This window comes from Arachis hypogaea, chromosome 12 (assembly GCF_003086295.3).
Source record: "Arachis hypogaea cultivar Tifrunner chromosome 12, arahy.Tifrunner.gnm2.J5K5, whole genome shotgun sequence".
Lineage (NCBI taxonomy): Eukaryota > Viridiplantae > Streptophyta > Magnoliopsida > Fabales > Fabaceae > Arachis > Arachis hypogaea.
Window position 1 is genome coordinate 29,164,499 of NC_092047.1, and position 72,089 is coordinate 29,236,587.

The 72,089-nt window shown below is 36.3% G+C and overlaps 2 long non-coding RNA genes, 2 other non-coding genes and 1 pseudogene across 4 annotated transcripts; 4 read left to right on the forward strand and 1 right to left on the reverse strand.

The window, feature by feature from the left end:
- The first annotated feature begins 17,749 nt into the window (after positions 1-17,749).
- Positions 17,750-50,798, forward strand: LOC140176683 (peptidyl-prolyl cis-trans isomerase CYP57-like; annotated as a pseudogene).
- On the forward strand, positions 25,832-26,733 carry LOC112729206 (uncharacterized). The gene is made up of 3 exons (XR_003166405.3): positions 25,832-26,343; positions 26,423-26,468; positions 26,555-26,733. It is a non-coding gene; the product is annotated as an uncharacterized lncRNA (long non-coding RNA).
- LOC140177305 (uncharacterized) lies at positions 28,367-28,838 on the forward strand. Its single transcript, XR_011869128.1, has 2 exons — positions 28,367-28,479; positions 28,545-28,838. It is a non-coding gene; the product is annotated as an uncharacterized lncRNA (long non-coding RNA).
- LOC112732174 (small nucleolar RNA R71) lies at positions 43,247-43,354 on the reverse strand. The gene has a single exon (XR_003167910.1). It is a non-coding gene; the product is annotated as a small nucleolar RNA R71 (small nucleolar RNA).
- A 19,007-nt stretch (positions 50,799-69,805) lies between the features above and the next one.
- On the forward strand, positions 69,806-69,913 carry LOC112731148 (small nucleolar RNA R71). Its single transcript, XR_003166939.1, has one exon. It is a non-coding gene; the product is annotated as a small nucleolar RNA R71 (small nucleolar RNA).
- The last annotated feature ends 2,176 nt before the right edge of the window (positions 69,914-72,089 follow it).

Sequence of the window (72,089 nt, forward strand, 5' to 3'; positions counted from 1 at the left end):
AACATCATCCAAGCTCCGTGCCCAATCCTTTCTACGGGTACTTACTGTCTGTTCTAGGATTCTCTTTAATTCTCTGTTAGAGACTTCAGCTTGCCCATTAGTTTGCGGATGATATGGAGTAGCCACCTTATGGCGAATTCCATACCGAACCATGGCAGAGTAAAGCTGTTTATTGCAGAAGTGAGTGCCCCCATCACTGATGAGTACTCTAGGGACACCAAACCTGCTAAAGATATGTTTCTGGAGGAACTTCAGCACTGTTTTAGTATCATTGGTGGGTGTGGCAATGGCCTCAACCCATTTTGATACATAGTCAACTGCCACCAGAATATAAGTGTTTGAGTATGATGGTGGGAAAGGTCCCATGAAGTCAATTCCCCATACGTCAAACAACTCAATTTCCAAGATTCCTTGTTGAGGCATGGCGTAACCATGAGGCAGATTACCAGCTCTTTGGCAACTTACGTACAAACTCTCGGGAATCTTTATAGAGTGTGGGCCAATAGAAGCCACATTGGAGGACCTTGGTGGCTGTTCGCTCACCTCCGAAATGGCCTCCATATTGAGATCCATGGCAATGCCACAGGATCCTCTGTGCTTCTTCTCTAGGCACACACCTACGGATTATGCCGTCTGCACATCTCTTAAAGAGATAAGGTTCATCCCACAAGTAGTACTTTGCATCAGTAATTAATTTCTTCTTTTGTATCCTGTTGTACTCCTTGGGTATGAACCTTGCAGCTTTATAGTTTGCAATATCGGCAAACCATGGTGTTTCCTGAATGGCAAATAAATGCTCATCCGGAAAAGTCTCAGAGATCTCAAGAGAGGGGAGGGGCGTCCCTTCTACTGGCTCTATCCGGGAAAGATGATCAGCCACTTGGTTCTCTGTCCCTTTTCTGTCTCTTATTTCTATATCAAACTCTTGCAGAAGCAACACCCATCTGATGAGCCTAGGTTTTGAATCCTGCTTTGTGAGTAGATATTTAAGAGCAGCATGATCAGTATACACAATCACTTTTGATCCTACTAAGTATGATCTGAACTTGTCAATAGCGTAAACCACTGCAAGTAATTCTTTTTCTGTGGTTGTGTAATTTTTCTGGGCATCATTTAGAACGCGACTAGCGTAATAAATGACGTGCAGAAGCTTGTCATGCCTCTGTCCCAACACTGCACCAATGGCGTGATCACTGGCATCACACATTAGCTCAAATGGTAATGTCCAGTCTGGTGCAGAAATAACTGGTGCTGTGACCAGCTCAGCTTTCAGCGTTTCGAACGCCTGCAGGCACTCTGTGTCAAACACAAATGGCGTGTCAGCAGCTAGCAGATTGCTTAGAGGTTTTGCGATTTTTGAAAAATCCTTTATAAACCTCCTATAGAATCCTGCGTGCCCCAGAAAGCTTCTGATTGCCTTAACATTGGCAGGTGGTGGTAATTTTTTAATTACCTCTATTTTTGCTTGATCCACCTCTATTCCCTTGTTTGAGATTTTATGCCCAAGAACAATCCCTGCAATCACCATGAAGTGACATTTTTCCCAGTTTAAAACTAAGTTGGTTTCTTGGCATCTTTTCAGAACAAGTTTCAGGTGATCAAGACAGGAGCTGAATGAGTCTCCATATACTGAGAAGTCATCCATGAAGACTTCCAGAAATTTTTCCACCATATCAGAGAAAATAGAGAGCATGCATCTCTGGAAGGTTGTAGGCGCATTACATAGTCCAAATGGCATCCTTCTATAAGCAAACACTCCAGATGGACATGTGAATGCTGTTTTCTCTTGATCCTGAGGATCTACTGCAATCTGGTTATAGCCTGAGTAGCCGTCCAAAAAGCAGTAATAATCAGGACCTGCTAGTCTTTCTAGCATCTGGTCTATGAATGGTAAAGGAAAATGATCCTTTCTGGTGGCTGTATTGAGCCTTCTGTAGTCAATACACATGCGCCACCCTGTAACTGTTCTTGTAGGAACCAGTTCATTTTTTTCATTATGAATCACTGTCATGCCTCCCTTTTTTGGGACGACTTGGACAGGGCTCACCCAGGGGCTATCAGAAATAGGATAAATAATCCCAGCCTCTAGTAGTTTGGTGACCTCTTTCTGCACCACTTCTTTCATGGCTGGATTTAGCCGCCTCTGTGGTTAAACCACTGGTTTAGCGTTATCCTCCAATAAGATTTTGTGCATGCATCTAGCTGGGCTTATGCCCTTAAGGTCACCTATGGACCACCCAAGAGCTGTCTTGTGTGTCCTTAGCACTTGAATAAGTGCTTCCTCTTCCTGTGAATTTAAAGCAGAGCTTTTGATCACTGGAAAAGTGTCACCTTCTCCCAGAAATGCATATTTCAAGGATGGTGGTAATGGCTTGAACTCGGGTTTAGGAGGTTTTTCCTCTTCCAGAAGAAATTTCAGAGGCTCTTTCATGTCCTCTGAATCCTCCAAATCAGGCTGAACATCTTTAAAGATGTTTTCCAACTCTGATTCGAGACTCTCAGCCATGTTGATCTCTTCTACCAAAGAGTCAATAAGATCAACTTTCATGCAGTCTTTTGATGTGTCAGGATGCTGCATGGCTTTGACAGCGTTCAACTTAAACTCATCATCATTGACTCTCAGGGTTATTTCCCCCTGTTGGACGTCAATGAGGGATCGTCCAGTTGCCAGGAAGGGTATTCCTAGAATGAGAGTAGCACTCTTGTGCTCCTCCATTTCCAACACAACAAAGTCAGTGGGAAAGGCGAATGGCCCAACTCTGACAATCATGTCTTCAATCATGCCTGATGGGTATTTAGTGGAGCCATCAGCAAGTTGGAGATATATCCTGGTTGGTTTAACTTCTTCAGTTAAGCCAAGCTTTCTGATAGTGGATGCAGGTATTAGGTTGATGCTTGCCCCAAGATCGCATAAAGCTGTCTTGGTGCATTGACCTTCTAATATGCATGGTATCAGAAAACTCCCAGGGTCTTTAAGCTTCTCAGGAAAGCTTTTTAGAATGACTGCACTGCATTCTTCAGTGAAGAGAACTCTTTCTGTTTCTCTCCAATCCTTTTTATGACTCAAGATCTCTTTCATGAACTTGGCATAAGAAGGTATTTGCTCAAGTGCTTCTGCAAATGGAATCTTTATTTCAAGAGTCCTGAGGTAATCTGCAAAGCGAGCAAATTGCTTATCCTGCTTCTCTTTCTGGAGTTTTTGAGGATAAGGTATCTTGGCTTTATATTCCTCAACCTTAGTTGCTGCAGGTTTATTGCCTACAGAAGTGGTTGAAGAAGCCTTTTTAGAGGGGTTGTTATCAGCATTTGTGTGTGTCTGATCCCTCACTGGCAATTGAGTGCTAGAGTTAGAAGCTGGGGTGACGTGAGATGCCAACTCATTGTCTGTTCCTGGCGTCTGAACGCCAGAACTGTGCCCATTTTGGGCGTTCAGCGCCAGGTCTTGCCCATTTTGGGCGTTCAACGCCAGATTCTTGCCCATTTCTGGCGTTGAACGCCAGTCCTGCCTTGTTTCTGGCGTTGAACGCCAGTCCTGAGCATGGTCTGGGCGTTCAGCGCCAGCCTTCCACCAATTTTCTGGCGTTTTAGTTCCAGAATTACTTTTCCCTGGGCTCTTACTGTCCTCAGGTGAATTTTGGGTGGTTTGCTCATTTCTTAGCTTTTTGCTGCCTTGAGGTGGGGTATTTAATGTTTTCCCACTTCTTAGTTGAACTGCTTGGCATTCTTCTGCTATTTGCCTTGACAGCTGCTGCTTTATTTGCTTAAACTGTTCATCCATATGTATATTAGCCATCCTTGTCTCTTGTAACCTATCTTTGAATTCGGCTAACTGCTTTGTTAGAAAGTCCAATTGCTGATTGAATTCAGCAGCTTGTTTTACAGGACTGAGTTCAGCAGTTGCTGTTTTAACCTCTTCTTTCATGGAAGGGTCACTGCTTAGGTACAGATGCTGATTCCTGGCAACTGTATCAATGAGCTCTTGAGCTTCTTCAATTGTCTTTCTCATGTGGATAGATCCACCAGCTGAGTGATCCAAAGACATCTGAGCTCCTTCTGCAAGCCCATAATAGAAGATGTCTAACTGAACCCACTCTGAAAACATTTCAGAGGGGCATTTTCGTAGCATCTCTCTGTATCTCTCCCAGGCATCATAAAGAGATTCATTATCTCCTTATTTAAAGCCTTGGATGTCCAGCCTTAGCTGTGTCATCCGTTTTGGGGGAAAGTATTGATTCAGGAATTTTTCTGTCAGCTGTTTCCATGTCCTTATGCTGGCCTTAGGTTGGTTATTCAACCACCTCTTAGCTTGATCTTTTACAGCAAATGGAAACAGTAATAGTCTGTAGACATCCTGATCTATTTCTTTATCATGTATTGTGTCAGCAATCTGTAGAAACTGGGCCAGAAACTCTGTAGGTTCTTCCTGTGGAAGACCGGAATACTGGCAATTTTGCTGCACCATGATAATGAGCTGAGGATTCAACTCAAAGCTACTGACTCCAATGGAGGGTATGCAGATGCTACTCCCATATGAAGCAGTAGAGGGGTTAGAATATGACCCCAGAGTCCTCCTGGACTGTTCATTTCCGCTTAGGTCCATAATGGAGAAAGGGAAATGATGTCAAATAAAAAATTTATTTTTATTTATTTATTTATTTATTTATTTCGAAAATGAAATAATTTAAAATAAAATAAATAAAAATGGTTAAAAATTTTCGAAAAAAATGAGGAGAGAGAGAAGGTGGTTAGGAAGTTTTGAAAAGGATATGATGATTTTTTTTTTTGAAAAAGGTTTTAAATTTTGAAATAAAAATCTGAATTTTAGAAAAAGATTTCGAAAAATTTACTTTTAAAACAGAGAGAAAAGATATTTTTGAATTTAAAGAGGAGAGAGAAAAACAATAAGATAGCACAAGATTTAAAATTTTTAGATCTAATGCTCCTTGTTTTCAAAAATTTCGGGGAAAAACACCAAGGGACACCAAACTTAAAAATTTTAAGATCAAGACACAAGAAAAACTCAAGAACACTTTGATGACTCACAAGAACACCAAACTTAAAATTTTTAGAAAACCAAACTAAAATTTTCGAAAGCCAAAGGGGAATCAACAAGAAAACACCAAACTTAAAGTTTGGCACAAAATTTAATAGAGAAATTATTATTTATGAAAAAGAAGATTTTGAAAAGAATATAAAAGATTCTAACCCAATTACCAAGAACACAGACTAACGCTCTAGCCAAATGAGTTATGAATGTAACACTTGTTTTGAAGAAGTATTTTTATTATTATTATTATTTTTTTTTTTGAAAAAGATTTTAAGAAAAGGAAAATAAGGATTCTAAAATTTTAACACGACAACAATAAGAGACTCTAAACCAAAAAGAAAAATTTTCCTAATCTAAGAAACAAAATAAACCGTCAGTTGTTCAAACACGAACAATCCCCGACAACGGCGCCAAAAACTTGGTGCACGAATTGTGACTCACACTTTTCACAACTCGTACCACTAACCAGCAAGTGCACTGGGTCGTCCAAGTAATACCTTACATGAGTAAGGGTCGAATCCCACGGAGATTGTTGGTTTGAAGCAATCTATGGTTATCTTGTAAATCTTAGTCAGGAAGTCAATTATGTTTATCAGTTGAATTGCGAATAAACAAGAGAGCATGGATTAAAGGTTACTTGTTATGCAGTAATGGAGAATATGTTGGAGTTTTGGAGATGCTTTGTCTTCTAAATCTCTACTTTCCTCTTTCTTCTTGTTCACGCACGCACGTCCTCCTATGGCAAGCTGTATGTAGGGGTTCACCGTCGTCAATGGTTACATCCCATCCTCTCAGTGAAGAATATGCTCACATGCTCTGTCACAGCACGGCTAATCATCAGTCGGTTCTCGATCATACTGGAATAGGATTCTTCGTCTTTTTGCATCTGTCACTAACGCCAAGCACTCGCGAGTTTGAAGCTCGTCACAGTCATTCGATCATTGAATCCTACTCGGAATACCACAGACAAGGTTTAGACTTTCCAGATTCTCATGAATGCCGCCATCAGTTCTAGCTTATACCACGAAGATTCTAATTAAGAGATCTAAGAGATACTCATTCAATCGTATATAGAACGGAGGTGGTTGTCAGGCACACGTTCATGGTTTGAGGAAGGTGATGAGTGTCACAGATCATCACCTCCATCACAGTTAAGCACGAATGAACATCTTAGATAGGAACAAGCGTGTTTGAATGGAAAACAGAAATACTTGCATTAATTCATCGAGACACAGCAGAGCTCCTCACCCCCAACAATGGAGTTTAGAGACTCATGCCGTCAAAGAATACAAAGTTTTGATCTAAAATGTCATGAGATACAAAATAAGTCTCTAAAAGTTGTTTAAATACTAAACTAGTAGCCTAGGTTTACAAAAGTGAGTAGACTATGACAGATGGTGCAGAGATCCACTTCTGGGGCCCACTTGGTGTGTGCTGGGGCTGAGACTTAAGCAATTCACGTGTATAAGGCCATTTTGGGCGTTCAACGCCAGGTTTGGATCCATTTCTGGCGTTGAACTCCAACTTTTGATCCTTTTCTGGCGCTGGACGCCAGAATTGGGCAGAGAACTGGCGTTGAACGCCAGTTTACATCGTCTATCCTTGAGAAACGTATGGACTATTATATATTAATGGAAAGCCCTGGATGTCTACTTTCCAGCGCAATTGGAAGCACGCCATTTCGAGTTCTGTAGCTCCAGAAAATCCACTTTGAGTGCAGGGAGGTCAGAATCTAACAGCATCAGCAGTCCTTTTTCAGCCTGAATCAGATTTTTGCTTAGCTCCCTCAATTTCAGCCAGAAAAATACCTGAAATTATAGAAAAAAACACAACTCATAGTAAAGTCCAGAAATATGAATTTTTCCTAAAAACTAATGAAAATAAACTAAAAACTAACTAAAACATACTAAAAACTATATGAAATTAACCCCAAAAAGCGTATAAAATATCCGCTCATCACTAGACCTCTGGAAGATAAGGCTCTTGCTGTTGTAGAAGCATTGGAGGGAAATGATGGCATTTCTAATTTTGCAACAAATCTTGTTGTTAAGGTATATGTAATTCATTGCCAACCATTTTTCAATTTACAGTTGCGACCAGTTGGGTGAAAATATCATTTTTATTAAGCATCAGAACTATTCTCCTCTTTGATTTGTGAACAGTATAATTAGAAGTTGAATGTGAATGTTCAAACCATAATGTTGAAGTATTCATGGACGCATTTAGAGCAGTAACTAAAGAGAGGTAATGTGTCTATTATTTTGTTGAGCTTCAGGAATGATTTGACCTCAAGTGCTTCTGTAGTGATTCAAGCCTTGCAATGTGATTTGATGTTGAATATTCTTTTTTTCCCTCAGTGCATAGCCTTTGAAAAGACTCGACAAGAAACTCGAAAGAACACTTTTACATTCATATCGTAAGGTATTTTGGCTTTCACCCGCATAAAGCTTTATCAGAATTTGTTTGAATCTACTAGATTCACAAATATAATGTCGATAACACTGGTAATGTATTAAATATCAGATTAGTAGACCAACTGAAAATTACCCAAAATATTAATGTGCGAGTGTAACTGCTTTCCCAGAGCCTGAGAGGCTAAATTTGCACAGGCTTTTAGGATGCTGGCACAGGTAGCTGCATCTGCAGTCTTTTCAGCTCTTTGCATATCAATTAATAGCTTTATACCTTCTTCAGGGTGTCCTGTCTGAACATTACCCGAGATCAGGTCTGTCCAAGGAACTGAACTTTGAAGAGCCCAATTTGCAAAAATCCTATTTGCTTCCCCGAATCACATTTAGCATACATGTCAACCAAAGAATTAACTTGGGCAAACTTTATTTGAATATTCCCTAATTCTCTCTTAGTTACTCATATTGGATTTTTTTACTTATTCTTATTAGCTTGTGTTCCTATTTTTTTTTAATATTAATGCCTTTAATATTGAGGAAAGTACAATTGCGATTGCAAGGGCTTCTACGTTAATTTCGTAATTTTTTTTCAGTAGTGTTTTCATGGTGGCGTTGACTTGAATGTATTGTTGTTTACGTTTGCTACTTGTTACTGAGTTTTCATGAGAATTTGTTGAGGAACGGAGTTTTTGAGTATAATATGTGTGAGTTGTTGTATCAGTTTAAGGAGTGTTGTTCTGTGCGGCGTTATTGTTATTATAGTTTCAGATGTGTGAGATGGTTCCTACACTGTTTAGCTTGGGGGTGATTACAGTATCTTCAATGTGTTTTTGAATCCCTAAATTCAATCCAATTCTGTTATCTGGAGCTCTGTTGAGATTGAGGGTCTTAGGTAGGAGAGGAAGAGATAGAAACTTGAATTATATCAAAATTATTACGTTGAATAGGTTGGATTAGAAGTTTGTGCATTGTAGATCAAATCTAAAAATTTTCATATCAATCTAAAATCATTAGACATACTCTTTTATAGATCAAAATTGATGGTAATATATAAGAGTTTCAAATATGCATGAATATGAGTTGTCAGTCTTATTGATGCTCAATTTTCACAAAATTCAGTGCAAATTAATGGTATAATTTTGATTAAAATAACACTGATGTGATTTGATCATATATAAAGTAAATAACAAAATTGATTCTATGCTATCTTCACAGATATGCCTTGATATTTTATGATATCTTCTTTATTTCTACTGGGGGCTTCAGCATCAACATTTTGATCCTTTTTTTTGCTTTTCTTTATTGGATTAGTGTGTTTATCAGTGAGGGTTTGGTTAGCTTTCTTCACAAGCTAATTAAATTTATGATGTTAACATACTTTTTTGTTAAAAGAGCAAAAATGTTGACACTTCATCATTGGAAATTCCAAAGACAATAAATATCTGCATGCTTCATCCCCCCTCCCTCGTTCATGATAGATGGTAAAACTGATTTTAAATATTTATGTTGAATTAGGTGATTACATTCTTACTTTATATAATCTTGGTAACATATAAGCTTCTTTTCTCGTCTCATTTTTTCATGTTATTTTTCCTTATGCTTTTCATCACTTGTTTTATCTATCAAACTGTGATGATGATAGGAGTCATCATTTGGTGGCCTTGCACTGTGGTCGTTCTATACTTTTAGAATTTTCTATTTCTGGTTCTAGTTTGTTCATATAAACTGAAGTAAACAACATTTACAGAAATTGGGTAGACGGTTGATATTTGGAAAGGGGCATAAGCAGCTGGATTTCCAGAATGATAAGAGAAGAAAAAAAATTAGGAAGTTCAAGGAATCAGCCTGGAAATGTGTTTATTTTCTGTCAGCAGAAGTACTTGCTCTGTCCGTAGCTTATGATGAACCTTGGTTTACTAATACAAGAAATTTTTGGGTGGGGCTAGGGAGCCAGGTCTGGCCAGATCAAAAGATTAAGTAAGATTATTTGCTTACAAGCCCAGTTATTATAGTTATCCAGTTGCAATGTTTAATATCTTTCATCAATCATTTTCCCTTGCTATAAATTTTGTGTTCAAATTAAGTCTGGTGATAGAGTTGTAAGCTCTAAACATTTCAGGTTGAAACTGAAGGCACTCTACATGTATGCTGCTGGATTATATTCCTACTCCTTCTTTGCTTTAATATTTTGGGAGACACGGCGCTCTAACTTTGGGGTGTCCATAGGTCACCATGTGGCTACTTTCATTCTCATTGTGCTGTCTTACATTGTTAGGTGTGTTAATTTATTATTGTCTTGTCATGCAAATTTTTTTTTGTTTTTTAATTGTAATTTCTTTGGAGATACAAATCTATAATTTTCTTAATTTGTTTGTGTTTGTTTATTTTTCGCAAAATTCAAACTGAAATGGTTATATACTTATATCTGTGAGGATTCTTGATTAAATCATGCTAATTACCAATGTTATGAAAATCAGACCAGACCGGCCAGTTGAACCGGTCCAATCGGGAACCGGCAGTAAAAACGATCCGGTCCACCTCTAATAACCTCTTCTTAGAAAATCGCTATCAAACCGTCAAACCGGCCGAAAACCGGACCGGTAACTCTTCGGTTCTTGATAAACGACCCTGTTTTGATTTTTTTGAGGAAAAAAAAACCTAACGTTGCATTAATGCGTTTACAGTTTACACCCTCACCCCTTCCCCCAACAACCCCCCTACCAATTCGTGAATCACTATACTCTGAAGCAAAGTTAAATCCCCAAACCAAAACCCTAGGTCCTCCCTGCAACATTTCTGCCGCACTGCTGCCGCCGTCCGTGCTGTCGGCATCGTCTGTGGCCAAGCCCTCTCTTGTAGCTCAGCGTCCTCCTTCCCCTTGTCCTCCGTCCATCCTCCATGGCTTCTCTGTTTTGTTGGCTTGGAGCAGCTCGCCGTGTCGTCGCTCGCCGTCGTCTCCCCGATCGCCGTTCGTGTCTCCGTCGAAGGTTAGTGTCACAGCTATCTTCTTCAGTTCTTGTTCGTGTCTCAGTCTTCTCTCCCCAGAGCCTCTGTTTGCTGATTTCACTTCTTCAATTCGTCAGTTCTTCAGTTCTTCAGTTCGTGTCTCATTCTTCTCTCCCCATAGCCTCTGTTTGCTGATTTTTAATGTGAAACTGTGAAATTGCTAATTTTTGCTGAGTTTGTGCTGCTGCTCTTTCTTTACTTCCTGAAATCTTTTGTTAAAATTTTCTTGTTGCTGCTAAAATTGAAAATCAAATCATTGTTGACATTTTTGTTTAGGGATTAGGGATTACTTGTTGCTGTTTTGTAATGTTTGTTGAAATTTCAGGTTTAGTGTGATTAGGGATTACTTGCTACTGTCGAAATTTCAAGTTCAGTGTGACTAGGGATTACTTGTTACTGTGTTGTAATGTTTGTTGAAATTTTAGGTTTAGTGTGAATGTGTGATTAGGGATTACTTGCTGCTGTTGAAATTTCAGGTTCAGTGTAATTAGGGATTACTTGTTGCTGTACTTGCTGCTGTTGAAATTTCAGGTTCAGTGTGACTAGGGATTAGTTGTTGCTGCTAACAATGCATTTGTGAATAATTTGTGTGTTTTTTTTGGCGGAAGAAAAAAGAATAAAAGGGGGGGGGGTCGGGGTATCATTTGTTTTCCTTTAGCTTTGTGGTTTCTTTTCGGTAATCTTTTATCCTATGTTGTATTTTCCCCTTCCTATCAAATAATAGCTCATATAAAAGATTCACTAAATTAGAAAGAAGATCTTTCCATGCATAAATTTCAACAATTGATTACAAAGTGTAATATTACAGTTATTGGTTGTCTGTGTAATCTTGCTTTTCGATGCTCAGTAGTTTTACATCTTTCTTTGCCAGCTATGAAGTTTTGCTCACATTGGATAAGGAAAAGCACAAAGTGGAGGGTCGAAAATATTATTATGTGTTCAACAGTCTTCTATATTGCTTGCTTGTTCTGCATATATACTGTGGGTGCTGATATTTCGGATGCTTGTTAGACAAATTCAAGCAAGAGGAAAAATTAGTGATGATGTTCGATCTGGTAAGTTGAAAGATCCTGGCTTGCTAATGTAAACTCTTGATTTAAAGAGCATTGTTCTTAATATGTTTTGCATGCTTAGTATGTTCATGGAAGTAGACATGCTTTAGAAGTTCTGGCACGAGTTATTAATGTGTCATCTGAATCTGGTATCTGTATTGATATGGTAGCTAGGTTTTGGTTGACTTCTTCCTCTTAAATTGCTTCCTTCAATGTAACTGTATATGATTGTAGGACATCTTTGTGCCTTAACACATTGCTGTCTGCAGTTTACTTTTATTCAATAAATCTTGATGGATTTACGTAAACTATATTGCTTTATTTTCAGTAGTAGCTTCAGCCTGTAAAAGTTTCAAAAGCTTAATATGAATTTCTTCCAATTGATTATTTGATTTCGAACTGCTTCATTTCCATTATGCATATTCAGAAGATGAAGATAGCCATGAAGATTGAGATGGAAAGCAAGATCATAATGTAATCTTAAGGCAAAGGTGAATTTTGAATGGTGGCAACCGACAAGTTGTTTCACACTTTGGAGTTCTACAAATATAATCACATTTTTATGTGGAATCATGTTTAATATAGTAGTTAATTCTATAACATTTAAAAGCTTTAGAAGGGTATTCCACAAGTAAAATGGCTTCAGCCATTGACACTCATCAAGCCATTGCCTCTCTCGGGATGTATGTTTTGAACATTGTGTTTCTCTGAGGCAAGATGGAATTCAAAATGTCCATTGTGTTAGGTTCCAACTAAATAGATATAGAAATTATAAGCATCTGCATTAGTTTTATTTAATCCTGTGTGTGTTTTCCTTAAACTGAGGTAGATTTTGCCTGGTTTCTTTCTTGCAGATGAATTATCTTAGCTTCGAAATTCTTAAATCAATCTACAATGGAGCAGTTGCTAATGATTATGAACTAAGATTTCAAGTATTAGAGGAATATAATGAAAAGAAGTAAAAAAAATCCACTTTACTATACACATTTCCACCGTTTACTTAAATTCAAGTTTCAGGCAACCAAGATCCTCTAAAACAAGAAACACTCAACATTAAAGGAAAATGTATAAGCTAATTACTTTTATGCACACAAAGACAACTCAATCATTGCTCCAAACCTATCTTTAAACAAATTCTTAAAATCCGGAAGAACCGCGAAAATTCCTCGGTTCCCTTTCTTTAATTATTCCGAACTCTCTATGCCATGTTTATTAATATTAACCATAATTCACTTGCGGAGGGAGTAGGACATTTATTTATCAGATCTCATTAATCATTATGAATTTGAACTCACTATGCTGTTCTGTGTCCAAACAAGGATTTGCAAAAAATATTTTTTTCAGTCCAATCAGAATCATATCTTACAACATAAAAAATCAGCATGTTAAAATCAAATTGCACAAGGAAGTAAGAGTTGGAACAATCTATTAATGGTGATTCTACATTTTGTTATAAAAAGACAACATTAAGTAGTTCCAACCTACAAACACTTGATGAGATACAAACCAGGAAACCATATGCTTATTTAACACCTTACATGACTTACAATTTCAGAATATAATAAACAAAGCAATAAAACCAAGCACCAAAGGAACTAAGGTAGATATGCACATAAATCCATAAAACTTTCCATAAGAGAAAGTGCATAATTCATTCTACAACTCAACTCTGTAAGAAGAGACTCTTTAAACAACAAATAATAAGGCAACTATACAAAAAAACTATTTGATAACATAAAACAGCCAAAATTGCTAGAAAGAAATGCATAACAGCCAATCAGGTCGCATATCTTCTCCAGTTACTACACCTTTGAATCCTGGCAAAGCTGGAAATCTTCGTTTCCATCCAATTGTGCTTGAGGCCCTCCAGCAGAACTAGGTCGACTAGTCAGTTGAGGGAAGTCATTCATGTCAAAACGAGAATTATCACTTGAGTTTACATCATTCAACATATCCATAACATGGCTTTGTGAAAGTGGACCACCAGCATTGGGATAAGAGTTCCCTATCATTGAAATCACCTACGGAGATCCTGAATCAAGAAGCTCTTGTCACCACAAAGAAATACTTCAATACCTATCATAAGCTCAAATGAGTATCAATCGTAAGAAAAATATTTGTGCATTCAACATGCATGAAAACAAATATAAATGATTTCATCAAGCATATTACATACAAATCTAAAACAACCATCAGTTCTTTAACAGTTTTCAACATGTGGAAGCAAACAATGTGGTTGCATAGAAGAAGGCCAACTAGTTGGACAAGCTGAACCAATGCAAACAGAAAATAAAGTCATCTTTTCTATGGCTGCACTTGCACAAAGCAAATGCAATTAGGGGTCATTGCATGAGAACATCTTTGTGGATAAGTATTGTTCAACACCATTATAATGGACATCCATAAAAATATGTACCTTGTGGAAGCACAACACTCATCAATCGATTCTGTCCCGGTACTCCTAAGCCACCATATCCACTGTTTGCACTCATCAATCCATTCTTGCCCACCTTGAGGTTGTGCATTGGCAGAATCCAGATCATGTAGCATTACATCCTTTAGGGGGAAACAAAATTCCAAATCACAAGAAACTATTACCATCAAGCCAGTGTATCAAAAACAATCTTATTGGGTGTGAGCATCTAAGTGTGTTCCTTTGCAAAACTTATCCAAATAATTTTTTTAGTGTTAAAATAACCAATGAGTCAACAACAGCACAATCATCACAATGTAATTGTTCATCATCCTCATTCTTACCATTGCTCGGTTTTGGCGCCTGGATTCTAAGAAAAACACTCTTACTCTTAACCTGTTTCTTTGGAATGCCATAATATTCATGAACCCTATCTGCTCTATCGTAATCATACCTATCCAGTTCCAAAGCTGTTGTCTCGAGAGAAGAGTCTCGTGCCTCTTCCGAGCAAAGTTTCGATTCGATACTGGAATTCGGAGGAACAACCACACGGCAACGGCGATTTGCTCCGCCAAAGCACTCCTTACTGAACCTGGAAGCACTGCGGCGAGGGTTAGAATTTGAAGGAGACTGCGATAGCATTGAACTATGGTGACGCGAATCATGTTCGAAAAGAACAGGAACCTGAGGAACAAAGAGTGGATTGGCGGGTAAAAAAATGGGAGGGTTGAAATTGAATGCTGTAGGGTTCACAAGAACGTGGTTGGGAACCTGACGGAGATGGTGGTGGTTATACGGCAGAGGAAGAGGAATGTACGTATTTGGGCGACGGGAGTGATGAAAGTAGGGATCCATGGCGGCAGAGAGAGGAGACAGAAGGACAAACGGAGATGGAGGAAGGAAATACAGAAGATTAGGGTTCATTGTGTGGGAGCTTGATTTGGGGAAGAATTTGGGCGACGGTAGTGATGAAAGTATGGATCAATGGCGGCGGAGAGAGGAGACAGAAGGACAAACGGAGATGGGGAAGGAGATACAGAGGATTAGGTGTGTGGGAGCTTGATTTAGGGAAAAATTAAAGATTGAATTTTTAGTAAATTACATAATCACCCACTTTGGGCTATAATTTAATTACTAATAGTTTAACCATAGTTAACATAGCAACTAATTAAAAGATGACATGTCACAGAGGGTAAATTACATGTTATTATAGGAAGGGTAGAGTAGAATTCACCTAAATTTTATTGGTATAATTACTACATAATTAAATCTCCTTCAAAATTTAATAAAATACTCGAAGAGAAAGAACCAAAAAGTGAGAGCTCATCGAAATCCTAAGTTCATGATAGACATCTCCACTACCATTCATCTCTGTCGCTGCCTCCTCCACCATCGCCGCCTCCGCCGCCGCTAGAGTTCATATCCTTTCTGCTTCTGCCATAAAGCTACTGAGATCGAGCCAATGCGCCTCCTTCATCAACGCGTTTTCAGATCTCGTCGCAACGCCCAAGCATTTGAGATCGAGAGAAAGTGTCTCTTCAGTCAACTCTCTTCCGCCAATGACACTCGTGTTCTCCATCGGCATTCTATCCCTTCTATGCACTCTTCTTTCCATTCATTCTCAGTTTTTGGTTTTCCTTCTCTTTTTTCTCGTTTTTTTTCATTTGCAGATTCTGAATGCTTTGCTATGTGATATAACATTTGATTAGTTTTATTATCTCTTAATGGATAGCATTGTTTCAAATTCTCAAGCACTCCAAGTGTTTGATGAATTGTTTATTCTCTTAATTGAAATTCTGATAAATTGATTTGCTAGTTTTTGAATTTTAATTTTGGGACACTCTTTTATTTTGATACTAATGTATATATTTAAAATCCTAATAAATTGATTTTATTTAGAAACAGCAATGTTTCATGAGGAGTTTGTTAAATCTCAAATTGGCTACATCTATGATCACATTAATATAAAAATGAATTTACCTAAAAGCAATATAAAAATGAAGTTACGTTAATTGTTCTTTCAGAACCAAGGTTTAAATTTCACTACCAGAGTCTAAAATATGTCAAATGCCTTAGAATGATTAGTTTAGCCCCACACTTTTGAGTATGGAGACACCTTGTGACTTGTGTGGGGAAAATGTCATTTCTTAAGTTGAACCACTTTTTTCAATCAGAAGCTCTTTTGTGTAAGACCTTAATTACTCAAGTAAATATAAGAATTGATGGCATATGCCTACTATACTGTGTCTTCTGTAGTGATTAATACAGTGCAAGTTTTCTTCAATTAAGACAGTTGTGTGCATATGGTCACCATGTCTTGTGTTTTATACAAGTACCATTTAACTCGTGGATGCATAAAACGTTAGTATTTAGTTATTTACTGGCTTAATCTGTTATTGTATACCGGTTCTTCTCTTGGAATGCATCTTTCATAGGCATAAATCTTTGATTTGTATGTATTTTAAACTTTGAAGGCGTCAGAGATTAATTGAGATGATTGAAAAACTATGTTTTATTTGCTAATTATCATCAATATTATTTTATATATGCAGGTGATCTCCTAGTTGTCATATCATGTGCTAGCCTTGCCCTGGCTGATGTTGGAATAATGATGTATGACCTCGTTGCATCAGTTTCTGTGGTATGAATCTTTCTCACATTTGTAGTCTTTTAAATGTGTTTATACCTGTTTCATTGGTGATTAAGCTGTGTCTATTATAAATTTTGTCTTGAAATTTTGAATTACTATCAAACATGATCTTCTGCAATCTTCTACTTAGTTTTGATTATCCCCAAAAATTACATGTTTCTTTATTTTTTTAATGATTACAATCCTATCTCAGTAAAAATCTTGTCGTTGATCCTATTTTTGAGAAGGAAAACTCCCAAGATGGAAGCTTGATGATTACATGCATGCTTTCTCGTTATGAAATTACTCAACTTACATTTACTAGGGAATGATCTACCCCAAAGATTAACGAGGTGTGCCCATTTATGTTATTGTTCTCAAGAACAATACTTAGCAAATGCCAATGTTTTCTGTTCAGAGGATTGATGCATTGCTGTTTTGTTTAGGCTCTAGTGAGAGAAACTCTTATATTAACGTAATTGTGAAATGCAAGGAACGAACTAAAAACTCTTATATTAACATAATTGTGAAATGCAAGGAACGAACTATCAGTGACATTCTAGTTTCTTGCATGCAGGGAATGCAGCTTTGCCTCGATGCTTATGCAAAGCTTGCAAAGATTATGAGGCCATGTTTGAAAGAAGCTGCTTCTGATTCTCAGGAATAGAATGTGAGTTCCAATTTTAGCACAAAAGTTACAAGATGTGCTGTTAAATTGTTCTATTTTTTCTTTCTTTTTTTATCCACTTTTTTTTTCTTTTTCTTTTTTTTGGTTTGAAGGAAAACTCTTACATTATATATTAATTTTTCAAGATTATATAACTAACTGTAGAATGAAAGCAATGTTTGATGATTTGGGATAGGAAATGCAAATTCATCCAATAGTGGAAAGCAACGTTAAGTCATTTGGCCTGTTGTTTTTGAATCAATAATTCAATATAGCCATTAGACTATTTTGGGGAAAGAAAGAGTAATGTTTCCTTGCCATTTTGTACTATATTGACAAAGATTTTGAGGGTAGCTAGATAAGTTGAAGTAGTGAAAGTTGTTTAAACACAATGTCAAAACATTTTCTCCTTAAGATTCTGGCTGTTAAATATTTATATTTTTTAAAAAACCCCGTGTTTTATTTCTAAAATTTGATCTGTATTAACATAATTGTGAAATGAAGTCTTTTTTGTGTTTTTGCAAATAATGTATTGTTTAGGAGGTGAGAGTATTTACGGGGTGTTTTTCCCTATGAGTTTCATTTGCGTCTGAAATTCAAGCACAGAGGATTGGTTGCAATGGCCAATGCTGGGCCACCTAATTCAAATGGGAGTTAGTTTTTCATAACTCTTGATTGTTGTGACTGGCTTTATTAGAAGCATACTATTTTTGGAAAGGTACTGGAATGTTGTTACATCAAAACCTCCTTTTTTTCCTACAAGAATTTTGTAATCTTTTAGGGATCTGTGATTAGTGTACTCATTGTTATTTTATCTCAGGTAACAGGAGATACAATGTATAATCTTTTAAGGCTAGGTGAAGTTGAAACTGATAAAAATGACCGGCCTTTAGATCCACCTCCAAAGATATCATCAGTTGAGGTATGTTTATATTTTGACTAACATATCCAAAAATCTTGAAATTTATGACTGCGGAAGTAAGAATTTCACCTCCACAGTTTCTTCTTGGTAGGTATTATGGAACCTGTTTGAAGATACTATGCAAAGAAATGTTCAGACTAAAGCTACACCTGATACAGAAAATAAAGGTTTAAGGACAAAGTGTGTGAAGTAAGTCCTGTCTCATACCTAAGAGAGCCGACTTTGTAAAATCCAATGCATTAGTTTGTGTTGGCAAGTATTTGAGTCAATTGTTGCTTGATTTTAATAATGCAGAAAATTGAACTTGCTTTTGTTTGGGGACGAGGTTGGTGCGCAAAATTTAGAACTCTACACAACTTAACCGGCAAGTGCACCGGATCGTCCAAGTAATACCTCAGGTGAGTGAGGGTTGATCCCACGAGGATTGTTGGATTGAGCAAGCAGTGGCTATCCTACAGATCTTAGTCAGGCAAATAGAAAGAGATTGGTTGTTGTTGAATGTGCATAAACACTTAAAGAAAGCAACAAAGAAATAGCAGAGAAATAATAGTGAGAAATCAGTTAAGGCTTTGGAGGTGGTTTATCTTTCTAGATTAACTTTTCTTACTGTCTACTTCAATAGTGAATGATTCGTTCCATGGCAAGGCTATAAGTGATTAAAGCCAGGGCCAATGGTCATTAATCTTCTCTGATTCAAATCAAACGCCAGGGCCAGTGGTCATTCAATTTGAACAAGGGTGAAGCTCTAGCAATTCAGCCTTTGAAGATCCTACTCAAAACGCCATAGACAAGGTCAAATCTTACGGATCGGAGAATGAAACTCTATGATTCTAGCCTTAGCGCCAAAGAAACCTCAATTACCCATGACTAATAGGATTTTATGTCACATATCCCCTTAGCCCAGATAACTTGTTGGAACCTGTGATGTATTCTCAAACTGCAGCTCAACGCTATCCAGCTACGACTCGCAAAGAACTCATGTAAAACAAGGGGTCATACTTCCGTTCCACCCCAGATTCATGAAGATGAAGAACGAGAATGCACATAGAAGAGGAATCAAACATATATTAAAATAGAAATACTAATATTATTAATCCATGAGAATCAGCAGAGCTCCTAACCTTAATCTAGGAGGTTTAGTTACTCATGCTTTATAGAAAACATTGTGTAATTTAAAAGTGGTGGTAGAAGGTGATAAACATGGGTGATCTTCTCCTATATATACTAATTTAATAATGAAAATGCACAAATATAGGATAGATGAGGCTAAAGGTGCGAAAATCCACTTTTGGGCCCATTTTGGTGAGTGTTTTGGGCTGACTTTGGTGAGTGTTTTGGGCTGAGCTTGGCGTCAACCTGGAAGAATGGTCGTTGAACGCCCATTAGTGGGGTGTCTTTATACTTTCTTGCTCCCTTGGTGGTGTTGAACGCCAGGTTTGGGCGTTCAACACTGGCCTTGGTCCTTGTGGGGCGTTGAACGCCAGAAAGGGGGTAACTTGGGCGTTCAATGCCCATTTTGGGCAGTCCAATCCAAAGAAAAGTATAAATCATTATATATTGATAGAAAGCCCTGGAAATTAGCTTTCCAACACTGTTGAGAGTGCATCAGTTAGACCTCAATAGCTCCAAAGATGCTCATTTGAATGCATGGAGGTCAGGATTTGACAGCATCTACACTCCTTTCTTTGCCTCTGAATCAGACTTTGCCAAAACTTGCCAAATTCACCCAAAAATCACCTAGAATCATAAGAAAAATACAAAAGCTCAAAATAGTATCCAAAATGTGAATTTTTCACTAAAACCTACTAAATTATAGTAAAACTTAATGAAATCTACTAAAAACACTAAGAAAATAATGCTAAAAAGTGTATAAAATATCCACTCATCAGAACACCAAACCTAAACTGTTGCTTGTCCTCAAACAACCAAAAATCAAGTAGGACTAAAAAGAAGAGATGAATACAATAAGTTTTAGAGTTGTCAATGAAGCTCAGTTCCAATTAGATGAGTGGTACTATTAGCCCTTTACTTCTGAACAGTTCTGGCACCTTCACTTTCCTTTAAAGCTTAGAAATATTGGCATCCCTTGGAACTAGAATCCGGATGATATTATTGATTCTCCTCTTTTAGCTTTTCTTGATTCTTGAACACAGCTTCTTTTGGTGCTTTTCACCTTTTGAGCCTAGCCGTGACTCTAAGCGTTTTGTTTTCTCGTATTACCACTGGATACATAAACGCCACAGGCACTTAACTGGGGGAACCCTTTGGATTCGACTTTAGCTTTGCTTAAAGTCCCAGACAGTGGTGCCCAGAGTTCTTAAGCGTACTCTTTTTGCTTTGGATCACGACTTTAACTACTCAGTCTCAAGCTTTTTACTTGACACCTTCACACCACAAGCATTTAGTTAGGGATAGCAACTCATTTGAAATTTTTAGGCCAATTTTGACCCTCCTAACCATTGATGCTCAAAGCCTTGGACCATTTCTCTTTTGCTTTTTCTTTTCTTTTTTTTCTTTTTATTTTTCTTTCTTTTTTATATATTTTTTGCTGTTTTTTCTTACTTCAAGAATCAATATAATTGATTTTTCAGAGCACCAATAATACTTTTCTAAATTCATCATTCTTTCAAAAGCCAACATACTCAACTCCAATATCAAATATGCACAATTAATTCATACATTTAGAAAGTAAATGCAAGGCCACCACATCAAAACAATTGGACTAACTCATGATATACTCGAAACTTATGCATTCTCACTATTCTTTTTCAAATAATTTTTTCTTTTAAGCATGGTGAGGGATACATAGGAAATGACAAAAGACTAAACATGATCATGCACCAGAAATAGAAAACAGACAGTAAAATAAAGTACAATGGGAAACAGAAATTAGAAAATATAGAGGGATAATGGGACTCAACAACCTCAGTGACGGTGGCTGCTACTCCCTCTGGAGAATCCAATGGAGCGTTTGATCTCCTCTATGTCTCGCCCCTGTTTCTACTGCTCCTCCCTTATGATCCTCTGAACTTCTCTAATCTCATGGAGGATAGTGGCGTGATCTTGATGTTCTATGCTTAACTGCTCCAAATTTGAGCTTAACTCCCCTATTAAGGTATTCAGGTGATCCCAATAGTCTCGGGGAGGCAAATACATCCCTTGAGCCATCTCAGAGATTTCTAATAGAGGTGGCTGTACAGGCTCTTGTTGTGGTGTGTGTGTAGGCTCTCTAACATGCTCCATCCTTCTTTTCGTGATGGGCTTGTCTTCTTCAATGGGGACGTCTCCTTCTATGCAAATTCCAACTGAATTACATAGGTGACCTATGAGGTGAGCGAATGCTAGCCTTGCTTAGGTGGAGGCTTTGTCAGCTACCTTGTACAATTCTTGAGGTATCACCTCATGTACCTCCACCTCGTTCCCAAGCATAATGCAATGAATCATTATTGCTCGGTCTCTGGTAACCTCAGATCTGTTACTTTGGGGATGATGGAACGTTGGATAAATTCCAACCATCCTCTTGCCACAGGTGATAAATTACTATTTTATGGTTTATCTTGTGCTCAATTGAGTGGTTTTTATCAACTCTTTACCCACTTATTCATACCATTTGCATGGTTTTACATTTGCCTTCCTAATTATGTGCTTTAATTGAAAACATGCTTCTTTGGCCTTAAGTTCCCTATGTTTAATCCTCTCTTATTACCATTAGATGCCTTGATATGTGTGTTAAGTGATTTCAGAGATTACAGGACAGGAATGGCTCAGAGGATAGAAAGGAAGCATGCAAAAGTGGAAGGAATACAAGAAGTTGGAGAAATTGCTAAGCTGTCCAGCCAGACTTCTTCGCACTCAAACGGCTATAACTTTAGCTACAAAGGTCCAAACGATGCGGTTCCAGTTGCGTTGGAAAGCTAACATCGGGGGCTTCGATTTGATATATAATATGCCATAGTTGCCCTGACGCTAGGCGACGCGAATGCGTGTCCCACGCGGATGCGTCGCAGTGACGAAAGTCAGCGTGGCAGATTTCTTCTCCAGCGATTTCTGGGCTATTTTCGACCCAGTTTTCGGCCCAGAAAACACAGATTAGTGGCTATAAAGTGGGGGAATGCATCCATTCATAATCATGCTTTTCATAATTCACTTTTCATAATTTAGATGTAGTTTTTAGAGAGAGAGGTTCTTTCCTCTCTCTTAGGTTTTAGGATTAGGATTCCTCTTAAAGGATTTAGGATTCAACTCTTCATCAGGTTCAATATTTCTTTTACTTTATATTTATCTCTTATTTTCAGATACTTTAATGCTTGTATTAGTTATGTTGCCTAATTGGCTTATGAACTTTTCCATGTTAAGATTTGAATATTTTATTTAATATAATTGAGGTATTTCAGATTTATCACTTCTTCTATTGTTTGTTATTAATTAATGTTCTAAGTTGGATCCTAACTTGATTTTAGAGTTGATTAATATTCGGAGACCCTTGAGTTGAATTACTCAAGAGTTAAATTGTAATTGGGTTTATCGTTGGCTGGCTCTCTAGTCACTAACACTAATCCTTCCCAAGGGAGAGGATTAGAACTTGTGAATAGAAGTAGACTTCCAACTTACTTGACTTTCTTTTACTTTACTTGGTAAAGGATAACTAAGTAGAAGCAACCTTCAATTATCAATTGATCTTGAGAAAAATCCAACAAGGATAGAACTTCCGATTAATCTTCTCCGGGTCAAGGTTTTTAATTTAATTACAATAAAATTTCTTATTTATTTTTATTGCTTTAATTTATAAATATACCTGTGCCCATTGCCCAAACTCCAAAACCCCAATTTACAAACTCATTACCAATAATAAGAACATACTTCCCTACAGTTTCTTGAGAAGATGACCCGAGGTTAAATACTTCGGTTATCAATTTATTTAGGGGTTTGTTACTTGTGACAACCAAAACATTTGTAAGAAAGGTTGATTGCTTGGTTTAGAAACTATACTTGCAACGAGGATTTATTCTGAATTCTAAACCATCAATCTTCAGTTCTTCAAAATGGCACCGTTGCCGGGGAATTGCAAACGTGTGCCTTATTATTGGTTATTGTAAATATTTACTTTTTGCTTGTTTATTTTTTTTATTAAAAAAAATTCAGATTTTTATTTTAAAATTTTTATCCTATCTTATCTTATTTCAAAAATCAAATTTCAAAATTTAAAATTCAAATTCAAAATTTAATTTTCAAATTCAAAAATTTAAATTTCAAATAACCTTTTAATTTAAAATTATTTTTATTTTTATTTTTAATTTTTATTTGCTATTATAAACTCTCACCCCTTTGGCTATGAGTCTGGTTACAATTATATTGCAGGAAGAGGAAATTACAATGAGAACAGGCATCAAGGTTGGAACAATCAAAGATGGGAAGAGCCACAAGGATTTGATCAACCCTCATTGCAACAACCACCTCCAATGGACTATCAACAACCACCACCATATGCCTATAAACCCTCTCCTCAACATGACTTTGGACCACCATACTCACAAGCCCCTTTTCACCATTCACCTCCATATGACCCTAACCCGTATCCACCATACCAACCACCTTATGAGCCAAATGAACCCTCCTATCCACCCCAAACCTCCATGGAGAAAGCACTTACTGATCTAAACTCTACTATACAAGCTCTCGTCGCCCAAATCGGACCACCAAATACCTTCAACAATCAACCCTCAAGCTCTAGTGCACTTCCTTCTCAACCACAGAATGATCTCTCCATCCCATTACCACCATCCATGGAAGAGCACCCACATCCATCAATCCAAGAGCAACATGATCCCAATGATGCTATTGACATGGAACAAGAGAGAAGGGATCATCTTCGCGAATCCATCACTACAAGAAAAATACCCATTCAGCCACACTTTTTTAAGCTACATTTGAAAAGCGTAGCCTATTCATAGAATAGGCTACGCTTTTCTCCGTGTTGCCTTTTTATAAGAGAAAAGTATACACAAATGCGGCATCATTTAAAAAGCGTAGCCTTAGGTATTATAGAAATCACTTATAAAGCGTAACCGTAGGTTGATATCTATAGCTTCACTTTTCGTATCAAAGGAGACGCTTTTAAAGGGTAGCCTATTTTTTAAGTTTTGGGTGCACTTAAAAAGCGATGCCTAATGTATCTAGAGTAAAAAATTTGACACTTAGTGAAATTTTTTCCTCTTTCCTGAAAGCAAACTCATCACACTTAGTAAAATTTTTGTGATTCAATTCCCTCCAAATGTCACTCAATCACCTTCGTCCTCTTTCGTAAACCCTCAGTCTCACTTTTTCCTGAAAGCTCACTCATCACCTTTATCACCTTCATGACGAAGTAGAAGCCCTCGCCATCGTTGCCCTACAAGAAGAAACCCTGTAACTCTCGCCATTGACCGTCGTCGCCTCCCACTCCCCACTCACCCCCCACTCCCCACTACTGACCGACACTCCTCTTCGCCATCGCTTGCACTGATCGTCGTTGTGCCACCCTCACCATCGTCGCTGAGCCACTCTCACCATCGTCGCTGCGCCGCTCTCGCCATCGTCATCTCCGTGCTTCTCATCTTCGCTGTGCTCACATCATTGAATAGGTATGTATTGATTTCTATTTGCTTCTGAAATTGATCAGAGGCTTAGGGTTCCTATTTTAGGGGTTTTAATTTGGGGGTTTTAATCTGTGAAATATGGGTTTGTGAACTGTAATTTGATAACATGCATGCTATTGTTGATGAAGATTTGTGGTATTTTAGGGTTTGTTTCTGAGACTGAATCCAAATGCAGCGTTAATAAGTTTTTGTTTCTGTGATTTCTCAATGAATAAGTTGGCTTCTCCTTCTCTGTTTTTAGCTTCCGTTTCTGTTTTCTCAATGAATAAATTGGCAGCAACTCACCAATGAATTGTATCATATTGCTTTCCTGGTGGGTGTCGACTCTGAACAAAATTTTCAAGTTTAAATGTAACAATAGCAAATAGATCACTTTGCTCTGCAGACGACATATCTTTCAAAATTCGTTTTGCATCTTCATTTGATGAAACAGTAGCACTGTTCTCTGAATTATCTGCATGGTCCTTGTCCTTTGAATTATCTGCATGATCCTTGTCCTCAAGTTTGGAAGGCTTTGCACGCTTATTTCCAGTAGATTTCAATCTAACAGCTTTTCTCAGATTCTAATATGCATGACAATCATTTTAGATGCATGACAATCATTAGTATTAGGGTAGTTGTTTTGGATTATTTATGTTAAACTATTTTGACATATATTATGTATTAAATATAAATACTTAACTCAACAGTAATGTGGAATTTTCTTATTAGGCACATATAGTGGAAATGTGGAACATTATTGTTAGAAAATATATATGGACAAACATAAAGTTTTTTGTTGCTAACTAAGCAATAAGAATGGTTTTTGTTTTGCCCTAATACAAATGAGCTTGGTGCTTGTAATGGATTAGTTATACTTTGGGTTTTGTAAAAAGGATTAGGATGAAGTATTGAAGTTACCTCCTTCTCTCTTTATATGTGACTATATGTTAATCAATTATTGTCAGGATTTTGAGGAGTGCTTTTATTTATTCTTTTTGCTTGTTTTGGCTAAAGTCTTTCTGACTCAAGAGCTGTAATCTTGTAGAACTTGATAGGAAGGAATTTGATTCAAGAGCTGTAATCTTGCATGTTTCTAAATTCTAAGTGGTCGGTTCAGTCCCCTATTGCAGCTCTTTTCCATTTCTTGAAGATAAGTATTGTTCATAAGTATAGCAATGGTCGTACTAATCAGGTGAGTTGCAGAAGGATCTAAATGTGGGTGTAGATGGTGAACTAGTGAACTAGTGAAGTCAAAGTTTATCAAGTGATTGCCCTAATATTGAATATTGAATGGCAGGGTCAACAAGATTTCACGTTCAGAAATCAGAGGAGGAATGGAGGGCCATTCTCTGTCTGTCTCTGTCTGTCTCCCTCATGAATTCACAGACAGTAGAGAGAGGGCAAGGAACAGAGGAATAGCCAAAGCACCAGGGAGCAAAAACAGGAGTGTTCTTCAAGTTTTTGGCTCTTCATCAACCATAGCACCAAGAGAAAGAGAATGATGGCCAAGGAGGGAGCTGACTGAAGCTTAAGAGGGAGCTGCGTTCCACTCACCCAACTGTTCTTCGAGTTTCTTTGCTAGGTGAGGACAGCGACTTCATCTTCTTTCTTTTCTCCTCTAATTCAAAATTCTGATAATTCTCTTGCTCCATTTTTTTCAGTTTATTCAATTTCTGTTAACACAACTACCACCACAAGCAAAGAGAGGTGAGTGATTTTCTCTCCTCTATGTTTAATTTGGTCGAATGGCCTTATGAAATGTAACCAAAATTCTGGTTCTTGGAACGGTTAAGGTTTGGGCTCAAGAGAAAAACAGGGACAAGTCTTGTGTATTTGATCAACAAAGAGGTAAGGGTTAGAATAGTTAGATATTGATTTTAGTTGTATTTGGTGATTAAATGGCAGAAACCTTTCCATTGAGTATGCTTATTGACTAGTCAGCTGCTTGATTCTTGGATCTGTATGTGAATGATTGTTGCTTTCTTAATCAGCACAGTTTACTTTGTAGTGGTAAATGGTAATGTTCTAATAAACAAAAATGAAGTACTAATGGGGACTATTATTCATTTGTCTAGAGTAGTTTACTGATTTCATGTTAATTATTTTTGTTTCATGTGGATTATATATGCTGCAGTATTTTTGTGGCTCATTGCAATTTGTCAACTATTGTAATAACCAATTAGATTGGAAGATGGCGCATCATTAGAATTCCTAGGTTTAAATAAAGGAAGGCATTCAGTTACACAATGAGAAATTACATACTAAATGTGGTGTCCCTTGATGATCCATTTTAGTCGTTTCAGGATACTTTCTTGAGCTAATTCATTCTAAATGTGGTGGTTAGAGTAGTCTTTTTAACATGGTATTTTTAAATTCAATATTCTAACTTAAAAAAACTGCTCTGCTTCATTAGTGCTTTTGATCACTCTTGCTGGTTTTATTAGTGAATTTAGTTTATTATGCATATTATTTTTTATTATAAGGCATATTATTAGTGCTTTTGATTACTCTTGCTTATTTAATTTTTATTAGTGCTTCTGATCACTTTTGATTCCGAAGGATATGTGTGTGTGTGTGTGTGGCTTTTGATTTTAGGCAAGGTTGGAGTTCCCCGGCAATTGTTTGTAACAAAAAATCCATCTACTATCCCTTATGAAATCACTAAGGCTGGGATGAAGTTACCATTAGGTACCTATCTTTATTTTCTCATTGAGGTCTGTACTTTCTTTTGATTAGGGTGATGATTATTTAGAACGTGATATGTTTTATTAACTGAGATATATGTAGCATTTCAGAAACAAGCCAATCAACCAGGGTAAACAGAATCTATACATAGACATTTTTTTATTGCTGTTATGCTCCCATATAATTCTCATATAGTTTTTTTTATTATGGTTATGAAATCTGGGTTCTGATTTTCTGGTCTTCTGAAGGATATGTGTGTGTGTGTGGCTTTTTTCCATTTTTTCTGAATTACTTAAAATGCACAAGTGTTAGCTTGGATCTGTCTTTTGGTTGGTCATCCTAATAAATGGGGTTGCGTGGTGGTTTAGTATTGAGGGTTGTTCTACCTGCTCTGTTTAACTGTTTTGAGGGTATGGTTTATAATATTAGGAGTATGTACGGTCTATTCCAAAGAAATTTCCTTATTATGATTTTGCCCATGAAATTTTCTAACTCCAGTTTCTTTTCACTGGTTTAGGTGGATACCTTTTTGGATTATGATAATTTATCAAAGGGAATTGTCTTTACTACAGATCGGCCATATCAACCAGGTGAGCAGGTAAACATAGATTGAAAGATTAGAATTTGTTATCTAGGATAAAGTTAGCACAAAGCAAACAAGTTCCAAACAAGTTCCATTTTTGAACTGTGGAACACTAATGAAAAATAACTAAATGTACTACCATTTTTTTAAGTAAATTCGTTATTTTTTAGAATTTTATTTATTTACTGATATAGCTTCTGTTTTCATAATGGCCATAAGCCCATAACCTTTCGTTTCTTACTCTCTCTTGATGACTTTATATTATCTGATATGCCTTTAAGATATCATTCCGATGAATACTTTTAACTTTAATTGTTACCAACTTATTTTGTTCTATTTTTGGTCAGATCTCAATGTTTTCCAATACAGATTACTGGTTGGCCATTGGACTTAATGGCTTATGCTTATTTAGCTGTTAGTCCTCCAAGCATGATAGCGCGATCTGAAGAGGTATGAACTAAACTAACTTTTCTGATATTGTTGTTGTAGAACTCAACTAGTGATTCTTTTGACAGATGGCTGCAGCAGCATCAAATAAAAGTACCGCCAAGAAAGATTTGAGATATCCTGAAATAGAGGAGCAAGCATTGTGCGAATCCAGTATATCAAAATACAACAATAATTTGTAATCCTCTTTATATTCATTGATACATGGAAAGTAGTAGTTTAGACATGTTTCATTTTTTTTACTCTATTGTTGAGTGATTGTTCAATTGGATAGTTGGATCCATTGTTTTATGTACTAATATATTGTAACATTACAGTGCTTGTGAATCTTTAGAATGTATTTGCTGTCTTTTGCTAGAATATTTTTTAGTTTAATATAATTGTGTATTTATTTTTATTTTATAATATTTAATTTATTTAATTAAAAATACATAATTATATATATAATCATATTATTAAATATTATGTTGTACAAAAAATTATTAGAATTATATATATATATATAGAAAATAACAAAAAAACAATGAGGGACCTAAGGCTACACTTATATAGAGTAGCTATAGTATACAAAAAAAAAGAGGGACTTAAGGCTACGCTTATAAAAAGTAGCTATGGTATACAATATGACTACGCTTTACAAGTGATGCAGTAGTGTTAAAAAGCGTAGCCTATTCTAGAAAAATGAAAGTTAAAAAGCGTAGCCTTTGGTCCTGGATAGCAGCACTTGAAAAGCGTAGCCTATTCTCAAAAGTCAAAAGCGTAGCCCTTGGTGCAAAAAAGCGTAGCCTTTGAGAATAGGCAACGGCCGAATAGGAATCACTCCAAAAAGCGTAGCCGTAGCCCAAAAAGCGTACCCGTAGCCTAAGGCATCATTTTTTTCACTTTTGGCTACACTTTTCAAGTGTACCTGAATGGGTGTTTTTCTTGTAGTGCATACTTCATAAGGAGCTAGAGGAGGCCCTAAAGGTGACGGTAGTAAAGACCCTTGAAGATGAAAGAATAGTTGAAAGGAGTTGTCATGGAAAGAAAATCATCAAGGATGAGTATGATTTTATATTAAAACTACTGGACAAAGCAGTAATTATTAAAGAGGAAAAAGTGGTTGAAGACTTGAGGATGCTGAACCTCCATGGAAAAGTCAAGACATAGAGCCTCCTTCCAAAACGGTTGCATTTGATGTTGAGGAGGGTGTACAACCTCCAAGGCATACCCTAGTTGAAGACTTGGAAGAGGTTGATCAAGAGATGGAGATTCAAGAAAAAGAGGCACAACCTCTCATGCCCTTGGTAAGAAATGAAGAAGAGATTGAATTGGAAGAAAGCTACCAAGAGGAAGAGGTTGAAATTGAAGAAGCTTACAAGGAGGTGGAAGTTGTCAAGAAAGAACATAAGGGAGAGGAGCTTGATATCACTTTGCCAAAGCTGCTGGAGACCTCTCCACCTAAGTTGCCATCATCCTTCACAACATTCAAGTGGGTAAAATTCATATCCCTTAGCTTTCTAATTCTACTTGAATATGGGCTACTAGAGACGGATGGTCAACTTAGAGCTCTTTGTGACATTAAGAGTAAGAGGAAGATGGTCAGTGGTAAGAATTGTCCTGCTAGGTTCATTATGGTTGGAAGCTTTAAGTTTAAACGCAAAGGTTGGTGTAGAGCTCAACTGAATGGGTCTGGGAAGTTGTTTGGCCGCTTTAGTGAGAATTCAGATTGCTTACCACCCGGTTGGAATCATAATGATCAACAAAAAGACGGGTGCAAAAGCAAGATTTGGGACCTCGGAATTCATTCTGGCAATCAACACTCTTGGGGCCTTGTCACTTGCTTTAACTTACTTGAAGGCTTTCTGCACCTAGTTTGGGATCCCGGAGGCTGTTGGCATTCCAAACACTGGTGGAGATTCCTGGATGAATTCAAGCACAAGCCACCATAACAGGAAGCTCATCAAAGGTCCAACTTAAGGACTTTAACTAAAAGTGCTAGGTGGGAGACAACTCATCATGGTATGATCGTTCCTTTTTCATTTTTATTTAGTTTTATTTGTTTTCGAGTCTTATTTTATTTTATTGTATTGAACCTGGAGTTTTGCATAACATTCATATTAGCATTGCATTCTGCATACTGCATTATTATTAAAAAAAAAAATACGCACGCGACGCGGCAGCGTCACTGACGCGTCTACGTCACCAGTGCGTTTGGAAGAAAAGAAAAGTGAACAGAGAGTCACGCGAGAGCGTGGCTGGAGGTGTGCCTGTGGCACAAATTGACCCATGCGACCGCGTCGCTGACGCGTCCGCGTCATGTGGGAACATTGGCCTCCCACGTGACCGCGTCACCCACGCGGCCGCGTGACCTGAAAATCGACGTAAAAAGGGTGCATAGCCGAAAGTTATGCTAGAGTGGTGCTGGACTAGCACTAGACGCACGGCCCTTACCACGCGAACGCGTCCGCGTCATATCCCAATATTGGCCCCCATGCGATCGCGTCGACCACGCGATCGCGTCACCCAAAATTTGGCAACATAAGATTTTGAACAGAGAGTTGTGCGAGCGCGAGGCTGCCCTCGTGCCAATAGCATAAAACGTGTCACGCGACCGCGTCAATCCGAATAAGCGCAATTCGCGTGAACGCGTCACCCACGCGTCCGCGTCGCTTGCGCCGCACAGCTTACCCTAAAATGCCAAAATATCTTATCTTTCTTTTCCCTAAATCCTATTTTCTCTTTTCCTTCCTTATTTCTTCCTTACTTCTTCTTCCCTTCTTTCCCTTCTTATTCTTCTTATTTTTCTTTTTATTTTATTTTAATTTATTTACTTTCATTCATTGCATTATTTTCATTGGTGTTAGAAATTTATTTGGATCATTATTTTCTATATTTTTGTGGATTATTAAAGGAATTGTTTGACAATTATATATTACTTTTTAAAGGGTTGCTTGCATGTTCAATTTAATACTTTCAATAGCTTATTTACCATGCTTGCTATGTGTTTGTGAAAAAGCCCATATGGCATTATGCACTATTTTTAGATTTCTTTTATTCTACTATTCTAAATGCTTGCTTTTCACAAAACCCTTTTTATATTTTATTGATTAAATATAATTGATATTACAAACATGTTGTTAGTTTGAAAGACTTGGTAATCTAACTTGGACATTGAATGCTTGATTTATGCTACTCATGCCTTTGCCAGCACGCCAATAAACATCTTGCATTTAATTGTCATTACATGCACTTGCTATACTTCCATTGATGAACTTTTCACATGTAGTCATGACCATGTGTTAACGTCATTTTTCTTTATTGTACATTGATTACCACCTTTCCCGCTCTCTTCCTTGCTCTAACCCTTAGCTTTAAAAGTTACTTTCTTTTTTCCTTTTCAGGATGGCCACCAAGAAGGGTAAAGAGAAAGCTACTCCCAAACCACCGGCAAGGAAAGGAACAAAAAGAGCCCCAGCTGAGGAACCACAACCCCCATCCACTTGCACATCTTAGTATGCACCGAGGACGGTGCAATCTTTAAGTGTGGGGAGGTCGATACCGATCTCCATGGGTTAGTATTTTCTTCTCAACACCAATATTTTATTTAAGTACATTTTTACATTTGCATGTTTCACTGCATGATTATTTGATTTTATGCATTTTAGCCACTGCTTGGTTAAAATAATAAGTTTCTTTTTAAGATCCTATTTTTGAAAAATTTCACTAATTTAAAATCAAAATTTTTTGTGTAAAACTTGTTTGAAGTTGTATTTAGAACATGGTTTTTGAGTCAAAGAACACACAACCCGTGAGATTTTGAGCTTATTTACATGGTTACATTATTTAACTATAAATTTTTATTCTTGTGTGTTTTCTTCTCTATAATTGCAATCTTTGCTTTGTTCCATTCTATATGTCCATTATTTAGTGTATTTACATGCTTGCATATGATTGAGGCAATTATTTGTTATTAGCTCACCTATCCCAGATAAGCCTACCTTTTACATCACCCTTGTTAGCCACTTTGAACTTTTTAACCCCCTTCTATTTCATAACCACATTACTAACCTTAAGTAGAAAAACAAAATAAAAATCCCAAGTTAAATCCTTGGTTAGCTTAAGATAGATATTGTGTACAATTTAAGTGTGGAAAATTTTATGGGAACATGGGATGATATGAAAAAATAGGGAATTAAATTGAATAAGTTATTTGAAAATTTGGGAAGCATGTTCATGTGAAATCAAAATAATTAAATTATCATGAGCATTGAAAAAAAAAATTAAGTAATTAAATAAGGGGATACAAAAAAAAAGAAAAAAAAAAGAAAGAAAAATATTATTACCCCAAATGCAAAATAAAAAGAATCAATGCACATGGGACAAAATTCAAAAATAAGTTTGATACATGAGCATGTAATACAAAAGTGGGAAAAATTTGGGTAGCTAGGTAAAGTATTTTTAAATTATATAAAGTATGTATATGTTAGGTGAGATCTTAGACTAATCAAGGATTCAATTTACAGCTCACTTAGCCATATATATATATACCCTTAACCTTACCTTAGCCCCATTACAACCTTGAAAAGACCTCATGATGTTTGCATTGGTACATTAAACTTTTGTTGATTGATTAGATGAAGAACAAAGTCTAGAAAGCATGACTAGAGAAGAATAGATTGATTAACCCTAGACACTTGAGAGATTAGAGTGATATACACTACCAGTAAGGGTTCAATGCTTGATTCTATGTTCCCTGCTTTCATGAGCTATCTTCTTACAAGTTTACTTGTCTTTTATTGTATAATTTGAATTAGTGAAATTTGAATTATTTTTGTCTTGGAGAACTTATTTACTTTTAACCAAGTAGGTAGAAACATTTTGCGTGTAGTTGCATTCATCTAGATAGGTTGTATTTCATACATTCTATCATTCCTCTTCACTCCTTTATAGCTTCTCTTGAGCTTAGCATGAGGACATGCTAATGTTTAAGTGTGGGGAGGTTGATAAACCACTATTTTATGGTTTATCTTATGCTCAATTGAGTGGTTTTTATCAACTCTTTACCCACTTATTCATACTATTTGCATGGTTTTACATTTGCCTTCCTAATTATGTGCGTTGATTGAAAACATGCTTCTTTGGCCTTAAGTTCCCTATGTTTAATCCTCTCTTATTACCATTAGATGCCTTGATATGTGTGTTAAGTGATTTCAGAGATTATAGGGCAGGAATGGCTCAGAGGATAGAAAGGAAGCATGCAAAAGTGGAAGGAATACAAGAAGTTGGAGAAATTGCTAAGCTGTCCAGCCTGACTTCTTCGCACTCAAACGGCTATAACTTTATCTACAAAGGTTCAAACGACGCGGTTCCAGTTGCGTTGGAAAGCTAACGTCCGGAGCTTCGATTTGATGTATAATATACTATAGTTACTCTGACGCTAGGTGACGCGAACGCGTGCCCCACGCGGACGCGTCGCAGTGACGAAAATCAGCGTGGCAGATTTCTTCTCCAGCGATTTCTGGGCTGTTTTTGACCCAGTTTTTGCCCAGAAAACACAGATTAGAGGCTATAAAGTGGGGGAATACATCCATTCATAATCATGCTTTTCATAATTTACTTTTCATAATTTAGATGTAGTTTTTAGAGAGAGAGGTTCTCTCCTCTCTCTTAGGTTTTAGGATTAGGATTCCTCTTAAAGGATTTAGGATTCAACTCTTCATCAGGTTCAATATTTCTTTTACTTTATATTTATCTCTTATTTTCAGATACTTTAATACTTGTATTAGTTATGTTGCCTAATTGGCTTATGAACTTTTCCATGTTAAGATTTGAATATTTTATTTAATATAATTGAGGTATTTCAGATTTATCACTTCTTCTATTGTTTGTTATTAATTAATGTTCTAAGTTGGATCCTAACTTGATTTTAGAGTTGATTAATATTTGGAGACCCTTGAGTTGAATTACTCAAGAGTTAAATTGTAATTGGGTTTATCGTTGGCTGGCTCTTTAGTCACTAACACTAATCCTTCCCAAGGGAGAGGATTAGAACTTGTGAAAAGAAGTAGACTTCCAACTTACTTGACTTTCTTTTACTTTACTTGGTAAAGGATAACTAAGTAGAAGCAACCTTCAATTATCAATTGATCTTGAGAAAAATCCAACAAGGATAGAACTTCTGATTAATCTTCTCCGGGTCAAGGTTTTTAATTTAATTACAATAAAATTTCTTATTTATTTTATTGCTTTAATTTAAAAATATACCTGTTCCCATTGCCCAAACTCCAAAACCCCAATTTACAAACTCATAACCAATAATAAGAACATACTTCCATGCAGTTCCTTGAGAAGACGACCCGAGGTTAAATACTTCGGTTATCAATTTATTTAGGGGTTTGTTACTTGTGACAACCAAAATGTTTGTAAGAAAGGTTGATTTCTTAGTTTAGAAACTATACTTGCAACGAGGATTTATTCTGAATTCTAAACCGTCAATCTTCAGTTCTTCAATAGGCTTTAGGTCAAGCCTCCTCAATTGGTAGGGCTTGCTTTGTGCATCAAGACTCAACTGGGCTCCCTCCACACAGATGTCTATGAGCACTTGCTCCAACCTTTGGTCGGAGTTAACTCTTCTAGTGTAAGAGTTTGGGTCTCCTTTCATCTGAGGTAGTTAGAGTGCCAACCTTACACTTTCCAGGATGAAATCCAAGAGTTGCTCTCTCACCATGGTACGCCAGTTCTTGGGCTGTGGGTTCACACTAGTGTCATGATTTTTGGTGACTCAAGTGTTGGCGTAAAATTCTTGCACCATTAAAATCTCAACCTCCGGGATAGGATCGGTTAGAACTTTCCAATCTCTTCTCCGAATTTCTTATTGGATCTCTGGGTACTCATCCTTTTTTAGGCTAAAGGGGACCTCAGGGATCACCCTTTTGTGCTTCACCACATCATAGAAGTGGTTTTGATGAGCCTTTGTGAGGAATCTCTCCGTTTCCTAAGGTTCAGAAGCGGAAGTAGTTGCTTTTCCTTTCCTTTTACTAGAGGATTCTCTGACTTTTGGTGCCATAAGTGTGAATGAAAAGCAAAAAAAGTAAAGCTTTTCTAACACCAAACTTAAGAGCTTTGCTCATCCTCGAGCAAAGTAACAAAAGCAGAGGAGAATAGTAGAAGAAGAAAGAAATAGATAGAGAAGGGAGAGTGATGAGGCTTTGGCCTTGTGTGGGGAAATGGGGAAGAAGGGTTGTGTGTAGAGTGTAAAGTGTGAGAAAGATGAGAGTGTTGGGTTTGTATGTGTATGAAGGGTTGATTGATGGGGTATTTATAGAGGTGGGAGGGTTAGGGTTTGGCTACGTGGGGGAAGAATAGGTGAGAAAGGTTTAAATTTGAAGTGGGTGGGATTGGTGAAATTTATGATAGGTTTTGGGAAGAGTGTGTATTGGAAAAAGGAAAAGTAGGATGTGGGTTTCAAGGTTTAGAAAGAGTAAGAGAGAGAGTGTAGGGTAGGTGGGGTAAGTGGGGTTGTGTAGATTCTGTGGGACCCACTGGCTGAGAGGGCTTCCAAACTCGAGCTCTCCTGCCCCTGCCTGGCATTCAATGCCAGGAATAGGCATTGAATGCCCACAGGGGATCAAAATAGTAGCCCTTGGTTGCTCCTTCAAGGGCGTTGAACGCCCAAACTGCTCCTTTTCTGGCATTCAACGCCAATGCTTGCTCCCTCAAGGGCGTTGAACGTCCAGAATGCTCCCATTCTGGCATTCAACGCTAGTTCCTTGCTCCTCTATGGGCGTTGAACGCCCATGTTGTTCCCTTACCGGTGTTTAACGCCAGTGCATGCTCCATAGGGGGTGTTGAACGCCCATCCTCTTCCTTGTCTGGCGTTTAACGCCAGCAAGGGGCTCTTTCCAGGGTGTTTTGTTTCCATCTCTAAATATTTCTGTCTCTATTCTAAGTACTGCACATGATCACAAACTTTAAAAAGCAAAGAAAAACTATGAAAATAAGCTAGTATGAAATTAAAATGAGATAATTAAAAAGAAATAAAAACAATAGTACTCTACTCATGGTTGGGTTGCCTCCCAACAAGCGCTTCTTTACCATCACTAGCTTGATAGACAGCTCCTTTACGGAGGTTAATAGGGGATTAGATCTTCACCCCTTATAGTGAACTTTCTTCCTGTGCTTTCATGGATGAGCTCCACATGCTCTAGGGACAGGATCCTGCTCACAGTGTATGGAATGACTGGGCTCTTAGTGAAGACAACTCTCATGCCAGGTGAGAGGCCTTCAATGGGGATTTTCTTATCCCTTTAGCCTTTAGGTACCTTCTTTTTAGTATCTTCTCTCCCAATGCCTAATGATGGTTGTCCAACACCAAACTTAGAGTTGGTGTCTGGAGACTCTGTATAGCTTTGCACTGAGAGAGAGGATTCAAACACTATGTGTTGCACAATGGTACCTCCTTTGTCAGAGGGAGAGTGAGGGTTGGGCATCTTGAACAAGATGTGATCTTCTCACAACTACAGAACTAGCTTTCCCTTTTCCACATCTATTAAGGCCTTAGCAGTAGCAAGGAAAAGCCTTCTAAGGATGATGGATTCGTCTCTGTCCTCCCCAGTGTCTATGATCACGAAATCAGCAGGGAGGTAAAGGTCCTCAACCTTCACCAGGACGTCATCCACCATGCCATATACCCTTTTTAGGGACTTGTCTACCATCTCCAGTGAGATCTTAGCAGATTGGACCTCTAGAATTCTCAGTCTCATTATTACCGAGAGAGGCATGAGGTTAATGCTTGAGCTAAGGTCGCATAATGCCTTCTCAAAGGTGATTGTCACTATAGTATAGGGAATTAGGAAGCTTCCGGGATCCGGTAGCTTCTGAAGCAGCTTCTTCTGAACCAAGGCACTGAGCTTCTTGGTCAGCACTGGAGGCTCATTCTCCAACGCCTCTGCATAAGAGGAACTAGCCTTCATCTTCATGAGGATTGCTAGAAAGCGAGCAATTTGCTCCTCCTTGGTCTCTTCTTCCTCATCTGAGGAGGAGTATTCTTCAGGCTCCTCTGCCTGTAGAGGGGCGTGCATAGGGACTTCCTCATGAGCCCCGATTTCCTTCAGTTCCTCAGTAGTATGTTCCTCCGTGGGTTTGGCTTTGGCTTCCACAATGAGGGCCTTACACTCTTCCCTTAGATTTACTTCTGTGTTGCTGGAAAGAGTGCTAAATGGAATCTCTGGGATCCTCTTACTCAGCTGACCAATCTGTACTTCCAAATTCCTGATGGAAGACCTAGTTTTTATTATGAAACTGCAAGTGATCTTAAGAGAGATTGGAGACTATGATGGCCAAGTCAGAGAGGCTCTGCTTGGGTGTCTCCATTTGTTGCTGAGAAGATTTGAATGGTCTATTGTTGAACCTATTCTGGTTCATTCCATTCTGGTTGTTGTTGAAGCCTTGTTAAGGCCTCTGCTGCTCTCTCCACCATAAGTTAGGGTGGCTTCTCCATCCCTGATTGTATGTATTCGAATAGGGAATGTTGTTGGAGGTTCTGGAGGAATTTTCCATGTAGTTCACCTCCTCCATTGTGGTCCAGGTATTGTCACCAGCGTCCAATTCATACGCTCTCTTTGGATAGTAAGCAGCTGGGCTCTATGCCCCCACTCAAGTGCTGAGAGATCATGTTGATCTGCTGGGACATGAACTTGTTCTGAGCCAAGATGGTGTCTAAGGTGTCCACCTCTAGGACTCCTCTCTTCTGAGATGCTCCATTGTTCACAGGATTCCTCTCAGAAGTTTACATATACTGGTTGTTGGCAACCATGTCTATGAGTTCCTGTGCCTCTTCAGGTGTCTTCTTCCAGTGGATTGATCCACCTGCAGAGTGGTCAAATGATATCTTAGATATCTCAGAGAGGCCATCATAGAAGATCTCTAGCATGGTCCATTTTGAGATCATGTCAAGAGGACATCTCCTAATCAGTTGCTTGTATCTTTCCCAAGGTTCTTAGAGGGATTCACCTTCTTTTTGTCTGAAGGTTTGAACTTCCACCCTAAGCTTGCTCAGCTTCTAAGACGGAAAGAATTTGGTCAAGAATCCATTGACTAACTTCTCCCATGAATCCAGGCTTTCCTTAGGCTGAGAATCCAGCCATAGCCTTGCCCTGTCTCTTATCGCAAAGGGAAAGAGCATAAGCTTGTAAACTTCTGGATCTACTCAATTAGTCTTGACAGTGTCACATATCTGCAAAAATTCAGACATGAATTTGTTGGGATCTTCTTGTGGAAGTCCATAAAACTGGAAGTTCTGTTGAACTAGAGTGACCAATTGAAGCTTCAACTCAAAGTTGTTGGCATTAATGGCAGGAATGGAGATGCTGCACCCATAGAAGTCAGAATTGGATGCAGTATAAGATCCAAGGACTTTTCCTGCGTCTCCTCCAGTTTCTGGATTAGCTTCCATTATTGTATCTTCAGCTTCTTGCTCAAGAGCTTCTGTGAGGTTACTCTTGGCTCTACTAGCTTGAACTTGCTGTAGACGTCTCCTTAGTGTTCTTTCAGGTTCAGGATCCAGATCAAAGAGATGTTCTTTGTCTCTATTCCTGCTCATAAACAAAAGAAAAAAACCAAGAAGAGAAGAAGAAATGAGTCTCTATGTCAGAGTATAGAGATCTTTGATGAGCGGATAATTTATATGCTTTTTGGCATTGTTTTTAGTATGTTTTTAGTAGGATCTAGTTACTTTTAGGGATGTTTTCATTAGTTTTTATGTTAAATTCACATTTCTGGACTTTACTATGAGTTTGTGTGTTTTTCTGTGATTTCAGGTATTTTCTGGCTGAAATTGAGGGACTTGAGCAGAAATCAGATTCAGAGGTTGAAGAAGGACTGCTGATACTGTTGGATTCTGACCTCCCTGCACTCAAAGTAGATTTTCTGGAGCTACAGAACTCGAAATGGCGCGCTTCGAATTGCGTTGGAAAGTAGACATCCAAAGCTTTCCAGAAATATATAATAGTCTATACTTTGGCCAAGTTTAGACGACGCAAACTGGTGTTTAACGCTAGTTCTCTGCCCAATTCTGGCGTCCAGCGCCAGAAAATGATCCAAAACCAGAGTTGAACGCCCAAACTGGCACAAAAGCTGGCGTTCAACTCCAAGGAGAACCTTTACACGTGCAACACTCAAAGCTCAGCCCAAGCACACACCAAGTGGGCCCCGGAAGTGGATTTACGCATCAATTACTTACTTCTGTAAACCCTAGTAGCTAGTTTATTATAAATAGGACCTTTTACTATTGTATTAGACATCTTTGGATTATCTTTTGATCCTTTGATCATCTTTGGATGCCTGGTTCTTAGATCAGAAGGGCTGGCCATTCGGCCATGCCTGGACCTTTCACTTATGTATTCTTAACGGTAGAGTTTCTACACTCCATAGATTAAGGTGTGGAGCTCTGCTAATCCTCAAAGATTAATGCAAAGTACTACTGTTTTCTATTCAATTCATCTTATTTCGCTTCTAAGATATTCATTCGCACTTCAACCTGAATGTGATGAACGTGACAATCATCATCATTCCTTATGAACGCGTGCCTGACAACCACTTCCGTTCTACATTAGATTGAATGAGTATCTCTTAGATCTCTTAATCGGAATCTTCGTGGTGTAAGCTAGAATGATGGCGGCATTCAAGAGAATCCGGAAGGTCTAAACCTTGTCTGTGGTATTCCGAGTAGGATTCAATGATTGAATGACTGTGACGAGCTTCAAACTCGCGATTGCCGGGCGTAGTGACAGACGCAAAAGGATAGTAAATCCTATTCCAGCATGATCGAGAACCGACAGATGAATAGCCGTGCCGTGACAGGGTGCGTTGACCATTTTCACTGAGAGGATAGGATGAAACCATTGACAAGGGTGATGCCTCCAGACGATTAGCCGTGCCGTGACAGAGCATTTGGATCATTTTCCCGAGAGAAGACCGAAAGTAGCCATTGACAGTGGTGATGTATCACATAAAGCCAGCCATGGAAAGGAGTAAGACTGATTGGATGAAGATAGCAGGAAAGCAGAGGTTCAGAGGAACGAAAGCATCTCTATTCGCTTATCTGAAATTCTCACCAATGAATTACATAAGTATTTCTATCCCTATTTTATTAATTATTTTCGAAAACCCCATTACTATTTTATATCCGCCTGACTGAGATTTACAAGGTGACCATAGCTTGCTTCATACCAACAATCTCCGTGGGATTCGACCCTTACTCACGTAAGGTATTACTTGGACGACTCAGTGCACTTGCTGGTTAGTTGTGCGAAGTTGTGAACCATGGTATTGGCATCATGTTTTTGGCGCCATTACCAGGGAAAGAAAGAGCGATGAATTTTACATAATCAAAGTGTAATCACAATTTCTGCGCACCAAGTTTTTGGCGCCGTTGCCGGGGATTGTTCGAGTTTGGACAACTAATGGTTCATCTTGTTGCTCAGATTAGGTAATTTTATTTTTGTTTTCTTTTCAAAAATTTTTCAAAAATATTTCAAAATTTTCTCACCTATTTTCGAAAAAAAAGAAAAAAAATTATTCAAAATTTTTAAAGAATGAATTCTAGTGTTTCATGAAGCATGTGAAGCCTGGCTGGCTGTAAAGCCATGTCTAAATTCTTTTGGACTGAGGCTTCCACTCATAAGTATATGAAGTTGGATGAAATATCAGCTGTTGTATACATGAGAGGTATCTATGTTTGCTGAAGCTTGGCTGGCCATTGGCCATGTCTAGTGTTTTGGACCGGAGCTTTCATTGAAAGCTTGTCTGGCTAGTGAGCCATGTCTAATTCCTGGACTGAAGCTTTAGACTAACATGGCAAGATTCCTGGAATTCATATTAAAAATTTTGGAATCCTTATTTTTTTTCTTTTACAAATAATTTTCGAAAAAAAATCCAAAAAAATTAGAAAATCATAAAAATCAAAAATATCTTGTGTTTCTTGTTTGAGTCTTGAGTCATGTTATAAGTTTGGTGTCAATTGCATGTGCATCTTGCATTTTTCGAAAAATTCATGCATTCATAGTGTTCTTCATGATCTTCAAGTTGTTCTTGGTAAGTCTTCTTGTTTGATCTTTGCATTTGCATGTTTTGTGTCTTTTCTTGTTTTTCATATGCATTCTTGAATTCTTAGTGTCGAAGCATTAAAGAATTCTAAGTTTGGTGTCTTGCATGTTTTCCTTGCATTAAAAATTTTTCAAAAATATGTTCTTGGTGTTCATCTTGACATTCATAGCATTCTTGCATGCATTCATTGTTTTGATCCATAACTTTCATGCATTGCATCATTTTTCTTGTTTTTCTCTCTCATCATAAAAAATTCAAAAATAAAAAAAATATCTTTCCCTTTTTCTCTCATCAAATTCGAAAATTTGGATTGACTTTTTCAAAAATTTTTAAAATCAAGTTGTTTCTTATGAGTCAAATCAAATTTTCAATTTAAAAATCTTACTTTTTCAAAATCTTTTTCAAAAATCAAATCTTTTTCAAATTTCTTAGTTATTTTCGAAAATTCCAAAAATCTTTTTCAAAAATCTTTTTCTTATTTCTGTATCAAATTTTCGAAAATAACATCATCAATTAATGTTTTGATTCAAAAATTTCAAGTTTGTTACTTGCTTGTTAAGAAAGATTCAAACTTTAAGTTCTAGAATCATATCTTGTGATTTCTTGTGAATCAAGTCATTAATTGTGATTTTAAAAAATCAAATCTTTTTCAAAACTAATTTCAATCATATCTTTTCAAAAATATCTTCTTATCTTTTCAAAATTGATTTTCAAAATTTGTTTCAACTAACTAACTAACTTTTTGTTTGTTTCTTATCTTTTTCAAAACTACCTAACTAACTCTCTCTCTCTAATTTTCGAAAATATCTTCCCCCTTTTTTCAAAAATTTCTTTTTAATTAACTAATTATTTTAACTTTTGATTTTAAAAAAAAAATATTTTCGAAAAAAAAATTACTTACATTTTTCAAAAACTATTTTTGAAAACCACTAACTCTTTTTCAAAAATTATTTTTGAAAATTCTTCATCTCTCTCAACTCCTTCTATTTATTTATTCATCTACTAACACTTCATCTCACCCAAATTCGAACCCCCTCTTCCATCTGTGATCGAATTTCTTCTTCTTCTTTTCTTCTACTCACAGTGGGACCTCTATACTGTGGTAAAAAAGACCCCTATTATTATTATTTTTCTGTTCTCTCTTTTTCATATGAGCAGGAGCAAAGACAAGAATATTCTTGTTGAAGCAGATCCAGAACCTGAAAGGACTCTGAAAAAGAAACTACGAGAAGCTAAAATACAACAATCCAGAGATAACCTTTCAGAAATTTTCGAACAAGAAGAGGAGATGGCAGCCGAAAATAATAATAATGCAAGGAGAATGCTTGGTGACTTTACTGCACCTAATTCCAATTTACATGGAAGAAGCATCTCCATTCCTGCCATTGGAGCAAACAACTTTGAGCTGAAACCTCAGCTAGTTTCTCTGATGCAGCAGAACTGCAAGTTTCATGGACTTCCATCTGAAGATCCTTTTCAGTTCTTAACTGAATTCTTGCAGATCTGTGATACTGTTAAGACTAATGGAGTAGATCCTGAAGCCTACAGGCTCATGCTTTTCCCATTTGCTGTAAGAGACAGAGCTAGAATCTGGTTGGACTCTCAACCCAGAGACAGCCTGAACTCTTGGGATAAGCTGGTCACGGCTTTCTTAACCAAGTTCTTTCCTCCTCAAAAGCTGAGCAAGCTTAGAGTGGATGTTCAAACCTTTAAACAAAAGGATGGTGAATCCCTCTATGAAGCTTGGGAAAGATACAAGCAGCTGACCAAAAAGTGTCCTTCTGACATGCTTTCAGAATGGACCATCCTGGATATATTCTATGATGGTTTATTGAGCTATCAAAGATGTCATTGGATACCTCTGCAGGTGGATCTATTCACCTAAAGAAAACACCTGCAGAAGCTCAAGAACTCATTGACATGGTTGCTAATAACCAGTTCATGTACACTTCTGAGAGGAATCCTGTGAATAATGGGACGCCTATGAAGAAGGGAGTTCTTGAAGTTGATACTCTGAATGCCATATTGACTCAGAACAAAATATTGACTCAGCAAGTCAATATGATTTCTCAGAGTCTGAATGGAATGCAAGCTGCATCCAACAGTACTCAAGAGGCATCTTCTGAAGAAGCTTATGATCCTGAAAACCCTGCAATAGCAGAGGTAAATTACATGGGTGAACCTTATGGAAAGACCTATAATCCATCATGGAGAAATCACCCAAATCTCTCATGGAAGGATCAAAAGCCTCAACATGGCTTTAATAATGGTGGAAGAAACAGGTTTAGCAATAGCAAGCCTTTTCCATCATCCACTCAGCAACAGACAGAGAATTCTGAGCAGAATCCATCTAGCTTAGCAAATTTAGTCTCTGATCTATCTAAGGCCACTGTGAGTTTCATGAATGAAACAAGGTCTTCCATTAGAATTTTGGAAGCACAAGTGGGCCAGCTGAGTAAAAGGATCACTGAAATCCCTCCTAGTACTCTCCCAAGCAATACAGAAGAGAATCCAAAAGGAGAGTGCAAGGCCATTGACATAAGCACCATGGCCAAACCTATAAGGGAAGGAGAGGACGTGAATCCCAAGGAGGAAGACCTCCTGGGACGTCCAGTGATCAATAAGGAGCTTCCCTCTGAGGAACCTAAGGAATCTAAGACTCATCTAGAGACCATAGAGATTCCATTAAACCTCCTTATGCCATTCATGAGCTCTGATGAGTATTCCTCTTCTGAAGAGAATGAGGATGTTACTGAAGAGCAAACTGCCAAGTTTCTTGGTGCAATCATGAAGCTGAATGCCAAATTATTTGGTATTGAGACTTGGGAAGATGAACCTCCCTTGTTCACCAATGAACTAAGTGATCTGGATCAACTGACATTGCCTCAGAAGAAACAGGATCCTGGAAAGTTCATAATACCTTGTACCATAGGCACCATGATCTTTAAGGCTCTGTGTGACCTTGGTTCAGGAATAAACCTCATGCCACTCTCTGTAATAGAGAAACTAGGAATCTATGGGGTGCAAGCTGCTAAAATCTCATTAGAGATGGCAGACAATTCAAGAAAATAGGCTTATGGACAAGTAGAGGACGTGCTAGTAAAGGTTGAAGGCCTTTACATCCCTGCTGATTTCATAGTCCTGGATACTGGAAAGGAAGAGGATGAATCCATCATCCTAGGAAGACCTTTCCTAGCCACAGCAAGAGCTGTGATTGATGTGGACAGAGGAGAATTAATCCTTCAATTGAATGAGGACAACCTTGTGTTTACAACTCAAGGATCTCTCTCTGCATCCATGGAGAGGAAGCAGAAAAAGCTTCTCTCAAAGCAGAGTCAAACAAAGCCCCCACAGTCAAACTCTAAGTTTGGTGTTGGGAAGCCACAACCAAACTCTAAGTTTGGTGTTGAACTCCCATATCCAAACTCTAAGTTTGGTGTTGGAGAGTCTCAACAATGCTCTGAACATTTGTGAGGCTCCATGAGAGCCCACTGTCAAGCTATTGACATTAAAGAAGCGCTTGTTGGGAGGCAACCCAATTTTTATTTATCTAACTATATTTTTCTTAGTTATATGTCTTTATAGGTTCATGATCATGTGGAGTCACAAAATAAACAAAAAAATCAAAAATAGAATCAAAAACAGCAGAAGAAAAATCACACCCGGGAGGAGCATCTGTCTGGCGTTCAACGCCAGAACAGAGCATGGTTCTGGCGCTGAACGCCCAAAATGGGCAGTGTCTGGGCGCTGAACGCCCAGAACAGGCATGGTTCTGGCGTTCAACGCCAGAAATGGCCAACAAATGGGCGTTGAACGCCCAAAATGGGCACCAACCTGGCGCTGAACGCCCAGAGTTGCGTGCAAGGGCATTTTGCATGCCTAATTTGGTGCAAGGGTGTAAATCCTTGAACACCTCAGGATCTGTGGACCCCACAGGATTATCTCAGGATCTGTGGACCCCACAGGATCATCTCAGGATCTGTGGACCCCACAAGATCCCCACCTACCTCCACTCACTTCTTCTCATCTCTCACCACTCTCTTTCACACAATCCCATAAACACTCTTCCCCAAAAATCCTTCACCAATCACCTCAATCTCTCTTCCCCATCACCTCTTCACCACTCACATCCATCCACTCTTCCCCATAAACCTACCTCATAAACTCCACCTACCTTCAAAATTCAAAACCAATTTTCCACCCAAACCCACCCTAAATGGCCGAACCTTAACCCCCCTCCCTCCCCTATATATAGCCCTCCATTCTTCCTCATTTTCACACAACACAACCCTCTCCTCTCTACTTGGCCGAAACACACTTCACCCCTCTTCTCCATATTTTCTTCTTCTTCTTCCGCTATTCTTTCTTTTATTGCTCGAGGGCGAGCAATATTATAAGTTTGGTGTGGTAAAAGCATAAGCTTTTTATTTTTCCATTACCATTGATGGCACCTAAGACCGGAGAATCCTCTAGAAAAGGGAAAGGAAAGACAAAAGCTTCCACCTCCGAGTCACGGGAGATGGAAAGGTTCATCTCCAAAGCCCATCAAGACCACTTCTATGATGTTGTGGCCAAGAAGAAGGTGATCCCCGAGGTCCCTTTCAAACTCAAAAGAAATGAGTATCCGGAGATCCGACATGAAATTCAAAGAAGAGGTTGGGAAGTTCTAACAAATCCTATCCAACAAGTCGGCATCCTAATGGTTCAAAAGTTCTATGCCAATGCATGGATCACCAAGAACCATGATCAAAGTAAGAACCCAGATCCAAAGAACTACGTTACAATGGTTTGGGAGAAATACTTAGATTTTAGTCCGGAGAATGTAAGGTTGGCGTTTAACTTGCCCATGATGCAAGGAGATGAACGCCCCTACACTAGAAGGGTCAACTTTAATCAAAGGTTGGACCAAGTCCTTGTGAACATATGTATGGAAGGAGCTCAATGGAAGATTGACTCCAAAGGCAAGCCGGTTCAACTAAGAAGATTGGACCTCAAGCCTGTGGCTAGAGGATGGTTGGAGTTCATTCAATGCTCAATCATTCCCACTAGCAACCGATCTGAAGTTACTGTGGATCGGGCCATCATGATTCATAGCATCATGATTGGAGAGGAAATAGAAGTTCATGAAGTCATCTCTAATGAACTCTACAAAATAGCCGAAGAGTCATCCCCCATGGCAAGGCTAGCTTTTCCTCATCTTATCTGCCTTCTATGTTACTCAGATGGAGCTTTCATAGAAGGAGACATTCCTATTAAGGAAGAGAAGCCCATCACTAAGAAAAAGATGGAGCAAGCAAGAGAGCCCATTCATGGAGCTCAAGAGGCGCAGGAAGCTCATCACCATGAGATCCCGGAGATGCCTCAAATGCATTTTCCTCCACAAAACTATTGGAAGCAAATCAACACCTCCCTAGGAGAATTAAGTGCCAACATGGGACAATTAAGGGTGGAACATCAAGAGCACTCCATCATGCTCCATGAAATAAGAGAAGATCAAAAAGCAATGAGGGAGGAGCAACAAAGACAAGGAAGAGACATAGAAGAGCTCAAGGACATCATTGGTTCCTCAAGAAGGAAACGCCACCATCACTAAGGTGGATTCATTCCTTGTTCTTATTTCTTCTGCTTTTCGTTTTCTATGTTATGTGCTTATCTATGTTTGTGTCTTCATTACATGATCATTAGTAGTTAGTAACATTGTCTTAAAGTTATGAATGTCCTATGAACCCATCACCTCTCTTAAATGAAAAATGTTTTAAATCAAAAGAACAAGAAGTACATGAGTTTTGAATTTATCCTTGAACTTAGTTTAATTATATTGATGTGGTGACAATGCCTCTTGTTTTCTGAATGTATGCTTGAACAGTGCATATGTCTTTTGAAGTTGTTGTTTAAGAATGCTAAATATGTTGGCTCTTGAAAGAATGATGACAAGGAGACATGTTATTTGATAATCTGAAAAATCATAAAAATGATTCTTGAAGCAAGAAAAAGCAGCAAAGAACAAAGCTTGCAGAAAAAAAATAGAAAAGGTGTGGAGTTTCTACACTCCATAGATTAAGGTGTGGAGCTCTGCTGTTCCTCAAAGATTAATGCAAAGTACTACTGTTTTCTATTTAATTCATCTTATTTCGCTTCCAAGATATTCATTCGCACTTCAACCTGAATGTGATGAACGTGACAATCATCATCATTCCCTATGAACGCGTGCCTGACAACCACTTTCATTCTACATTAGAATTGAATGAGTATCTCTTGGATCTCTTAATCGGAATCTTCGTGGTGTAAGCTAGAATGATGGCGGCATTCAAGAGAATCCGGAAGGTCTAAACCTTGTCTGTGGTATTCCGAGTAGGATTCAATGATTGAATGACTGTGACGAGCTTCAAACTCGTGATTGCCGGGCGTAGTGACAGACGTAAAAGGATAGTAAATCCTATTCCAGCAGGATCGAGAACCGACAGATGAATAGCCGTGCCGTGACAGGGTGCGTTGATCATTTTCACTGAGAGGATAAGATGAAACCATTGACAAGGGTGATGCCTCCAGATGATTAGCCGTGCCGTGACAGGGCATTTGGATCATTTTCCCGAGAGAAGACCGAAAGTAGCCATTGACAATGGTGATGTATCACATAAAGCCAACCATGGAAAGGAGTAAGACTGATTGGATGAAGATAGCAGGAAAGTAGAGGTTTAGAGGAACAAAAGCATCTCTATTCGCTTATCTGAAATTCTCACCAATGAATTACATAAGTATTTCTATCCTTTATTATTTATCTTTTAATTATCTAATCCAATCACATTTAACCCTACCTGACTGATATTTGCAAAGTGACCATAGCTTGCTTCATACCAACAATCTCCGTGGGATTCGACCCTTACTCACGTAAGGTATTACTTGGACGACCCAGTGCACTTGCTGGTTAGTTGTCCAAAGTTGTGAACCATGGTATTGGCATCATATTTTTGGCGCCATTACCAGGGAAAGAAAGAGTGATGAATTTTACATAATCAAAGTGTAATCACAATTTCTGCGCACCAGACACCAAACTTCAAGATTGACACAAGAGTCAAATAAAAGAAAAAGTTTTTGAAACTTTTTTTCGAAAAAGAAACCAAGAAAGTTCGAAAATTTTAACAAGAAACAAAAATACAATAAACACAAACAAAAGAAAAACATTAAAAGAATACTTGATCTAAGGAACAAGACAACCGTTAGTTTGTCAATCTCAAACAATCCCCGAGAACGGCACCAAAAACTTGGTGCGGGAAATTCGAATTTTCCACAGCTGAATCAACAAGTGTACCGGATCGTCCAAGTAATACCTCAAGTGAGTGAGGGTTGATCCCATGAGGATTGTTAGATTGAGCAAGCAGTGGTTATCTTGCTGATCTTAGTCATGCAAATAGAAAGAGATTGGTTGTTGTTGAATGTGCATAAACACTTAAAGAAAGTAATAAAGAAATAGCAGAGAAACAATAGTGAGAAATCAGTTAAGGCTTTGGAGGTGCTTTATCTTTTTGGATTAACTTTTCTTACTGTCTACTTTAATAGTGAATGATTCGTTCCATGGCAAGACTGTAAGTGATTAAAGCCAGGGTCAGTGGTCATTAATCTCCTCTAATTCAAATCAAACGCCAGGACCAGTGGTCATTCAATCTGAATGAGGGTGAAGCTCTAGCAATTCAGCCTCTAATGATCCTACTCAAAATGCCACAGACAAGGTCAGATCTTCCGAATCGGAGAATGAAGCTCTATGATTCTAGCCTTAGCACCACAGAAACCTCAATTACCCATGACTAACATGATTTTATGTCAGATATCCCCATTAGCCCAGATAAATTGTTAGAACCTGTGATGTATGCTCAAGCTACAGCTCAACGCTATCCAGCTAGGACTCGCAAAGAACTCATGTAGAACAAGGGGTCATACTTCTGTTTCACCCCAGATTCATAAAGATGAAAAATGAGAATGCATCATAATAGAGGAATCAAACATATATTGAAATAGAAATAGTAATATTATTAATCCATGAGAATCAACAGAGCTCCTAACCTTAACCTAGGAGGTTTAGTTACTCAAGCTTTACAGAAAATAGTGTGTAATTTGAAAGTGGTGGTAGAAGGTCCTGAATATGGGTGATCTTCTCCTATATATACTAATCTAATAACGAAAAAGTACAAAGATAGGATAGTTTAGGCTAAAGGTGCGAAAATCCACTTCTGGGCGCAGTTTGGTGAGTGTTTTGGGCTGAGCTTGGTGTCCAACTTGAAGAATGGGCGTTGAACGCCCATTAGGGTGGTGTCTTCGTGCTTCCTTGCTCCCTTGGTGGCGTTGAACACCAGGTTTGGGCATTCAACGATGGCCTTGGTCCTCGTGGGGCGTTGAACGCCAGAAAGGGGGTAACTTGGGCGTTCAATGCCCGTTTTGGGCAGTCCAATCCAAAAAAAAAGTATAGACTATTATATATTACTGGAAAGCCCTGGAAGTTAGCTTTCTAACACCGTTAAGAACGTGTCAATTAACTTCTGTAGCTCCATAAATGCTGGTTTGAATGCATGGAGGTCAGGATCTAACAACATCTACACTCCTTTCTTTGTCTCTGAATCAGACTTTGCCAAAACTTGCCAAATTCACCCAAAAATTATCTAAAATCATAAGGAAAACACAAAGGCTCAAACTAGCATCTAAAATGTGAATTTTTCACTAAAACCTACTAAAAGATAATAAAACGTAGTGAAATCTACTAAAAGCACTAAGAAAATAATGCCAAAAAGCGTATAAAATATCCACTCGTTGGAGGTTGAAGTAGAAGAAAAGGAATTGGCATTGGTGAAGCAAAAGATTAAGAGCAGTCATGATGTCTTGATTGATCCTCGTCTATTGAAGGAAGAAACTCCCAATACTGAAATGGTAATATGACCTTTGCTTTTGTTTTTGTTTTTCTTCTCAAGTAGAAGTCTTGCTTGATAAATTCCACATACTAATAAGTTACTGAATATTGTTTAATTTGTTTATAGTTTATGGAACTAAATTCTGCACTACATCGTTATACAAATAATCTCACCTGAAAGTCCATATTTCTACAAGAACCTAATGGTGTAAATGCTATATCAAATAACCACAAATATAATATTAGTTGTTTTTATGTTGCAGAGTAAAGCAACAAGGGATTTGCAATTAACTTAAGAGATGCACTAAAAACCAAAAAGGAAGAGCCTCGAAAGAGTTAGAAACTCCTTTACACATTGTGCTAAAATACTGTTAGACTCTTCTTGTAGTGTATTTGTTAGAATAATGAAGTCTCAGCTCAAAGTTGTTGCCGTTGTTGCTATTAGCTAGCTCTGGATTCAGCACTTATTCCATGGTTAATGCCATCATTGACAATAATACATTTGGTTTAGTTTAGTATCATAACTACTTGTAGATCAATTGGTAATTGACTCTTTAATTAATGTCACAACACTAGAAGGATAACTTAATATTCATGATATTTAAGCATTTGTATTTGATATAGTAAGAAGTGTATTGTTTTAGGGATTACTATAGACTTTTATGTAATTAGATGATATTGAAATATTGAAGTTGTTGTTTTATTTTGCTTTTTAAAGAAAAACAGTAATAGTTATGTAAAACAATACTATATGCAATTATGTTTGGAACTATTGACATTGAGATTTTTTTATATATAGAGTTATGTCTTATATTGATGAATTATGTTATAAAAGATTTAGTTTTTGAATTTTGATATTAAAAAATAAATTTCTAATTTGAGAGTATATAAATGAGATGAGATTAATGAATTATTTGAAATTAAAAATAAATAAATAATTACAGGGTTTGTGGAGGTTTAAAAATCTCACAAAATAGTTAATTTTTTGTTAAATTAAAAAATTAATTTGTGAGGGGTTTTAAACTATCATAAAAGTAATTTAAAATCGCCACAAAAGTCCAATATAAAACCCCCACTAAATACACACAAAATCCCTACTAAATAGATTGTAGAGGTTTTTAAAAACCCCCACAAAAGACCTCGTGGCACCTTAAATTTTGGGGGTTTCAAAAACCCCCACAAACTATTTGGGGTGGGGATTATAAACCTCCACAAATTAGAGAAAAAATGGCCACAAATAAACAAAAACCTTGTGCATGTCTTGATTGACATTTATATATAAATCGAATTTACTAACTCTATTTAGCCATTCTAGTATTAAATCGAATCAATAAGATTTGAATTGAGCTACCTATAGTAAATCGAAACTGGGTGCTTCGATTTAGTCCCATGGTTTATACCCCTAATAATTTGAATTGATTGAATTCGATTTAGGCCCCTAGTAAATCGAATTGATCAAATTCGATTTAGTAGTAACATTCATTAGTGGTAAATCGAATATTCTAGATTCGATTTAGTATATATATACCTATATATAGAATTCGAATTCACTTGTTTTGAACCAAATCCTATTGTCTGTTCCATCCATGAAGAGGTTAGTGAATGAAATTTATTTTCTTTAAGAAATAAATAATTGTTTGTGATATTAAGTCGCTTAGAATTTCATATTATATGCGTTAGTAGAATTTTTAAACTACAAATGGTAGTTAGAGTAGTGATTTAATAGTTTGTTAGAATTTTGAAACTACAAATGCAAGTTGGAGGAATAATAAATAACTGTTAGTTAGAGTAGTGATTAGAGATTCTGATAGAATTTGTAAGTTTTAACGGTTAGAAATTTAACTTTGTTAGAAGTTTTGTTGGAGTTTAACTTAGTTTAATTTAGGTTTCAAATGTTAGATTAACTAGACAGTAAAAGTTTAGCAAGGATTTAATTTAATTTATTTAAATTAAATTTATTTCTTGAATGTTAGATTAACGAGGAACTAGAAGCTTAGTTAGATTTTAAATTAATTTAATTTAATTTAATTTTAAATTTACATCTTAAATATGAGATTAACTATGTTCTGTTAGAATTTATTTTAATTTAATTTTTAAATGTTAGGTTATCTATGTTCAGGGTTGCAATATCTTTTACCTTAAAGTTTATTTTTATTAGAATTCTCCACTTTAGGTGATTTTTTATTTAGCTTGGATATGATTTTCTTAAATTTGTTGGTGATTTGAGTATTGTAAGATTATTTGTTAGGGTTTAGAGTATTTTGTCGAAAAGGGTTTGCATTACTTAATGGTCGTTTAGTGAATTATTTTGTTAATTGTTACGGTTCTTAGAGAAATTTTTTCATCGTCATGCAACCCCACCAATGTATCACCAGCATGAGGAGGCAGCATGATATGCTCTTAGATGATAGGATCATACCGTACCTGCAGATGACCAGATTAGCCCATCTCGCGAGGCTCAACGACCACTGGTTTAGGTTGGATGAGCCGCTGGTCAGTGCATTTGTCGAATAATGGCATCTCGAGACACTTACCTTCTACATGCCATTCGGGGAGTGCACGATTACGCTACAGGATGTTGCATACCAGTTAGGCCTCCCGATCGACGAATAGTACGTCAGTGGATGTCTGACAGACTTCAACCGGTACATTGAGGGCGGCCGACCTGCATGGGATTAGTTTGAGGAGTTGTTGGGTGTGTTGCCTTCGGTAGACTGCATCGATAAGTTCGCTATGACATGCACTTGAATGAAGGAGACATTCAGTGACCTTTCTCAGGGCACAAACAAGGAGACACTCAGGAGGTACGCGAGAGCGTATATCATGATGATGTTATTGACACAGCTCTTCGATGATAAGTCCGGTACACATGCATATTTGGTGGCTACCGTACGTAGCAAGATTAGAGGATATGGGCAAATACAACTGGAAATCCGCTGCTTTCTCATGGTTATACCAATGCTTGTGCCGACGTGGCCTGACATGTATGAGGTCCGTTATACCGTTTGACCTCCCAAATATCCTTCTGCCAATGAAGAGTGATCTAAATCAACCATCTGCGACTATTTCCAAATTCTTTACACTTTTCGTAATACTTGGCATGGTCCAACTCCAGCACTTTGTACTCAACCCCACGACGGATGCTATAAGTCTTTACACATAAGACAAGCTCCTCTTTATTCTGAAATCACTGACCAACTTGGAACTCAGCTAGACTTGCGTTGTTTTGCGAATCTCTGGCCCAAAACTGGATTCTACATCTAAGAACCCCTGCTGTCTCATGGCATCTAGGTCTAGAGTTGAAAAGTACGGCGGGTACTGTTGAGTTTTCGAGCTCGAGGCTCCACCATCCCAACAGGAATACTCCTTCCTATATCATCATCACTATCATCAATAACCATGGCGGGCTCCACGTCATCATCATCCGCTAGTACATCTTTCACCATATTTGGTTCTATAACCTCCCCAGAAATTGGGATCATAACAGGAGTATTCCTGTTAATGTCTATTTCTACAATCTCATCGCGACGTAGATCAGTTGCGAAAGACAAAGATGCCACCAAATCTCCCGCAGATGCCATTACAAGCAGAGATGAAGACACAACAACAGGGGTTGAACTAGAGGCTGCTGTCATTGGTATTGATTGATGATTCTGGTTCGATCTTCCTGAACTAGAGACCTCATCCACAAGCTTGGCCAATAGTTTATAAATTCTCACCTTGGAAAATTGGTTACAACAGTAAAATAAAACTTACAAATCCTCATCCTTGTCTATCACAAATGAGTCACACGTCACCCCATCGCGAACAACAGAAATCAAAATTCTATAATATAACTTCTCTACTCGTTTCATTTCATGCAGTCCCAATGTCTGTAGTACGATATTCTGAAAATCAACAAGGCTCGTAAAAGGTCTGATAAAGACACTTAACGGATCCTTATCAGTAAATTTTATTCCCGCTCGCATTTTTTTCTTAACCGTACCTTTGTAGTGCACTAGAACTAAAAAACTATTTTCACTAATCATTGTGAATTTACCTCTATTGGACACTCCACGTTCTAATCCTATTTATATAGCACATACTCCTTAGTAAATCGAATTAAATCAATTCATTTTAATCAAATGCATGCCTTTGGTAGTAAATCGAATCTATTAGATTCGATTTACCATGAGCTACCAATTTCTCATGTAACAAACATCCTTACTAAATCGAATCATATAGATTCGACTTACACGAATTAAAGGAAAATTGAATTGTATTGCTTCGATCTACATGAAATCAAGGTAAATCGAATTACATTGCTTCAATTTATATGAAATGAAAGTAAATTGAATTATATTGATTCGATTTACATAGTTTTAGGACTTTCATGCCAGCTTTAATTTTTGCATTTAGGACATTCATATAAAATTGAAACCCTAATAATTTGTTTATGTGATTTGTCTTTTTTTTCATCGTTATGCTTTTTTTATTATTATTATTGTACTATAGTATTTTTTATTTATTTATTTTCCTCCTCTTTCTTCTTGCAATAGTTTTTATTTTTTTTGTTTGATTTTTTTGTCCTCTTCCCTTTTGCAATAGTTTTTGTTTTTCTTTTATTTTTGTTTGTATTATGCATTAGTTTTTGTTTTTATTTTTGAATTATACATAATTTATAAAAAAAATAACATCGAAACTTTTTAACCATGACACAGTAAAAAGTGTTTTAATTTTGACAAAGAAATCTTTTAACTATAATACAGGTTCTTGACAAAGAAGATGATGATGATGATGATGATGATGATGATGATGATGACAACGACGACGATGATGACGACGACGAGGAGGAGGAGGATGGAAAGTTTTGAATTGTACATAATTTATCAGAAAATAATACCAAAATATTTTAACCGTGATACGAGAAGTTTTATAATTTTTACACAGAAATTTATAATCGTGACAAAGGTTCTTTAAAGAAGATAATGATGATGATAAAGGAGGAGGAGGAGGAGGAAAAAGGAGGTGAAGAAATCAAAAGAAAAAGAAGAAAAAGAAAAGGAAGGGAGAGGAGAGGAGAGGAGAGGAGAGGAATACATTTATTTACAAAATGTCACATCAGTAAAAATAGTCATTTTTTATGTTAATCACATGAATGGTCATCCAAAAAATAAATGTAATTATATGACTATATAAAATATTTTATACTGTGATGAGTGCATCAAAATTAAATTCTATATATATGATGTGGGATACTTATAAAAAAAACTTTACGCTAGATTTAGTTTAAAAAAAAAACAAGTTGAGTTGTCTAGTATTTTTCAGATGGTATAGGAGCTCCCAAGCAAGTTGATATATATATAAGTATTTAATATTGTGGATGTATCAAAATTAAATTCTATATATGACGTGGGATATTTATAAAGACTTTACGTCCAAATTTGTAAATATTTGAAGTTTGAAGTAACACATAAAAGTGTATGGAAGATTGTAATTATTTTTAGGGTGTTTAAAATCTTTCTCCTCTCTATTAGGTGGTGTTTGTTTTTAGAAATTGTTACTGATACTGGAAGACTGAAATTTAATATTGTGTTTGGTAGCCAGAGAATGGAACTAAAATTTTAGTCTCGTGACACAAAATTCAGTCTTTTTAGTACCTCTAGAAAATTAGGATACAAAAGACTAAAATTTTTAGAGACAAAGATTGAAACTTTAGCAACATTTTTTTTAATAAATAAGGATATTTTAGTAAATATTTTTATTTTATCTCCATATTTATTTTGAACCAAACAGGATATTAAGACATAGTTCAGTAATGTACAATTTGCACCAAATATAATACAAATACTTAATTTAGTCTCACTCTCTCAATTTTTGTCTTCCGATCTCTTTATCTTAGGCTGTGTTTGATTTTGAGAACTCCAAGACAAGACACTGAGAACAAAATACAAAGAATAGAGATACAAAAATTATTATTTTTATATTTTGTTTGGTGATAAACTAGAATAAATTATGAAAGTCAATTTATTCTCATTTTTTCATTCAAAAATTTGGGAAGAAAAATATAATCATAAAAAATATAATTATGAAAAATTGGCAATAATAAAAAAATGAAAAATAAGTTGTATATCTTTTATTAGTGCCTCTGTGTCTTTTCTTTTCTGTCAAGATTAATATAAAATATACTAATTTAATGTCTGTGGATACAGTGTCTTTATCCATGTCTCGTTTGTTAAATACGATTTTGTATCTCTATGTCCCTATTTCAATATCCTGTGCCTATGAACAAACACAATCTTAATCTCAATCTCTCTTCCAAACACAATTTTAATGACTTGAGATTGATAATTTATTTTTGTGATTTTAGAAAATCATCAATTGAAATTTATTATTTTATTTAATATTAAAAATTCATTACTTTTTTAGATATTTAATTCCTTTGTATTAAATAAAAAAATAATTAGTTTTTTTTTTATCTAATGGATTAAGCGGTCTTTAACTTTAGACTTCATAACATTACAAATTCACCTACACTGACGTACACTATAATTTATTCTATATCGTTTTTAATTTCGAACTTGGGTGGAGCGTGTTAAAAAGCACTATAATTTGTCACTTTATGAGCTGCCATTAGATTAGTTTTGTCCGAACAACAATTTCGACCCGTGTATATATGTAGGCCCTGGACCGCTTCTTCCCTTGTTGGCATGCCTAACTATTGGATCCTGTGTTCGTCCCGAACGGTGAGGTTTCTCCTTTCGTCCTCTCATTTCTCTCTTATTTTCATTGCTTTAACTAACTACTATAGAATTAGTTGGATATCCTCATTCCGTATTTATTCAATGAGTGCAACTAGATATTTTTTAAATATAGTTTTTTATTCAATTTTAAAAATAAAAAAATAAATAATAAATATTTTTTTTGATTTTTTAAATAACTAATATAAAAAATATTTAAATTAATTAAATAATAATAAATTTTTAAAAAAATTGAATAAAGGCTGAAAATTAAAGAATTACTAGTATTTCTTTTATTCTTTAGTTTCATATGGGCCAAAGACAATTATTTAACATGAGATAGAACGGCCTTGATCAGGCTCATGTGTACATGTCAATGCAAGATTAAAAAAAAAATGTATATATTTTGTACATATAAAAATGAAACGGATATAAAGGGTGAGTAGTAGCTAGTGGCGGTGCCTCCAAAATAAAAAAAGAAAAAAAATTATATTTATGTATGAGATATGAATTTAAAAAATAAAAATTTTATATAATTTAATAGTTTTATATATATTAGTATTTTTATTTGTAATAATATTATGAGAATATAAATTTTTTAAAATTACAGTCTATTTTGTTCTAACAGTATAGATTATGTATGATACAAAAGATTTATAAAATTAAATTATTTTTAGAAAAAAAATCGTAAGTTGACAAAAGTCTATGGCTAAAAAGATCAAGATCTCTGTAGATAAAAAATCAAATAATAAAATTTTTAGTTAATATTTTTATATGAAAAAGTCTAATTTTCTTATTAATAATTAATTTTAACATTCGTTATCTAAAATTTGAAACAATTTAACGTGTATGTTTTTATATTTAATTAGGTGTTAAGTTTGTTGCACAAATAGAAATAATTAATTTTTATACTTGCTATTAAAAAATAATATTTTTCTCTATGTATATAAAAATATAATTAGATATTAGAATAAAAAAATTATACTGATAGTTGTTATAAAATTAACTCAAAATTAATTTTTTTTAAACAATTGAATCTTGATACTAACTTTTAATTATAACATTAATATTCTCTCCAAATTATATGTAATAAATATTTGAAAGAAGAAAAATGAAAATATAGATTAGAAATAAAAATTTAAATTAAATAAAAAACTAAAAAGATTATGTATATAATAATAATATTTTTTATTTGAATTATATTATTTTGCTAATTTTATTTTTTGTAGAATAAAAAGGTAGAAAAAATAGAGAATGAGAGAAAAGAGAGCAAAAGATAAAAATGAAGAATGAGAGTGAGAGAGAGAGAGTTTGTTAATTTTGGAAGAAAAAAATTTATTTTAATTGCAATAAAAAAATATCGAATGACATATTTTGATTTGTCAAATTACTAATATAAAATATAAATTATATATAGAGTAAAATTGGTAGAGAAAAATAGAAAAATAGAGAGAGGTAGATGAGAGAATTTAGGAAGGAAGTTTATTAATTTTGAAAAAAAATATTTTTCTTCAATTTTAATAAGAGAGTGTCATGTGACACATTTGATTATTAAATTAGATAGTAATATATGATACATAATATAGGTATAGTTCAATTTCAATTTTAATTTAAATGCAATTAAAAAATGTTATATTGTACATTTTGATTGTCAAATTAGTAATTAGTCATTGATATTGATAATAATATATAAAATAGATAGAGCGGTTGAAGAAATGAGAGAGATAGAGAAAGGAAGAGGGAAAAGGGGAGAACTCTTTCATTTTGGAGGAAAAAATTTGATTTCAATTGTAACGAAGGAGTAACATGTGGCACATTTTGCTTGTAAAATTAGTAGGGAGGAGGGAAGAATTCTTTAATTTTGGAGGGAAAGACATTTTGGTTATAAAATTAGTAAGGATGAGAGAATAATTTCTTAGTTTTGGAGGGAAATATTTAATTCTAATTGCAATGAAAAAGTGACATGTAGCACATTTTGATTATAAAATTAGAATATATAATAAATTAATTATTTTTTATTATGTGATAGATTTATGTTTCAATTATTTAATCTATTAATATTTTTATTTAATTAATTTAATATTATACAATCAAATCTTTATCTTTTTAAAATTAATTTTTATATACTCATCTTTATATCTATATTCAAAAAAAATTATTTGTTCTTTTAACATTAATAATGACTTACATGCTTATGATTTGGTAATTATATTGTGTATTTTATATGTGTCGTTTTTTTAAAAAATACTCATTTTCTTTTAAAATTTATCTTTCTAAAAGAAAAAAATTTACTTTATTTTTTTATCTTAACTTATTTTGTTTCAACTATCATTTTATTTTTATATTTGTATCTTATATTTTATAAAGATATTGTGCCTTTCAAGTAACTAATAGTTTATAATTTATTTTTAAATTTTTTAAAATTTTTAAAGAACTAATTAACAAGATACATAATCACTTTTTAACTAAACATACTATAAATTATTGGTATTTAATATTATATACTAAATACACTATAAATGATTGATATTTTATAATTTTATAATATATTGATTAATATATGAAATTACAAACTATAAAATTATTTTTATAATGGATAAAACTAATTCAATAACTATATATATATATATTATGTCTAAATTATTTGTATGTAATGAAAATATAAAAAAATAATTAAATCGACCTTTCTATATTAAAATTTTTAGATTCATCTCTAGATGTATTATTGACAAATTACAAAATAAATAAATAAAATAGTTATATCCCTTCCTGTTTTCTTTTTCTAATGATTATACTATCTTCATCAATTTATGAGTTAGTGGATATTAAGACAGCCAACATGGATAGATGAACTAACTTCTGATGATGATCATCAATAGCAATAGGCGACTTGAGTCACAATTTATTCGTGGAAAAGCATGTATGAATCTATGTTAACTACTCTCATATGATTTGACTAAGGTGACATTTACAAACCAACTAAGGCTAGAATTAATAATATATATATATATGAACATATTTGAATTTAATAATTTTTATTTAAATATTTCAAATTTATTGAAGATCGGATGAAAGTTTAGATCACTACAAGAAAAACACCCATTCAAGTAAATTTAAAAAGTGTAGTCAAAAAAGAAAAAAATGATTCCTTGAGCAAAAGCTACGCTTTTTAGGCTTTGGAAACGCTTTTTTAGGAGATGCCTGTATCAGTGTTGTCTATTCTCAAAGGCTATGCTTTTCTGTATCAAAGAATACGCTTTAGACCTTTGGGAATAGGATGCGCTTTTTAAGTGATACTGTCCATGACCAAAAGCTATGCTTTTTAACACTAGTGGTTACCAGAATTCAAAAGAATAGGCTACACTTTTCAAGGCTATTGCATCATTTTATAAACGTAACAAATAGTATACCTATAGCTACTCTATATAAGTGTAGCCTTTTGTCCCTTATTTTTTTAAATTTCTGTTTATATATATAATATTCTAATATTTTTTATACAACATAATATTTAGTAATATGATTACATATATAATTCTGCATTTTAAATTAAATGAGTTAAATATTATAAAATCAAAATAAAAACATAATTATACTAAAAAAAATTTTAAATAATAAAATTATCTGTAAAATATATTTACAAAGAACTAAAAGTATAAGAATGAAGTTAATTTTGAATATTCATACATCTCACACTAAGTTAAGCATAGCCATATCAAAATAAGCATGAGATCACTTAGAATTTACTACCAATACTCTACGAAAAACTAAAATATTATATCTTACATAAATATCTTCTAATAAAAGTTTCTTTTAGTATTTGGATAAATTTCACATTTTCCTTTATACTTTGGAACTGGTTCATATAGTTGCAAAGTTTGGATGGTGAGGATAGACCCCTAAATCCACAAATCCAATCACAATGTCTTCTCCGATCTGGTCAAAGACACCTCCTGTTGGCCACACTCCAGTTGGAAGCCCAAGAAACTGCGACGTATGTGTTGTGAGTCTCTTCACTTTCCAGTCTCTCTCAACAGATTTCACTCCAGGTGCATGTCTTAGAGTTTCTGCCTACATTATTCAGGGATAACACAAGGAAATTAGAGTGAGGAAGCAAATTTAAAATATCTTACTTTTGACTTACATGAGTAAAAAGATAAGACAAGACTTCACCTGTTCTGGGGAAATATGAACAGCAAACCTATTTATTAGATGTCGATAGCTATAGAGTTTTTTGTACGTCCCAGGTTCAAACAACATCTCTAGAAGCATATCATGTTTTTTCTCAAGATGGCGAGCATATGAAGTAACCAATTCACTGGAAGAAGTTTATAATATTGTTGGTTCATCACTACTAGAGGAGAAAATAGCATTGAAAACAAATTCATTAAAAACACTAATTGATCTTGGTTCATAACAGAGTGCAAGTTGATTATTGTATTACTTTTCTTAAAGAGAAGAGAGAGGCATCAGCAGCCACTACAAGAAAAACACCCATTCAGGTACATTTGAAAAGTGTAACCAAAAGTGAAAAAAAATTATGCCTTAGGCTACGGCTACGCTTTTTTGGGGTGATTTCTATTCGTCCGTTGCTTATTCTCAAAGGTTACGCTTTTCTGCACCAAGGGCTACGCTTTTGGCGTTTGGGAATAGGGTGCACTTTTCAAGTGATGCTGTCCAGGACCAAAGGCTACGCTTTTCAACTTTGATTTTTCCAGAATAGGCTACGCTTTTCAACACTATTGCATCACCTGTAAAGCCTAGCCACATTGTATACCATAGCTACTTTTTATAAGCGTAGCCTTAGGTCCCTTTTTTTTTGTATACTATAACTACTGTATATAAGTGTAGCCTTAGGTCTCGTTTTTTTTCTATATATATAATTATATATATAGAAATCTAATAATTAGTAATACAACATAATAGTTAATATGATTACATGTATAATAATTCTGCATTTTTATTTAAATGAGTTGAATATTACAAAATAAAATAAATACATAATTATACTAAATAATTTCTTTAAATAATAAAAATGATCTCTAACCAAAATATATTTATAATATTGATCCAAAAGTACTAGAATGAAGTTAACTGTAAAAATTCATACATCTCACACTAAAGTAAGCATAGTCATATCAAAACCATAATATCACTTAGCCAATAAAAGTATCTTCTAATAAAAGTCATTAGTCAACCATACATGTAAAGATTCTAAATAGAACTCTATCTTAGCCAATAAACCACAATAATAGTCAGCTTAATCTTCATTGTTACCCTGCATAATTATATAGAAAAGTAGTTAAAAAAATTCATAATGATATTCGTAATTATAAAAATTAAATGGAACACGTAGACATGTAAACCAAGAAAGCATATACTAAAAACAAAATAACATGGTCATGGCAAAAGAGGTGAATTCAAGGAATTATGTATTATCTTGTTTCATTCAAACCATGAAAATCTGCAGGTGTTTCTTTCTTCCATTTCCTTTAACACAATCCTGATATGTCCCTATAGCATTTTTCATGCACTAATTAACCAGACTTTCACACTTAAATTAGATATAAGGACAAATTCATATGTACCAAGTGCACAAAATCAGAAATACAACAACCAGAATTGCACAAACAAATTTCAGCCATAGCAATACAACTTTAGTGTTAATAAAGCCAACAAACATTTCCAGCCATAGCAATTAATGTAAATGCAAGTAAAAAACTATGGAACAAGGAATAGATAAGGACATACCACATCTAAGTTTGGAAAATGAGTTGATCCATGGCCGCTATTCGCATCAATCGGAGACTTTTGGGCGTCTTGTAATAAAGCTTCTAGTTTTTCTGACCTCATTCCAGGTTCCGATCACTGCAGTATTAACTTGATCATATTTCACAACCCATGAATCTCTTCCTCTTGTTTTTGATGTTTGGCCTCTTGTTTTTGCTGTTGGGCCTCCATGTATCCAAGTTTATCCTTCAGACTGGACACTTCCTCTTTGTGCTGATTCTTAATTTCATTAATTTCAGCATGTTTTTTTAGATAAGTTTTTGTCGCAGATCTTCCATACAACCTTACCCGACCTGGTTGTTCTTTCCCGAATAAGGCCTCAAATGCTTCCTCTTCTGTTTCACCAGCAGCTTGGCGGTGTTGGAAGTCTTCCTGCATAGAAGAAACATTTAAAATTGAATTAGTTACCATATCCTAAATTTGAAATGTAATTATGAATGATTCAATGAACTCTTACAACAGCAGTTTGTGTTTTCTCATCCACTTCTTTCCTCTTCCGACTTGTTCGGGTAGCAATGAACATCTCAAACCTTTTTGGTTCCTCGTTTATTTCCTTTGTTGCTCGCTGCAAAACAAGATCTTACTTCGGTTTCTTCCTTCAATTTATGCAAATATAAATTCTAATAAATATAAATCTACTGTTTACCATAGCCACTCGTACTCTTCCGAAATTGATTGGCCCCATGCGATGTGGAAACTTCTATTTTTCCTTGTATTGCTTGTTTCTTTAACTTATTGACTGGAAGTGAATAAAAAGTTAGCATACAGTTACTAACACATGCAGCATAATGAGTTATCCATGAAGCGACAATATAGAAGCCCCCAATTTTAAAGTGTTCCAAAAAAAATTGCTCATGAAAAATACCCAAAATCAAGCATAAAAGATCTATTTATAATACATTGCAGCACTTGTTCACATTTTCACAACGTGACATATCTTCTTGTCGTAACAATTTTGCAAACCTCCTTCATCAGATCGAACAGAAGACATAAAGAAAGAATATACAGGGCACACCTCAAGTTAAAAGCACCAACTAACAAGGATATAAGCAACCTCAACTTGCTAAGAAATTTTTTTCTATTAAAAATATATCATATATTACAGAACTTAGTGGACACAATAAGAAAGAATTGACAAGGCAGTGTGTATGGAGGAGGAATAGAAGTATATCTAGGAACCATATCAGAATTAAATGTAATTGACGAAGCAAGATGCCAAATAGGATATTGAGTAACTGGTGCGCAGAAATTGTGATTACACTTTGATTATGTAAAACTCATCGCTCTTTCTTTCCCTGGTAATGGCGCCAAACACATGATGCCAATACCATGGTTCACAACTTCGCACAACTAACCAGCAAGTGCACTGGATCATCCAAGTAATACCTTACGTGAGTAAGGGTCGAATCCCACAGAGATTGTTGGTATGAAGCAAGCTATGGTTACCTTGCAAATCTCAGTCAGGCAGATATAAAATAGTAATGAGGTTTTCGAAATTAATTAATAAAACAGGGATAGAAATACTTATGTAAATCACTGGTGAGAATTTCAGATAAGCGAATAGAGATGCTTTCGTTCCTCTGAACCTCTGCTTTCCTGCTATCTTCATCCAATCAGTCTTACTCCTTTCCATGGCTGGCTTTATGTGATACATCACCACTGTCAATGGCTACTTTCGGTCTTCTCTCGGGAAAATGATCCAAATGCCCTGTCACGGCACGGCTAATCGTCTGGAGGCATCACCCTTGTCAATGGCTTCATCTTATCCTCTCAGTGAAAATGGTCAACGCACCCTGTCACGGCACGGCTATTCATCTGTCGGTTCTCGATCATGCTGGAATAGGATTTACTATCCTTTTGCGTCTGTCACTACGCCCAGCAATCGCGAGTTTGGAGCTCGTCACAGTCATTCAATCATTGAATCCTACTCGGAATACCACAGACAAGGTTTAGACCTTCCGAATTCTCTTGAATGCCGCCATCATTCTAGCTTACACCACGAAGATTCCGATTAAGAGATCTAAGAGATACTCATTCAATTCTAATGTAGAACGGAAGTGGTTGTCAGGCACGCGTTCATAGGGAATGATAATGATTGTCACGTTCATCACATTCAGATTGAAGTGCGAATGAATATCTTAGAAGCGAAATAAGATGAATTGAATAGAAAACAGTAGTACTTTGCATTAATCTTTGAGGAACAGCAGAGCTCCACACCTTAATCTATGAAATGCAGAAACTCTACCGTTGAAAATACATAAGTGAAAGATCCAGGCATGGCCGAATGGCCAGCCCCTCTGATCTAAGAACCAGGCGTCCAAAGATGACTAATACAATAGTAAAAAGTCCTATTTATAATAAACTAGTCACTAGGGTTTACAGAAGTAAGTAATTGATGCATAAATCTACTTCCGGGGCCCACTTGGTGTGTGCTTGGGCTGAGCTTGAGTGTTGCACCTGTAGAGGTCCTTCTTGGAGTTGAACGCCAGTTTTTGTGCCAGTTTGGGCATTCAACTCTGGTTTTGGATCCTTTTCTGGCGCTGGACGCCAGAATTGGGCAGAGAGCTGGCGTTGAACGCCAGTTTGCGTCATCTATTCTTGGCCAAAGTATGGACTATTATATATTTCTGGAAATCCCTGGATGTCTACTTTCCAACGCGATTGGAAGCGCGCCATTGCAAGTTCTGTAGCTCCAGAAAATCTACTTTGAGTGCAGGGAGGTCAGAATCCAACAGCATCAGCAGTCCTTCTTCAACCTCTGAATCTGATTTTTGCTCAAATCCCTCAATTTCAGTCAGAAAATACCTGAAATCACAGAAAAACACACAAACTCATAGTAAAGTCCAGAAATGTGAATTTAACATAAAAACTAATGAAAACATCCCTAAAAGTAACTAGATCCTACTAAAAACATACTAAAAACAATGCCAAAAAGCGTATAAATTATCCGCTCATCACAATACCAAACTTAAATTGTTGCTTGTCCCCAAGCAACTGAAAATAAATTAGGATAAAAAGAAGAGAATATACTATAAATTCCAAACTATCAATGAAACATAGCTCCAATCAAATGAGCGGGACTTATAGCTTTTTGCCTCTTGAATAGTTTTGGCATCTCACTTTATCCATTGAGGTTCAGAATGATTGGCATCTATAGGAACTCAGAGTTCAGATAGTGTTATTGATTCTCCTAGTTCAGTATGATGATTCTTGAACACGGCTATTTTATGAGTCTTGGCCGTGGCCCTAAGCACTTTGTTTTCCAGTATTACCACCGGATACATAAATGCCACAGACACATAATTGGGTGAACCTTTTCAGATTGTGACTCAGCTTTGCTAAAGTCCCCAATTAGAGGTGTCCAAGGTTCTTAAGCACACTCTTTTTTTGCTTTGGACCTTGACTTTAACCGCTCAGTCTCAAGTTTTCACTTGACACCTTCACGCCACAAGCACATGGTTAGGGACAACTTGGTTTTGCCGCTTAGACCAGGATTTTATTCCTTTAGGCCCTCCTATCCACTGATGCTCAAAGCCTTGGGATCCTTTTTATTTTCCCTTGCCTTTTGGTTTTAAGGGTTATTGGCTTTTTGCTCTTGCCTCTTGGTTTTAAGAGCTTTTGGCTTTTTCTGCTTGCTTTTTCTTTTCTTTCTATAAATTTTTTTTCGCCTATATATATTTTTTTTTTCTGCAAGCTTTGTTCTTTGCTGCTTTTTCTTGCTTCAAGAATCATTTTTATGATTTTTCAGATTATCAAATAACATGTCTCCTAGTCATCATTCTTTCAAGAGCCAACATATTTAACATTCTTAAACAACAACTTTAAAAGACATATGCACTGTTCAAGCATACATTCAGAAAACAAGAAGCATTGTCACCACATCAATATAATTAAACTAAGTTCAAGGATAAATTCAAAACTCATGTACTTTTTGTTCTTTTGAATTAAAACATTTTTCATTTAAGAGAGGTGATGGATTCATAGGACATTCATAACTTTAAGACATAGTTACTAACTACTAATGATCATGTAATGAAGACACAAACATAGATAAGCACATAACATAGAAAATGAAAAACAGAAGAAATAAGAACAAGGAATGAATCCACCTTAGCGATGGTGGCGTTTCCTTCTTGAGGAACCAATGATGTCCTTGAGCTCTTCTATGTCTCTTCCTTGTCTTTGTCGCTCCTCCTTTCCTTGCTTTTTGATCTTCTCTTATTTCATGAAGGATGATGGAGTGCTCTTGATGTTCCACCCTTAGTTACTTCCAATAATTGTGTGGAAGAAAATGTATCCCCTGAGGTATCTCAGGGATCTCTTGATTTGCAGTCAAATGTTCTACCACTGAGCTATAGACCCTTGATGGAAGCTTTTGTCTTCCCTTTCCTCTTTCTAGAGGTTTCTCTGGCCTTAGGTGCCATTAATGGTAATGGAAAAACAAAAAGCTTATGCTTTTACCACACCAAACTTAGAATGTTGCTCGCCCTCGAGCAAAAGAAGAAAGAATAGAAGAAGAAGAAGAAGAAGAAGAAGATATGGAGGAGATGGAGGGATGTGTGTATGGATGTGAGTGGTGAATGGAAAACAGAAGGGATGATCATGAATGGAGAGAGAGGGGGTGAGGTAGGTGGGGATCCTGTGGGATTCACAGATCCTGAGATGATCCTGTGGTGTCCACAGATCTTGAGATGATCCTGTGGTGTCCACAGATCCGGAGGTGTCAAGGATTTACATCCCTGCATCCATTAGGCATGTAAAATGCCCTTGCACACAACTATGGGCGTTCAGCGCCAGGTAGGTGCCCATTTTGGGCGTTCAACGCCCATTTGTTGCCATTTCTGGCGTTGAACGCCAGAACCATGCTTGTTCTGGGCGTTCAGCGCCAGGATGCTGCCCATTTTGGGCGTTCAGCGCCAGAACCATGCTCTGTTCTGGCGTTGAACGCCAGGCAGGTGCTTCCTCCAGGGTGTGATTTTTCTTCTGCTATTTTTGATTCCGTTTCCAATTTTTATATTTATTTTGTAGCTCCACATGATCATGAACCTAAGAAAACATGAAAAACAAAAATATAGTTAGATAAATAAACATTGGGTTGCCTCCCAACAAGTGCTTCTTTAATGTCAGTAGCTTGACAGTGGGCTCTCATGGAGCCTCACAGATGTTCAGAGCATTGTTGAGACTCTCCAACACCAAACTTAGAGTTTGGATATGGGAGTTCAACACCAAACTTAGAGTTTGGTTGTGGCCTCCCAACACCAAACTTAGAGTTTGACTGTGGGGGCTTGGGTTGACTCTGCTTTGAGAGAAGCTTTTTCTGCTTCCTCTCCATGGATGCAGAGAGAGATCCTTGAGTTGTAAACACAAGGTTGCCCTTATTTAATTGAAGGATCACTTCTCCTCTGTCCACATCAATCACAGCTCTTGCTATGGCTAGGAAAGGTCTTCCTAGGATGATGGATTCATCCTCTTCCTTTCCAGTATCCAGGACTATGAAATTAGCAGGGATGTAAAGGCCTTCAACCTTTACTAATACGTCCTCTACTTGTCCATAGGCCTATTTTCTTGAATTGTCTGCCATCTCTAATGAGATTTTAGCAGCTTGCACCCCATAGATTCCCAGTTTCTCTATTACAGAGAGGGGCATGAGGTTTATTCCTGAACCTAGGTCACACAGAGCCTTAAAGATCATGGTACCTATGGTACAAGGTATTATGAACTTTCCAGGATCCTGTCTCTTCTGAGGCAATGTCAGTTGATCCAGATCACTTAGTTCATTGATGAACAAGGGAGGTTCATCTTCCCAAGTTTCAATACCAAATAATTTGGCATTCAGCTTCATGATTGCACCAAGAAACTTGGCAGTTTGCTCTTCAGTAACATCCTCATTCTCTTCAGAAGAGGAATACTCATCAGAGTTCATGAAGGGCATAAGGAGGTTTAATGGAATCTCTATGGTCTCTAGATGAGCCTCAGAGTCCTTTGGTTCCTCAGAGGGAAGCTCCTTATTGACCACTGGACGTCCCAGGAGGTCTTCCTCCTTGGGATTCACGTCCTCCTCTCCGTCATTGGGTTCGGCCATTTTGGTTATGTCAATGGCCTTGCACTCTCCTTTTGGATTTTCTTCTGTATTGCTTGGGAGAGTGCTAGGAGGGATTTCAGTGATCCTTTTACTCAGCTGGCCCACTTGTGCTTCCAAATTTTTAATGGAAGACCTTGTTTCATTCATGAAACTCACAGTGGCCTTAGATAGATCAGAGACTAAGTTTGCTAAGCTAGATGAGTTCTGCTCAGAATTCTCTGTCTGTTGCTGAGTGGATGATGGAAAAGGCTTGCCATTGCTAAACCTGTTTCTTCCACCATTATTAAAGCCTTGTTGAGGCTTTTGATCCTTCCATGAGAAACTTGGATGATTTCTCCATGATGAATTATAAGTGTTTCCATAAGGTTCACCCATGTAATTTACCTCTGCTATTGCAGGGTTCTCAGGATCATAAGCTTCTTCTTCAGGAGAAGCCTCTTGAGTATTGTTGGATGCAGCTTGCATTCCATTCAGACTCTGGGAAATCATATTGACTTGCTGAGTCAATATTTTGTTCTGAGCCAATATGGCATTCAGAGTATCAACTTCAAGAACTCCCTTCTTCATAGGCGTCCCATTACTCACAGGATTCCTCTCAGAAGTGTACATGAACTGGTTATTAGCAACCATGTCAATGAGTTCTTGAGCTTCTGCAGGTGTTTTCTTTAGGTGAATGGATCCACCTGCAGAAGTATCCAATGACATCTTTGATAGCTCAGATAAACCATCATAGAATATATCCAGGATGGTCCATTCTGAAAGCATGTCAGAAGGACACTTTTTGGTCAACTATTTGTGTCTTTCCCAAGCTTCATAGAGGGATTCACCATCTTTTTGTTTGAAGGTTTGAACATCCACTCTAAGCTTGCTCAGCTTTTGAGGAGGAAAGAACTTGGCTAAGAAAGCCGTGACCAGCTTATCCCAAGAGTTCAGGCTGTCTTTAGGTTGAGAGTTCAACCATATTCTAGCTCTGTCTCTTACAGCAAAAGGGAAAAGCATGAGCATGTAGACTTCAGGATCCACTCCATTAGTCTTAACAGTATCACATATCTGCAAGAATTCAGTTAAGAACTGAAAAGGATCTTCAGATGGAAGTCCATGAAACTTGCAGTTCTGCTGCATCAGAGAAATTAGCTGAGGTTTCAGCTCAAAGTTGTTTGCTCCAATGGCAGGAATGGAGATGCTTCTTCCATGTAAATTGGAATTAGGTGCAGTAAAGTCACCAAGCATTCTCCTTGCATTATTGTTGTTGGGTTTGGCTGCCATTTCCTTTACTTGTTCGAAATTTTCAATAAGGTTGTCTCTGGATTGTTGTAATTTAATTTCTCTTAGTTTTCTCTTCAGAGTCCTTTCAGGTTCTGGGTCAGCTTCAACAAGAATGCCTTTTTCTCTGTCCCTGCTCATAAGAAAGAGAAGAGAAAAAGAAAAGAAGAGGAATCCTCTATGTCACAGTAAAGAGGTTCCTTATTGTTAGTAGAAGAAAGGAAGAAGAGAAAAATCTGAACTCCGAAAGAGAGAGGGAAAATTTCGAAAATAATTTTTTGAAAAAAGAGTTAGTGATTTTTGAAAATAGTTTTTGAAAAAGGTTAGTAATTTTCAAAAATTAAGATTTAAAAATTGAAATAATTAGTTAATTAAAAAGAAATTTTGAAAAAGAGGAAGATATTTTCGAAAATTAGAGAGAGAGAGTTAGTTAGGTAGTTTTGAAAAAGATAAGAAACAAACAAAAAGTTAGTTAGTTAGTTGAAACAAATTTTGAAAAGATAAGAAGTTAGGAAGTTAGAAAAGATATTTTGAAATTATATTTTTGAAAAAGATAAGATAAGAATATATTTTTGAAAAGATATGATTGAAATTAGTTTTGAAAAAGATTTGATTTTTAAAATCACAATTAATGACTTGATCCACAAGAAATCACAAGATATGATTCTAGAACTTAAAGTTTGAATCTTTCTTAACAAGTAAGTAACAAACTTAAAATTTTTGAATCAAAACATTAATTGTTAGTGTTATTTTCGAAAATTTGATATAAAAATAAGAAAAAGATTTTTGAAAAATATTTTTGGAATTTTCGAAAATAACTAAGAAATTTGAAAAAGATTTGATTTTTGAAAAAGATTTTGAAAAAGATGAGATTTTTAAATTAAAAATTTGATTTGACTCATAAAAACAACTAGATTTTTAAAAAATTTTTGAAAAAGTCAAATCAATTTTCGAATTTGATGAGAGAAAAAGGGAAAGATATTTTTTTTATTATGTTTGAATTTTTAATGAAGAGAGAGAAAAACAAGAAAAATGATGCAATGCATGAGAATTTTAGATCAAAACATGTGATGCATGCAAGAATGCTATGAATATCAAGATGAACACCAAGAACACCATGAATGTTAAGATGAACAACAAGAACATATTTTTGAAAAATTTTTAATGCAAGGAAAACATGCAAGACACCAAACTTAGAATTCTTTAATGCTTAGACACTAAGAATTCAAGAATGCATATGAAAAACAAGAAAAGACACACAACATGCAAATGCAAAGATCAAACAAGAAGACTTACCAAGAACAACTTGAAGATCATGAAGAACACTATGAATGCATGATTTTTTCGAAAAATGCAAGATGCACATGCAATTGACACCAAACTTATAACATGACTCAAGACTCAAACAGGAAACACAAAAATATTTTTGATTTTTATGATTTTATGATATTTTTTTTTTGTATTTTTATTTTAAAATTTTTGAAAATCATTTTGAAAAAAGAAAAATAAGGATTCCAAAATTTTTAATATGAATTCCAGTAATCTTATGCTCTAAAGCTCCAATCAAAGGGTCAGGCTTGGCTTAATAGCCAGCCAAGCTTTAGTATGTAACTCAGACATGACACGTCTAACATGCCCTACAGTCGTATTAGACATGGCTTTACAGCCAGCCATGCTTCATGAAACACTAGAATTCATTCTTAAAATTTCTGAAGGAAAATATATTTTTGAAAACACATTTTTTTTTTAAATTTTTTTTTTCGAAAACAAAGAAGAAAAT